Source organism: Mastacembelus armatus, chromosome 9, assembly GCF_900324485.2.
Source record: "Mastacembelus armatus chromosome 9, fMasArm1.2, whole genome shotgun sequence".
NCBI classification, from domain to species: domain Eukaryota; kingdom Metazoa; phylum Chordata; class Actinopteri; order Synbranchiformes; family Mastacembelidae; genus Mastacembelus; species Mastacembelus armatus.
Window position 1 is genome coordinate 4375913 of NC_046641.1, and position 56854 is coordinate 4432766.

The 56854-nt window shown below is 40.7% G+C and overlaps 4 protein-coding genes across 9 annotated transcripts; all 4 read right to left on the minus strand.

Annotated features, from left to right (window-relative positions):
* Positions 1-4991: 4991 nt before the first annotated feature.
* mxd1 (MAX dimerization protein 1) lies at positions 4992-24011 on the minus strand. The gene is made up of 6 exons (XM_026321534.2): positions 23119-24011; positions 22377-22476; positions 15049-15078; positions 10680-10794; positions 10361-10520; positions 4992-8619 (listed from the first exon to the last, which is right to left on the minus strand). The coding sequence occupies exons 1-6, from the start codon at positions 23183-23185 to the stop codon at positions 8423-8425; spliced, it is 669 nt and encodes a 222-aa protein (XP_026177319.1). The 5' UTR covers positions 23186-24011; the 3' UTR covers positions 4992-8422.
* An 877-nt stretch (positions 24012-24888) lies between these two features.
* On the minus strand, positions 24889-29484 carry snrnp27 (small nuclear ribonucleoprotein 27 (U4/U6.U5)). Its single transcript, XM_026321134.2, has 6 exons — positions 29314-29484; positions 27573-27705; positions 26659-26774; positions 26431-26510; positions 25512-25576; positions 24889-25196 (listed from the first exon to the last, which is right to left on the minus strand). The coding sequence occupies exons 1-6, from the start codon at positions 29348-29350 to the stop codon at positions 25142-25144; spliced, it is 486 nt and encodes a 161-aa protein (XP_026176919.1). The 5' UTR covers positions 29351-29484; the 3' UTR covers positions 24889-25141.
* A 579-nt stretch (positions 29485-30063) lies between these two features.
* add2 (adducin 2 (beta)) lies at positions 30064-42157 on the minus strand. 6 transcript variants are annotated; one of them, XM_026321128.1, is made up of 15 exons: positions 41989-42157; positions 40287-40484; positions 39654-39795; positions 38338-38489; positions 37360-37440; positions 37075-37224; positions 36713-36856; positions 36429-36527; positions 35766-35942; positions 34574-34780; positions 33628-33744; positions 33435-33521; positions 33204-33330; positions 32445-32528; positions 30064-31438 (listed from the first exon to the last, which is right to left on the minus strand). In XM_026321128.1, the coding sequence occupies exons 2-15, from the start codon at positions 40431-40433 to the stop codon at positions 31182-31184; spliced, it is 1971 nt and encodes a 656-aa protein (XP_026176913.1). In that variant the 5' UTR covers positions 40434-40484; positions 41989-42157; the 3' UTR covers positions 30064-31181. The 6 variants fall into 6 exon arrangements, with proteins under 6 accessions (XP_026176913.1, XP_026176912.1, XP_026176915.1 ...); XM_026321127.2 differs by having other exon boundaries at positions 34532-34780; positions 41989-42156; XM_026321132.2 differs by lacking the exon at positions 32445-32528 and adding an exon at positions 31599-31632 and having other exon boundaries at positions 31283-31441; positions 34532-34780; positions 41989-42156.
* A 5016-nt stretch (positions 42158-47173) lies between these two features.
* On the minus strand, positions 47174-55953 carry figla (folliculogenesis specific bHLH transcription factor). Its single transcript, XM_026322009.1, has 5 exons — positions 55765-55953; positions 55009-55155; positions 54813-54902; positions 49051-49203; positions 47174-47197 (listed from the first exon to the last, which is right to left on the minus strand). The coding sequence occupies exons 1-5, from the start codon at positions 55948-55950 to the stop codon at positions 47174-47176; spliced, it is 600 nt and encodes a 199-aa protein (XP_026177794.1). The 5' UTR covers positions 55951-55953.
* Between the last annotated feature and the right edge of the window lie 901 nt (positions 55954-56854).

A 56854-nucleotide genomic window follows, 5' to 3' on the forward strand; every position in this document is an offset into this window, starting at 1 on the left:
TGCTCCTTTGAAACTCGTTTCCCTTTGGTGCTTTGATATGCCAGGTGTGACTCACAAGCACTGAGAGTGAGGACTTCTGTGAAGAGCTTTACTATATGTCATGTACAGGCCACTCAGCTCCCTCGCTTTTGTTCTGTCTTCGATACACTGATCTTGTCTGATGTGCACTCTTCACTCCGGTCCCCAGAGATCCCTTTTTGCCCGCATGCAGACCATCTCATCCATCTGTTTGCATGTACACACACACACACACACACACACACACACACACACACACATGCAAATCACACAGATACACACTCTTAGTTCTCTATCCTCTCATCTAAGCTGTCAGCTGAGAGGGAGGATGATCATGTTGGGTTGTTGCCTCTGCACTTCCTCCACTGACGTTATGAACAGACATTGAGCCACAGCCTACTAATGCTGGTTTTCTGCTCAGGTTCTGAGATTCCTGCCATCAGGGAGGCACTATCGCAGCCTGAGGAGCAGCACAGAGGCTGAAGAGGAGGCTCTTTCCTCAAGCTCTCATTCTCTTTGAATATGGACCAAGCTAAAAGACTGCATGTGTATCAGTACTTCACACAAGCTCAAATGGCCAGACTTTTGGCAATAAAGGCAAACAGTGGTGATGCTCATTAAGGAAATCTAAAATGTAAAGACATGCATTTCCTAATTTCACTGCCAGTATAGCAGGTGAGACCTGTGTCTGTTGTCTGTAAAACATCTAGCAGTTTCCCTTGCATTTTTTGCAAAAGGTTTCACAAGAAACACACATTTTATTTTCTGTTGTTTGGTTTTTAAATTAAATAAAGCATTAATGATTTTTTTGTCCACTTGGGGGATGCAGAACAACCTGAAAACACAATACTAACATCCAAACACGGAGCAAGGTTTGCATTCAGTTAGTGTTATATTCCAAATCACCCAACCAATCAGATTCCAATGCTCAGTCTGTTAGTTTTGTTTTTGCTTTTCCCTGACTTCTAAAATTAATTTATGGCTTTTAAAATGTGAAATACTCCATTATATCAATTGCTGCATTATGTCAATCCCTTCACCATAAGCTGACATACAGGTAGACAAGCAAAGGAGCACAGGAGTCTCATAAAATCCTTCAGTGACTGGAGTCACAAAAACTGCCTCCTACTGAACACCTCTAAAACCAAGGAGATGTTAGTGGATTTTCAAATGTCTAAGCGCCCTCGTTATCCAGTCAACATATGTGGTGCAGACATTGAAGTGGTAACAGCCTGCAAATATCTAGGCATGCACCTGGACAATAAGTAGGACTGGTCACTGAACACAGATGGGGCAGAGAGGACTTTTCCTCCTAAGGCGGCTTAGGTCCTTAGACGTCTGCAGGAAGATGCTGCACATGTTTTACCAAACTATGGTAGCAAGTTGTTCCATGCTGCAGTTTGCTGGGGAGGCAGCATGAAGCAGAAGGATGCAAGGCAGCTGGACAAACCGGTGGACAAAGCTGGTTCAGTGACTGGAACGAGGCTGGACTCACTGGAGGCTGTGGTGGAGAGATGCAGACAAAGAGTCCATCAAAAGGTAGAGTCCATCCTGGAATACACTGATCATCCCCTTCACAACATCCTGATGGAGCAGAGAAGCAGCTGCAGTGGACGACTCAGCTCACTGAGCTGCAGGACTGAACCATCAGGAGCTTCTTCATCCCCACTGACATCAGACTCTACAACACCTTAGACAATAGGAGATGACTGACTACTTTCACTACTGACTGACTAATGAAATACAGGACTCCCTGAATTTCCCTTTGGGGATGAATAACGTTGATCTTATCTTATTTAATCTTATACTTCCTTGCTGCAGCTGGGATGCAGGCTGAAGAGAGCAGTGAAAGTGAACCCAAACTGCAAAACCAAAACAATGCTAAAAGACACAACATTGCAGTTTCTGTTGTTGGCAATTCTCTGTGTTTATCACTAGGAGCAACACTCAACATTACATTAGTCATTTAATTCATTGGTAATATATAATGATGGATTAGTTCAGCTGTAAGAGCTGGTGGGAGGTGTGAAAATGATTCAGCCTTTAACAGGGAGTACTAGTTTAATTGTAATGCCAGCTGAATTACTTTTTATGCTTCATTAGATGTGCCAAACCTCTGGTTTTACATTATGTAATTAAATTGTAATTTAAACCTGTGAAACTGTCAAAAAAGCAATGAGATGATCCAGAATCGTGTGCACAGTGAATATAGACTGTTTCCACACATCTTGGCTTCATGTGGCAGCAAAAGCCTGGGCAAAACTAATAACGTCAATGGCTCAGTTCCTTTAAACACCCTATTAAGACACACAACTGAGCCAGCGTGCACAGTATCAAACCCGTGGTACTGACTCACCAAAATGTAATGCAGCTATTACTGACGTTATTAGTTATGGCCATGTTTTCCCTACTGTGATGTCAAAAATGTCTCCCATGTAAAAAGCACTACGAACATCAGATGACCCTGAGTTAAATAATTCAACAATAATATTTAGTTTTTAAAAAAGAAAAGTATATTTGTGCACAATTAAAAACAAAGTAAAAACCACTCCACCTCTAACTGCTTAATTATCTACGTACAGCTGTCATGCATGTAGGGAGAGTCAGGGGGTGGAGGAACCATTCAGGTGGCTCTCTATTGTTGACTTGATTTATGTATGTGATTGAATGGTTATGTGCTCACTCAATTGTTCCCAAGGGCTTAATGTTGTTCTCTGTTTCCATCGAACACGTCATTTGTTGTATGGGTGTGTGTCACATGGGTGTGTTCCCTGCAGTAGTTGTCTGAATGTCTAAATGCAAGTTTGCATACATGTGTTTGTTTGCAGGCGTTTATGTGTGTGACTGGTCAGGGCGGTCCTGGGAGGCGAAGGTCAAAGTAAGCTGGGTGTGCAGGTCCAGGATAAGCTGCTGGATCTGACTAATCTGACAAGCTGGGACATGGGTCAGTACGTCTGTGACCCTGACACACAACTGCAAACAACACACTTACTTACGCAACTCTGTCAATAATATTTCTATGCACACACCAGCATATACAGTAGGTTATGTCAATACACCCAGCTGGAGTGTGTTGTGCTTGGCTCAGGCCAAGCTGCATTGCAGTGTCTGTCTCCTGTTTCATGTGCAGATTAAACGTAAGGTGTGTCTTTTGGTGGACGCTCTCATGCAAAGTGCTTTACAGTAGGATGTGATGGATTATCTTACACCAACACTGACACTGAGACAGACAGACAGACCATATTAATTCTTGTGTAAGGTGAGTCACAGTGTTCTTGAGTCTACGGGAAACCATATCGGGCCATTACAACAATAGAATTCAACCAGAGTGTGTCATAGTCGGGCATTCAGACACCACTTCATTGTGCTGAGACTCCCTCAAGCCTATCCCTGACAGCCCTGACCCTGCTGTACCTCCCCCACTGAATAGCAGGCTTATTCTCATGACCTCCACACTAGACTGTACAGTCTGCAGCAAAGCAGCTAGGACACACAGCACAGCTCTGCTCTCAGCGGTGGGGGACACATGACCATTATCATTTATGTCTTTCATCTGGTTTTATCTTTTAAACTAACATGCATCTAAACGGAAGGCTGTATTGCATTTCTTTTCCAAAGCAAACTCCTAGAAATGACAGTTATTTGGTTACTTTATGTATATCTTTTTTCATGCATACAAAACAGTATCAAACTGAGCAGCTTTTGGCTCACAATGACCAACAGGTCCTTAGTCTGTACGTTATGGGCGAGTCAGTCAAAACACAATCATTTTTCCTGTTTTACATTGGATCCTGTGGCAACAGTTGTTCAGCATGTAAACATGCAGCATGTTTACTAAGTGGAGTTTAACATACAACTTGATTAAAATACTGTAAATTAAAAAAGGTTTGTTATCCAGGGTTAGCATGACAGAGTAATTCAGAGTAATGTGCAGTCACAGGTGTACTGCTCACTCTGGATCACACATGTAAATGTATCCATGTATACACATAAAAATCAAATAGTGTAAGGAATATATACAAAAAGGACAAGTCAAATATAGTTTGTCCCATTAATGGAAGCTACAGCTACTGATGCTAGTAACTAGAGTTGATTGCTAAGTTGATTGAACAGAGTTAACAGATGTTTGCTAACAACCTATTTACAAATTACAAGTCTACTAAAACATATTTTTTCTTTATAGATAGATAGATACTTTATTTATTATTATGGTCATACTTAGATGTATTGTGAGTTATTTGTGGGCCCTGGCCTCCAGGATGACCCACTGTTATAAAGAGCCACACTGGTGCTTTACATATCCAGACAAGATGTGCAATTATCTCGCCTCTTTCCTAACACTGTATCTGCTTATGTTACACTGGGACACTGGATGGTAAATGTCAGTCTGTTGCATATGGGTGTAGGCACAAAAGGTGAAGATGTGACCTGCATCCAGAATGAACTCAAGAGCTATAATCTGTTGGTGCTCAGAAGAACCAGTGAGACACTCACATGATATTAAAATGGCACCGGAGCTAATGGTAGCTTGCAGAGCTCTCTCCATGGTAGCAAAGACAAATCTTTCCTATGGCTGCCTTCCCTGTCAGCAGTCACACAGCTCCAGGAGGGATGCGGGCTGCTTTTCAAGATGCCCATCCCCCTCTTTTATTTCATTCTCTGGCTTTGTGTGTGTTGGTTATTGAGCAGCAGTCAGATGGCTGTGATCATACAAACCTGGGATTTGGCCAACAGATTACTTTGAAACACACTGGATGGCTGGCAAGGATTAAGCCCCCATGGAGGCTTTCTTACATCTACTGTGCAAAAACCTCCTCATTACTGTCTTTTCCACCTCTACATAAAGATTATTCATTGTATGAGAAACTGGTGGGTTGGCCTCCTTGGTCAAAGCCATCATTTTCTCTGAGAACATAATTACTGTAGAGGCTTTTGCATCTTGAAGCACAAATAAAGACAATGACAAAGTGATAGGTAGGTAAACAAGGGTTTCAAATGTTTTATTTCTTTAATATCACTGGCAAATATAAATTACTGTTCCACAATTGATTTTCAAAGGGTTATTTTCCCCCATATTTTAAGTGATTTCTTTAGAAGACGGTGTCCAAATTCTCCAATTCTTAAAAAGTAAGTGCACAAAATGTCCACCCTTAAATTATTGTTCAACAAATAGACATTTGACCTTTCTGTAGAGAAAGGTGTGGTGTGATGACAACGTTCATGGACCTATGACGCGGTGTGTCTGTGTGTTTGTGTGTGTATTGTGCAATGCATGAAAGCACCACGCCGTCACAATGAAAAGGAATGACCTTTGTGATACATGTCGATATATCATATACACTCATACATTTCATATACTTCTGTTAGGTCGTACATTTGTGTCTGTTTTAAGGCATTATAAGCCACCTTGTTTGCAGGGACAATGTGCAACAACCAAATATACACATCAATGTGAGTTTCTTCTGATGCTGAAACCTGTAGCTTAAACAACTGGTTAGACTATTCTTGTTCTTTGAGAGATTCTACACCTGCTTCTTAAGGCAGATGCTGAGAGCACCAGGGTCTTTGTCGAGGGGAGGAGGGGATGGGGGGGGTGGGTGGTTGTGAGGGTTGAGGAGCAGCAGCTGAATGTGAGTACCGACAAACACTGCCCCGCCACACACACCCACCTCACCTGCACCATGGATGCCAGCGCAGCATGTGCAAACACATGCATGCATAAAGGAAACGCACTCACACGCACACATACATGCGTAGATTGGCAGAAAACAGACCATGGATGGAAAAAAGGAGGAACCAGGTTACTCTCCATAGACAGACATTAATGCTTAGGTTAATATACATAAAGTCTTTGTCAAGTGGACTTTTTTTGCAATGTACTAGTAAACAAACGAACACAAAACCAGAAATCTTGCCTTAAGATTTTTTTTGTTTTTTTTTTTAAATCACCCACCCTATACCACCCCCAAAAAATTCTCTCTGAAGACAGTGACGAAATACACACACACACACACACACACACACACACACAGTCATATACTGTACACACATGCACGCACTGACAGATGGCATTTCAGTGAACACACCTACCCACTCACACCTACTTCTCAAAATATCTCCCCTTTAGTGCCCTTATGGCGTGGCTACAGAGTTCCTCTCCACATGAAAAAGGTTCAAATTTTACAAAAAAAGCAGCATTCCACACTCAAAAAGACTAAACAATCCTATATCTATTTTTCTGATTCTCTTTTTTTTGGTGTACCTTCTTCATGCTGTAACTGAGATTTACAAGCGGTGGACGCAGGAGTGAGGTTTCCCTGGTGCCGTGCTGCTACACTGCAGGGTTAAGGATATCTACATTCATAAAAGCTGCAATCTTCTCCCTGCCCACGATGATTCAGACACAAACAAAGTGCAAAAAACCCTCTTCCGAGGGCAGCCATTTTGTTTGAGCTTCCTAGGCACGGAGAAGGGGGGGGGGGCAACACAGCTTTGCCAGAGGAACCATCACAGCCCTCAACCAGGCCACCAGCTTCTTATACTTTTATGCTTTTTTCATTCACATTTTTATAACTTATACAGATTTTTTTGTCCTATATTCCCACTGTTAAAGGGCCAGATGGCTTTGAAAACAGCTAAAAATTAGAATAAACCACAAAAAAGCATTTCATTTCCTACAAGAACCGTGCCAGACATAAAAGCCTTGAGGCACAAAAGACATTTCTAAATATTATATGGATTGACTAGGCTGTGCAAACAAACTACACATAGGAAACTCTCAATAAACCTCACAAAAAGAACATAGGCTATGACTATTTAAATATATATATATATGTATATTCATCTATATATTTAATATATCTAATAAATACATTTGTTGATAGACATAGAGATCTTTCTGGAAACTATTTACAATAAAAGGTGTATATTTTTGCAGAAACAATAAATATCTATCAGGGCAAGGCAAAGGAGAGAAAATCTGTGGTTTTAACATTTTGGTGTTTTTCAGTGGTAACAGAAGAAAGAAGCAGCCTTTCTCTCTGTGTTACCACTGAAAAGTCAAAGCCAGTCATTCTGTTTCAGGGTGACTTGCCTCATCTCAAGCTCAACTCTCTCCTCATAAATAACTGGCAGGAACATCTACTTGCAAAAAAATAATGCTCTCAGTCTCACCTGCCTGTCCTCTCTATGTAGTGGAATGTGTTCCAGTCTCTCAGCAGCAGTTCCTATTAATACCTGGTGAATGGGGCAGTGAAGAAGTAGTGTACAAAATGTACCAGCACCTGCCAAAATATACCAGCATTTGGCCTGGTGGTTGGTGTCTCAAAGTTTCCAAACGTGTTAGTGACCCCTGCTGTGCCAGGCTCAGACATGACATACACACATTGTGATAAAAGGATGCTGTAAAAACACCACCGTCATCAGAGAGAGGCAGAAAACATCAAACCCACCCACACCCTCCCACAACCCCCAGCCCCTTCACAATCTCATGCTGCACGATTTTTTTGTCTTACTTTTTCCTCTAAATGGCAGGCATGGACATAAAATGACAGGGTAGTTACGAGCCCCTCCCACCAAATCCTGGGTGCTAAGGGATATATTGCTGTTGGCCCCAACAATTTAACATCACCCATTCTAGTGAAATGTCCACAATGTCTGCTGAGCCGTGCAGCACAGACAGACACCTGACATGTTTTTCAAACACTCAATTCATCTGCTAATATTACTGCAGTGGGGGCCTTGACATTTTTAAGAGACAATGTTTGAAAAAGATGACAGTTTTGTTTACAAAATGCAATTTTAAGTGCAAAGTACCATGCACAGATGGTTGACCATTGAGCCGGGCAGAAAAAAAAGCCCCACATCATATCTGTGTCACACTTTTGGGAGGAAATAAGTAGGAGCAGTGGTGGTGGTGGGGTGTGTGTGTGTGTGTGTGTTATTGTATGCAGGTGTGTGAAATAGGGTTGAAATCTCATTAGTGCTTCCCAGGGCTCTTGAGGCATAGAAAAAGAGGCAGTGGGATATTGTGTGGTAACATTCTCTGGCTGAAAGTTGTGTTTCTGCTTGACACATGGAGGGACGGAGGGGTGGAGTGTCTAAAATCCCACTCGTGTGATTGGTGCAGAGCACAGTGGGTGACACCCTAATGACTGACCGCTGATGATGAACTGGATGTGGGTGCGAGGTGTTGCAGTCTGAATGGAAGTCACCGTTGGGACAGGAAGTCTCCAGAGGCCTGGCTGGAGGAGAGGCCTCAGGCTTGGTCAGTCCTGGTTGAGTGGGAGGTAGGGAGGGAAGGAAAGAAGGTAAGGTCTGACTGGGACCAGGGAGCGGTGAGACAAAATTGAGACAGGATTGACTGAGGGAAGGTGGTGGATGTCAGGGCAGGGACTAGTGCTGTTTATAGGCTGCAGGCCAGCTGCTTGGCCCTCTCCTGAGTGTCCTGCAGGCGCTGCAGACTGGCGCTGGAGTAGCCCTCATCACTATAGCTGCTGCGCAGGCTGCTGCGCTCGTCCCCTGAGTCGCTCACACTGCTGGTGCTCCATTCCAGGTCACCCAGAAGGTAGTCTGTGCCTTCCACGTCCACATCCAGGTCCTCTGTTGCCACACAGGGGATGCAATAACACAGAGGTTAGAATTAGACACTGCACATAACACTGTTTAACATGTTTCTCTATGTGAGATTAAAGTTCTAGTGTGTGTTCATTCTGGGTCATTATGACAAGAAAGCATTTTAGATCATTATACAGTGCTGTGGGAAGCACATTTTCATTAAGTTTTTTTGCACAATAATTACATTTTGTTGTATCTAGGGCTCTAACTACCTGATTACACCTGATTGGCCAATGTGATGAATTCACCATTTACTCTACAGAAATGTCAGAAAATAATAAAGCTGCTCAGAACATTTTCCTTAAGAATGAGATGATGTCTTCACATTACTTATTCTGTCCAACAAATATTCCAAACCTCAGCAAAATTTCACAGCCACAAGAACCAGTTAATGTTCAGAATTTGTCCTGTAACAATGACCTTAAATATTTACACATACAATTTCATAATTCTGTTGACTGACTGACCAGTGAAGTTATCGCTTTAGTTGTGTGAATACACAAAGGTTCATTAAATGTTAGTGTGTTTGCCTGTTTAACGTTAGCGTAAACACTGCAGTATATTTGTTTGAATGCATACTTGAATTCAGTAATTTATCCATATGGAACAAGTTCCAAACAGCCTTTTTTTTTAGACCAGACATTTATGCCATTACAAAAAAGGCAAAGGTGTAATTAACAATAATAATTGCTGCATTCATTCAGGCATGCCAGATCTAAGCTACAGCCTTGTGCATGCTGACGCACTTTAAGGTTTATCAAAATGGAGCTCAGTCATGACGACTATTATTACTTAGACCTGTGATCTTCTTGTGTTTCAGCCCTGAAAAAGTTCTACTGACACTGATGGTGGCACCAAACTTTAATATAAACTGCATTAATACTTGGTCATACTATAAACTACAGAGAAACATTTTATTTAATGACTTTGTGATTAGTCACATCTAAAGACACATAACTGTGATAAAAAGAACATGGCCTGACTTTGAATGACTTCTTAGAGCTAATATACTTAATATACTTCCCATTCCCTATACAACAGCAGGTTTATCTAATGCATTTACTCTGGCTCTGCATACATATCAGAAGTGAAGACACATACTGTACTGTTAAAAACAACCAAACCCATTATTGTGGCAAAGTGCAGTTAATCTATATTAATTACTTTGAACGAGCCTTAAAATCAGTAACCAACAATCCTGTGCCATAACACTACAATACGTTATGCTGCACACATAACAGCAATTTTACTTATGCTATTGACTAGGTACACAATAGTTACATTTAAGGGAAGAGTTTCATTTGTTTTTTGACTGAATAAAACCTTCCATATTTGACAAGGCAAAAATAAAAAGCATGAAATCATTGTATTGCACATGTCCAGCTACGTTATTTTTAAGAAAATAGGCTCACAATAAATCCCTCCTGTTTTGAATTTCCTGCAGAACATCGTACCGACAAGATAAATGTCTCTGGGCCTCCTTTAGCTTCTCGCCACACCATAAAATTATATACAGACCAGTTACACAAAGAAAACCAATTTTAAAAGTGAGAAGCCTACTGAAACAACCACACTGACACATTTTCTTACTAACTGGTGCAGAGGGTTTGTGAATCATTTGTGGGAGCAGAAGTGTTTATTGTTGCCTTGTTGTCATCTACAGTCACCTGCTCCATCAGACATTTTATACTGAGAAGTGTGGGTGCTATGCCTGTGTGAGACTCACCCTGGTCGGAGTCAGACTTGTCAGAGGACACAATGGAGCCTGTGCTGTCCATGCGGGTTCTCTCCACGCCCAGCTGCTCCAGACGCCTCCTCAGGTGTCTTTGTTCCCGCTGTAGCTGCTCCAGGGTGTGCTGAGCTCTCCTGTCGCTCTCTTCCAACCTCTGCAGGGTGGAAAGAGATTTTTTTTTTTTTTTTTTAAAAAAACACACACTCCAGGTCAAAAACGTTGCTCCCTCAGAGGCTTATCTAAGACATTTCAGTCACTGAAACAATATTAACCCGTTTATCCACCACAGCAGTCAGGTAAATAGTACACACACCTTGATGTGGTCTTTGGCCTTCATCAGCAAGCTGAGGGTGGTGTGCCTGTTAGCGTCTGGTCCCAAGGGAACAAGGGATTTCAAGCGCTCTAAACAAAGCCGTAGATGTGCCCGTCTGAAGACAGAAGAAAAAAAATGGAAAATGATGAGCTGTCACACATTATTGTTTCTCAATGTAAAAATGTTTTGATAATTGTTACTTCAATTGGATGTTTGAGCTAAACTGTGCAAAATGCTATTAGTGTTCATATATTCTGTGCCCAGCATTTAAATCTCTTTATTTAACACGTCTGCATATTCCTTGTCGGTAAGAGGACTTTTTAAATAAAAATGGCTCTAGTGACATCACTTTATGCAATCTGTTAGATTTTTTTTGCTGTTTTGATAGTTATAAGTTTAAAATAATAATAATAGTGATAATAAAACAATGGGATCAGTTGATATAGAGCATAAATATCACCAAACAATGAAATGAAATTTAAATGTAAGTGAGGTATTTGTACTCTGATGTGTTTTGGGCCTCTGTTTTCTGATACAAACGGTAGAAGCTAATCACCATTATTAAATAGCAATGAGTAAAAGCTTTTGGCTGTTAATGTGTGAGCCCTTTCCATGTATCCTTCTTCACAGGAATCAGATTTTTAACATTTTTACATAATGTGGCTACATAGGATATTTCATAAGCAATAAACCTCCTTTCACAAGAAGACATCAAGAACATGGTGAAATCCTCAGCTCATCTGTGACATATGTTCAGGTCTGAACTGATTCTAATATCACCGGTCCAGTTTGCATTTGCATTTCTCGTCTCCTCTCCATTTCCCTCCGTATCGCTTGCAGCCGCTCTAAGGTTGCAGCCTTGGCAGTTGCTAAGGTCTGGTGGGTGTTTGTGACCACTTGACCCTACTGTTACACAACACACACCTCCAGCTCCAGCCTCAGCAGAGTGTGTACGTGTCTGTATGCCTGTGTGAGCCGTTGTGAGTGGGCGTGTGTACGTCAGTCTCTCCTGAATGCGAGTATAAAAATGTTACTTCAGCAACTGAGGGCTGGCTGGATGAGCTGTTCATTTATCGTTTGCTGCAGGTAATCCTGATGGGAGCGTCACTGCTGGAAAGCTGGACTTTATTCAAATTGAAGAAATGGAGGGAGGAGAATTCTGATTTGAATGTGGGCAGGAGACGCACACAAATAGGTTCTTGCCTGTTGCCTTTTAAAAACACATACACACAACAGGTGAAACCCACCCATGCACACACAAAGCAGCATTCAGCAGCTAAAACGAAGTGCATGTTTTTCAGCTGATTCAGTCCAAAGGGCATGCAGACTGCCATTACATAACATGGAAATGCTCTGGCCTGTGTTGTTCTGATATAATAAGGGATCGGCAGGGCTAGATAATGTTTGTTAAACAGTGATGACGAGCAGCAGACTCACAAAGCTGTGCCAGTCACATGGTATCAGTGTAAAAGGAAAAAAACAAAAAACAAAAAACTATGGTATGGCAATAACACTTGGTGCTATTTTTGTAACAGGTTATTCTGGTTCAGTGTCGCCTCAGTGCAGTGTTTTAATAGGTGAGAATGTACAGTATTTGTAGCCACAGGTTTGTGTGCTATCAGCCTAAAGCCAGAATGTAAAATTTTCTGCCCTAATTTCACACTTGTGTACCATTTAAATACACATGACTGGCTTGAGTACACCTGCTTGGGGTAAAATCAATGTCCAAGACAAGTTCACTACAGCTGGGTCTCAAAATGGTTTCTTGTACAGTAGTCTCAGCTACTAAAAACTAGAACTGGATACGTGTGATGTACTTCAACTGACCAGCAGTAAAGCGCCCTGCTGTCCTCACCACCCTCCCCCTTCTTCAGACCCCAGCAACACTAACCACCCATGACTAGCAGGGAGAAAGGAAGGCGTGATGTACAGAACAGGTCTTCCAATGTGTGTATGGAGGTTTCACTGAGCCAATATTGCCAGGAGGCGGCTTTGTTAGCACTGGCTCATAATTTATTATCTGCTTGCAGTGGTGTTCTATCATCAAGTTACTGGTGGGAGAAACTGGCTAAAGGCTATGAATGTTCTCAAGTGTAATAGGATGGGCTGTGGCCATAATTTTGACTTACTGCTGGATATGAGGTGTCACCACACACACGCTCAGGCATACACACGCAGAGGGCTAAATCCCAGACACAGGCCTCGGCGCCATATATTATTCAAGCTGTCCGCTGAGCTGCTGGTTTGCATTAACTAGCACAGGCAGGATTGGACCATGTCTTTGACAGTGGGTTCAGATGGCATGAATAAAAAAATCATATGAAGGCTTGGGGTCGGGTGTTTGCCTGGGGTGCACTAAGAAACTGCAGCAGTTGTGATTTTTTTGGTTAATTAAATGTAGCCTACTAACAAAAATAAAACTTAATCTTATGCCTAAACACTATAATAGTCATTTTATTAAAGGGTCTTATTAAAGGTTTTTTCTAAACCCCAACAATCTAATACTATATTAATGTGCTGCTAAAGTGTCTCCTCAAATGCACATTGAGTACATTACTCTCACTGTTTACCAACAGTAACAGTGGGAATCAACTACAGATGGTCAATTAATCTGCAGATTATTTGATCAAACAGTTTTTTCTCTAGTGTGTGTGTCAGAAAACAGTAAAAAAAAAAAATTAAAGAAAAAAGCCCATCGTAATTTTGCATAAGTCAAAGAAATGTATTCAGGTGACACTCCAAACCAAAAACATATTTAGTTTTTTTTTTTCATGTTTGACAAAGAAAAACAGAAAATATTCACTGGATAATAGAATTACTTTCACTTGACAAACTGCTAAAACAATTATCACAGTAATTGGTGATAGATTTGTTTGTCAATGGACTAATTCAGACTGTTACAGTTGATTTTATTTAATTCTTTTCATCTCAGCTCATAGCTAATCAATTCTATCTTGTCTGATAAACATGAACTTTTCATGGCACACCTGACCTATAGGAAAGGTAGAGATGGACTGATGACTTCACAGTGTAGCGCATACATTAGCAGCTCAGACAATCCAGGTGTAAGCTATTGAAACAAGATCAGCTGCTCTCTGTTGCCAAAGTGCACAGTGGGTCACCTGATACAACCAGGCTGAGGAACTGGTGGTTCTGTTTGCACAAACCAATTTAGTCACCTAACTAAGAGCATTAATATACATGCTAATCTCTGTCATTACATACATTTGAAACCACACTTTTTTCTCAACAGGTTCACTCTTTAATTATTTTTTGTTATGATATGGTTCATAAAATATTGCATTATCCTGTTACTGATGGTATTCGACATCAGAAAAAAGGCACATTATAGTTTTAACTGAGAAAACTGATCGGAACTGCAAATGAGTTCATCTTTTGACTCTTTGCTTGACAAATCTGAGAGTATGTTGAGATGGTCAGTCTGTATAGAAAATCAGATGTGTTTTCGTGCACTTTAGCAACATGGTTAGAGTATAAATCACTAACTGTATATACATGCAGCTGGCAAATAATTACACCTGATCCCTACTTAGTCTAGAACCATAGTTTCCTTTGTTTATGGGCATTTCAAAGCTGTAGTTTACATGCTCTGGTCCAAATTGTTGAGGAAGCTAGTAAACTGTATGTGTTTCCCACTTTATCTTTTCACACAGAAAATATTCATAGGAAACCAAAATACATCACCAAAAGCCAGTGACAACTCTGTCAATAGTCAGATGTGTCTGGGGCTGGACAGAGAAAGGAAACATGGGAAGAAGCTCTTATCTACCCAAATATTAAGCAGGCTTTCCCTGGGATAAAAGCGAGATAAAAGTATGGTGGGTGTCATGATTCCCTGTCTAGAGCCCATGTTTGGTTTGTCCATTCTGGTCTACTGTAGAAACATGGCAGCACAACATGGCTGCCTCAGTGAAAGGAGACCTGCTCCCTATGTAGATTTTAAAGGCTCATTCTAAGATTAGGAAAATGCAACAGTTGGTATTTGCATGCACAACTGACAAGATATTTATTATACTATATTCCATTTCTGCTAATAAGATTACTCTAAATATTACACACTGAAGCTTTAAGTGTTAAGTTATATTTAAGCTTGTCCATTTCAAATTATTTATTAATATTTGTTTCATGCCATTTTCTATTAAACATAAACATAAGTGCTAAACATTTTTTTTTAATTTACAAATTTTTTTCTTTTAATTTCAGTTGAAATGATGCTCCAGACGCATCTCTGCTTGTTACTGTTATAATTTACAGACACTAGTGACTATAAGAAACAGCCCTGGAGTGGGTATTTTTGGGGACTGAAGTGCCAACACATGAATAAATACACACACATTTTTTTACATACCTGTTTTTTTCCATCTCATTGTGCGTAGACCTGTGGGGATAAAAGGAAATACATATGAGAAAATGAAAGGACACACAATAAACCAGCAACTGATCAAACATGGTAGGGCTTCCCCTATGTGTGCCATCACAGCAGTCCAAGGCTTTACTGCAGAGGGCTGAAAGAGAGAAAGCGTGAAAGAAGGCTGTGTGGGAGGTAGTGAGTAGTCAGAACAGCTGACAGAATGAGATTCTAGGAATAATAAGGAAGGACTGGGCATTCTGATGCCCAAGGCTTGTTCTAGAGAGGAAATGTGCTGTTTTAAGAACCAAACTCGCACACAGTTATGCAATGAAGAGGCCGAGGGTAAACATAGTAACAGTAACCAGAAACAGTAGATGGGACTATGCCTGATTATGCGCTGTGCATGTGGTGCTGAACGGGCTGGGGGGGGGGGGGGTGGCACGGCAAAGGTAACAGAGATGGAGGTGCTAGTGGCTAGTGACTCCAACACTGCAGTGGTAAAATGGTGCATGTACACAGAGCGAGAGAGTGAAGAAACAATCAAGTGAAGCTTTTGGAGGAATGCAACTCTGACTTGTCTTGAAAAGGTCTAAGAGGGGCAGAAAGCAATGAAAAAAATCCTCCCAGAATTATTGAACTTTCCTATATCTCACCCTAACCACCTGACGCCTCCGCCCCAGGGCCCAAAATAGCCTCTGCACCTTAAGCTCTGCTAGTTTATATGCTGTCATCGTGCCATGGCCGAGATGCTCAGAGTACTCTCGACCACTCCCACACACAGACACACCTTGACTCACCTCCAGGTTTGACAACTTACTTTGAAGACAAAGCTTGGAAATACTGGTTCCACACTCTATTGTCATAACCTCTGAACTTCACTGGGTGTCACGCCTATGGCTGTGTGTGTATTATCTTGTTCCATCTCATCTCTCTGGGAGCTCTCTATCTCACTTGTCCCTTTCCGACCAGTGTGCATTCCTGTGCAGGGCAGACAGCCGCTGCTGACATAACCGTGCCAGCAAGGAAATGATCCCACTTATCCAGGCAGGATTTCAGGCTCTGGCATTCCTCCCATCTTTGCCCTAGTTCCATAATCTTCTGCTACCCTCCTCTTACACACCCATAATGTGAAATAATCTCTAATTCCATATCAGTACATTACACAATATTACTATAACATTACACAATAGAGCTGAAAGTCTAATTAATCCTCTGTAAAACACCATTTCCATATCTGATCAAGGTGACAGCTGAATGTCAAGATCCAGCTGCCACTTTCATTAGTTCACCAGACAAACTTAATTTGCAACACAATTAATTCATGAGTCACTTCCCTTGACCATATATGGCTGAATTATTATTATTATTATTGTTGTTGTTGTTGTTATTTCGGTTCTTCAAAAACCAAAAACACATAAACTGATAAAAAACAAAAGTGTGAGGTTCCCAAATATTTATGCTGGATTATTTTTTTAAAAATGGTCCAGTTTCTGATGGGCAAACTGTGCTGATAACACTGTTTCTTACTGACCTCAAACCTATTTTTAGATTACTGCCCTTAAATGTATTTTTACCTGTTAGCAGACATACACACTGACAGTGATATACCAGCAACAAACTAATGATTGATTTATCAGTCTTGCTGTAACTTGCACTGACAGTATATTGACCAAAAATATTTAGGGTGTGCATTTTCATTGGGTCTAGTTTTCAGAATCTTGCCGATAGTTTGTATACGTTATGAGAGCTTTTACTCATCAAAGTAAACGCTGTGGGACCAGTGCAACAGTTCTACAGCACAGAGTCCATCCATCCATCATCTATACCCGCTTATTCCTAACCAGGGTCACAGGGATCTGCTGGAGCCTATCCCAACTCTCTTTGGGTGAAAGGCAGGGGGACACCCTGGACAGGTCACCAGTCCATCACAGAGCACAGAGTCGAATGCAAACAAAAGACATCTGCAGTCAGGTTTTAAAGAATCCAACAGTGGAGCCAGATTATCTAAACCACAGTGTTTGGAGGTAAAACTTAAAGTGAGGACACCAGAAACACAGCTTAGATTCCTTCAGTGCACAGCAAAACTGTGCATAAAGCATTGAAAAGGCAGAGACTTTAACTGTGATGAACATTTTCAAGCTGATACATACTTGAGATGTGTGAAATCTGAGTGTTCCAAGTGATACACAGCACATATCAGTATCATCTCAAAGTCTGACCAACCAAAATAAACCACTGCTCACAAAATTGCACCAAAAAGCAAAACTAAACATTGCCAGCGAACATGATAACAAGCCTGGCTGATATTGGCAGCACATTCTTTGGTTAGATGACATCAAAATAAATTAGTCTGATGGGGTTCAGCATGCTTTGCATGAAAATAAGCCAGGACCATCACAGTGATTACATAGTATTGACCGTGAAACATGGAAGTGAGGGGTGTGTTTACTGTAGGGCTTCATGAGAGCAGGAGGTGTAGGGGAGATGACATTTATAGATGCCACTATTGATGCAAGTCTCTATGTATGAGAAAATGACTCCCAGTGTCAGGAAGCTTGGCAGCACATTGATTCCAAACACATATATATATATATGTGACAGAGTGTTTGAAGAAGAATTACCCTGCGACCTTGCTGAGTAAGTCTCCTGACTTGGATCCAACAAAGAATGAAATTTTTCGTAGCTAAAGAGCAACACAGCCCCTCCAGCAAAGAACAGCTGAAGAATCAGTGAAGAATGGCAGAACATCTCTCTGCAGATTTTCAGTAGACTGTTTATCACCCATGCCCAGAATGGCTGAATCTGTTTTTGAATCTGATCTGTATTTAAAGTAACAGAATAAAGGCAAACCTACAAATGATTAACTTAAACATGTATGTTTCTCCAAATTAATCGGCTTCATATTAACATTTTTTTGGCTAAAAACAAATGAAACTGTTTTAAATTAATAAGATTCGCAATTATTTCTTCAGTGATACTCACCAGAAGTGTGCTGAAGTGAGATATCATAAATGTGAACGTCCTTGATAAAGTTTTCTAAGATTTGGTGTAGATTATACCTGATGGCTCTATTGCTGAGTTGTTAAAAAAGATTCACCAGCACACCTTTCCACAGGCTCCAAGTACAGTTCACATTCTAGGACATTAATCTTCCATTAAACTGTACTTCCCCTTGTGAAGGCCACACTAACCCAAATAACAACACAAGCATGGAAAGACTCCATGTTCATGCTTAACGAGGATGGCAAGCCCACTGTATGATTTCTATAGTACACTGTTGCTGCATAGTGTGTGTGTGTGTGTGTGTGTGTGTGTGTGTGTGTGTGTGTGTGTGTGTAGAGTGGGGGAGGACACTCTCCATCTATGTAATGGAGGAGCTGGTGTTCTCCACTGCCTGCCAAGAGTGAGAAGAGAGCAGCAAAGACACTGATGGGTGGAGGAGGTGAGGAAAGAGAAAAAATGCAAGGATGAGAGAAAGATGATGGGAACGGAGGAGTTACTACTACAGACACACACATGCACACCAAAAAAATGGTGACTACCTTCCCCCACTACTCACACATTCATGCTATGGGAAACAACAGAGGCTGGGGGGGGGCTTGTACATAGTGGGTTGAATGACTCTGAAGGCATGCATGGCTGCCTACCCTACATTTGACAGAGGCTCAATAAAGAAGCAAAAAAAAAAAAGATGAATTAATGATCTGCTCTTCCTTGGTAAATTCACACCAAATCAGATCAAATCATGTAGGCTATGCAGTAGCCCTAATAAATAAGTGCGGCGTGCTGCTTTTTAATGGTACTAAGTAATGGATGATAAAGTGCTTACAGCTAATGTGGGAATAGCTGCAGCTTAACACAACCTTGTAGGTAAACAGTAATAAATGGTAAGAGTAAATACTGGTAAGCTAAAAGGCTTCATGACTAGACAAGGACAAAGCTCCAGCAGATACTCGGCATACCAAGATAGTACCTCACTTTCTTCACTACATGTGAAAATGTAGTGGTGCCTAAGCATGTTAAGACATGAGCTAGAATCAAGTACTTCTTTGCACCTCTGCACGTACTGTCTTTTCCTACATGGAGGCAATGGAGGAACATTACATATGTACACTGTACAAGTACACTGTCCTCACTGTAAAGCTCACTTTACATACTACATTATTTTCTTGGCGAATAGGCAAATCCAAATATTTGAGAAACATAAAGTTCCTTTTTAAAAGAGCTTTTTATTTAAAATATTTTCTGCCTAGACACTGTATGCATATACACAGCGGATGGAAAACATATTTGTGTTTTTCAGGTACATTAATGAAGCACTTTCAGGTAATTATTCAGATTTCTTATATGACATTTTGACAGCCAAGCTGCACTGAACAGTACAGCCACTAACATGAGTGGATGGACAGGAAGTGACGTGCTTATGGTATGAAATACTCAAATATCAGTGTATAACAATCATGTAACTTTAGCTCTGAGCATACTATAGCTGGATATACATTTACAAGTGCTAACATGTCCATACATAAAACTAATTATGTGCTGATTTTCATGCTTCAACGTATGTGTGGTCATTTTCACACTTCATATTGGCAGAGGAGAGCATTCGCTCCAGTGGAGTGTGGATGATGACAGTGTGGATTATTGTGCGTTAATGGCCGACACACCTGATGTAAAGGCAACATCAAGTATACAGTAGAGCTGAATGGGTTCATTTGAATTATCTGACCTGATGTTTTTTTTTTAACCTGGTGCATCATGGCATTTCATTGCTGCTAATATGGCATTTACAAAATGTATGTTCATTAATTGCCCTAGTCTACTGTCACCTCTTTATCCCTTACATTTTAATCTTTCTGATTAAAATAAGGCATGTAAGAGTGGGTGGCAGCAATACACCAATGTTCTTTATAACTAACATGCCAACTTCTTCATCTCAGCCAAGCATAAAACTCATTTTTTGGCATTAATTAGGTGTTAATACCCCCATTCACAATTTCTAATTTGCATATAAACATGAAATTATTCAGAACATATAGATTTTGAATCTGCTAACACTGCCATATATCCTGTAGCAATATCACAGTTTTGACCAAAGCAATAAAAGCAAATGGAAGCTTTATAAACAAAAGAATTTTTTTTTTTTTTATTTGGTTACAGTGACACCCGTCAAGAGGTGGGGCAGGATAAGCAGCAAGTGAAGTTCCTTCTTAATGTTAATGTGTTGGAAGCAGGAAAAAAAACAGTCTGTTGCAGCTTGCTGCATATTTGGCTGTGTAGCCACAGACATGTCAGAGTGCCCATGCTGAACTCCACCCACCACCAAAAGCATCTACAGTGGCCACGTGAGCATCAGATTTGGATCATAACCAATAATATTATGCATTTGTTCAGGGACAGCAGGAGGAACATGACAAAGGGTTCACGGCGTTGCCTTAGTGTCCAAATTACCCAGAGATCAACCTGATAGTGTATCTGTGTGATGTGCTGGAAAGCCTGATCCATGAAGGCCCCACCTCACAACTTACAGGGATTAAAGGATCTGCTGCTGACATCTTACTGTCAGATACAGCAGGACACCTTCAGAGGTTTGGGAAGTTTGTGAGAGATGTTTTGGCAGCAGAAGGAATAACTATACAATGTAAGGCCAGTGGTTTTAAGGCTGTGGCTGATCTGTGCATGTTTTAGTGCATATTATCTTGGAGCCAAATTACAATCTAATCACAGAACCAACATTCATCTGTGAGGTGCAGATGCAATGCCAATGTGTTCTGCTTTGACTGATTTGTTAGTTTCTGGTTATGGATTGTTCCCTATGCGTGAGTAGTAGTGTCTACTGAGGTGACTACAGCTGCCAAGATCTGACCTCTCGCTGAAATGTGTGTGCGGTCACCTTGACTGACCCAGTTTGCCTTACAGTGTGGCCAGTCACCTGAAGCTAGACTGATGTTTGCTGCTGTCAGTCAGAGGCTTGAAAAAAAAAAGGGGGAAATCTAAGTGTGACTTTAGATAAAAAAAACTGACATGTACACATACAGCCACAGCTGTTAATGCCTGACGACCTCTTCTGTAGTACTTTGAAGCAGTTACCCATTATGGAATAAAAGAATTAGGTGGGATGTGTCAGCAAAATGGTGCCAAAATCTTTACTTTACAATTTTTGTGTAAAAACAAATGATTTTACTGCATACAAAACTGCTATGCACATATTGCAGCGCACTCCGTAACACAGCCTGTTAATGGCTGCCCACCAAGTACCTAAATTGGGCTATGCATGCAGCATGTTAGTGCTGATAACAGACTGACTGTCAGGGTTTTGATGTTATAGAGCCACTAAATGTGGGTAAAGCGCCTCTGAAACCATATTCTCTTGGTGCCTAACCAAAAGGGTCACAGTGTTCAGACCCCTTCACTTTTTTGCACATATTGTGTTGTAGAATTGGTTTTAAAGGGATAAAACATATTTTAGATGATTTTGGAAATTAAATAAAAATCAAAAACTGAAATCTCAAATGCTCTCATTTACAAAAGGTATTTAAACATTTTAAAAACATGTTTTCACTCAGACCTCACGGATTACAGAACACAGATTGATATGAAAATGGCAATTGCATCTGTTTAAAAATGTGTCTACAATACAATAAAGTGTAAAAAATAGGCCTGAAGACTGTCTGAAGCTAGGGCTATTTTCTTTTAAACAAATGGCTAAAGTAGACAGTCTGCTTTGTTGTCAATTCCACCACATGTAGAGCACATACAGAGAATCGAAATTTCGTTAACTCTCAAACCCTTGGTGTGTACAGATAAACTCTAAAACTAAATAGTGCAACGTAAAAATTACAAATAAGGGCATGCAAGATAAACTTAGATGAGAAGGTAGTATCCATGGGAGACTTTTCACAGTGGTGTAAGCTCTCTTATAACAGCACAAAATTATGGTGTTACTCCCATAATGTTAGTATTTGTAAATATAATAAATATGTATGTAAGTAAAAATGTAGAGAAAGACGGCTGCCATCTTAAAACCCACTCATCTTGCACAATTCTGGATGGATGTGGTTGGTGAATTTAAATTTATGTTACCTTGTTTTAAGCATGAACAAACACCAAAACAAAAACAATAATATTAAACATTGTCAAATATGATCCTGTCATCACAAACAGCAAATTATAACTGTGACTTTAAAAAATGGAAAAATTGATTAATCCTGTTCCACTCAGTAGCAGCACACTTGAAGTGGGGCTATAGCAGACAGACAGCTTGTTGCAGAGCTGAAAAAACAATGAAATGTGTAGATTTTTGACACAAGATGTATCGCCTTTACCTGCTACTTGTGTTTTTCTTGCTTTTGCTTTTCCTTTTCAAGCTTTCCCTCTCTCGACTGCTAATGAAGGGCGGCATGGAGGCATAGCCATGTTCAGCTTCTGCAAGCAAATAAACAACATAGTGGTCACATGTCCTGATCTGGCAATGCAAAACATAGCCACAGTGAAGAGAAGCCAAATAGGAATAGGAAGACTACAAAATGTGCCAAATTTGATCCTTTTGCACTTCAGTAGCAGTGTCTTGTGGTGATCTGTAGACATGCAATGAATGATTTTTAATGCAATATCTTTATACACATTTTCTCCCTTCAGCCTGGACAATGATGTCATCTCGAACTGGAATAAGCCTCAGTGGCAAACCACAACAGAAGGAAAGGAGGGGCCTCCATGAAAACAATGTGTCCCTGCACATCTGACTGCATCTGCCACATATGCATTCACTCTCTGTCAGAAATGCAAATGCACGTGTGTTTGAAGACATGCATTATGTTCCAAATATACATGAATACTGATTATACCATCGATTTGGAGTGTGCGATAAATGTTGTTGTATTGTGCACAATCGGCAGCGTTAATGTATTTAGTGCATGACTCGATTGCTGGAAGTAAAAAAGGGAAATCTGCGGGGGGGTTAGAAAGCTTTACAATGACAGTTGCGTAAATCAAGTGTGACTTGAGGGGGGTGTCGGTGTAATTTTTCAGAAATAAACCAGTCTGGTAAACAAAACAATGACACTTTACCTCGTTCCCTGCGGTCAAGGTACTCGGCTGCTTCGATCAACATCTGCACCATTCCGATCGCCGCCATTTTCAACAATAACACTGATAATATGACAATCCGATGAGGGAGTCCGTGGCTGTACACAACCTGCTTCAGGTCCTGGCACTCAGGCGGCTTATTGTTGTCTCAGTGCTTATTGTAAAAGGCGAGATATGACGTTAAACAGCTGCTCCTGCAGTGTGTCAGGTGGGCTATTTAAAAATTAAATGCCATGAACACAGCACCAATCAGTTTCCAAAGGCGAGCAGTGTCCGTACTTAATGAGTGTTAAATGGTTTGGGGTTAGCTAGCTAGTAAAGGCTGGCACCAACACTTCACCAACAGCTAACGGCAGGGTCGCTTTAAAGCTAACTAACCTTTAGCTTAGTAACATTAGTTTATATGTAGGTAGCTCTTTGAAAAGCGGCGTCCTGACCAAAACAAGACGAGGGGGTTCCTGACATTTAAAAATAAACCAAGTATTGTTGTGTTGGCAAAAAAGAAGCGGGCTAACGTTAGCGAGAAGTTGCTGAATTAACGCTGGAAACTTCTTGCTAGCTGGGTTGTAAAGATTCAGCCAGAGAATAAACAAGAAGTGTGGCTCGTTCAGTTGTCACAGACCTGCCTGGTGTGAAACGTACAGAAAAACGAGCTCGTTGTTTTAAAGTTCAGCCGACGGTGTCATCCAACCCTTTCGGCTCGGCTGTATGAGCTGGCTGGTTCTGTGCTGGTTTATCGCTGATCACGAGTGATACGTCTCGTTGGAAACGCGGGGAGCGACTGATACCAATGAGAAACAGTCAGTGTTTATCAAACTGCTTCCAAAATAGCAGCTTGTTGATCTGAACCACAGCCTGACTACTGTACTGTACCACAAAGCTTCGGTGCGCTGCGATGTGGTTGGTTATCGGATGCGACAAACTAAGCTGCTATTGGGTATTCAAGCCATCAATCATCGCAAGTGGGCAGCGCAGACTGCCACTGAGGACCTTCTTCCGCCATTTTGGTTCTAATTCAGTTCAACAAGCCGCACTACATAGCACCGTAATGGAGGTCGTTTCTGCGCTGCACAGTCGCGTGCCGTGGTTGGGTGCTGCCTGATAAACTCGTCGTCCATTGGATGCAATGCCCACGAGCTACAGTGACAACGCCCGCTTCTGCCAGAACACACGCCCCTCTGCCATGCTGTTTCGCGGTGTATGGCGATGATTGGCTCCCGTGGTGTTGTTTGTCAGATTTCTTGAACGGGGATTGGCCAGATTCACATGTGTTCTTACTATTGGCCTCGTGGTTCACCTGTCCTGAAGCGTACGTCTGCGCATGTGCGCGCCTACTGCTTTCTGAAACACGGTAGCAATAAAAGACTGGTTAAACAGGAGACTGATGCCAATTTTAAAGCAGGGTAAACCCTGGACCGACACTAACGAGAACACAGAACGGGCTTGAGAGGTCTGACTTTTAGGATTTTATCTAATCTTTGGGAAACATGTGCATGTGACAGAAAAATAGACAAGCTACCTAAAAATACAAAACCAAGTAACATCTAAACACTCAGGCTGGTACAGCTGCAAAGCGTATTGTAACTGATTCTGTATTGATCATATTACACTCAGGCTGGTACAGCTGCAAAGCGTATTGTAACTGATTCTGTATTGATCATATTAATCAGTCTAAAAATGGTAAATATCATAAATACCAATTACAGACTCAAGAAACAAAATGTACTTAAAAAACAGTCAGGACTGCAACTATATTTTTAAAAATCTTTTATTTCAAAACAAACATCAAACACCTGAACAAACCAAAGCCTCATTCACTGCACCCATGTCCGGTCTTCTATCAGCACTGAGCTGTGACTCAGTGAAAGCACTATTATTTACATGTATGTGTTCTCCTATAAAAAGTAGAACTGTTGCATCACAAATTACAAATAACAGGGAACAGCACAATATCATCTATAGGGAGAACAAGTGAAACATCTATCAAAATGAGTTGTTGATACTTTCAAGCGATGAAGTCCAGTGGTCTGTTGAATCCACCTTTTCTGTTCATGTACTGTCTATAAAAATAAATATATAACAATACATTACATCACTGTTACCCTTGCAACACTTACAGATTACATCATCGAGCACCAATGGGAAAGCCAGAATCTCTGCTTAGAAACACCTGCAGAGGTGATTGGCTACAATAACAGTGGTTGATGCTGAGAGCGATCACTGTGAGGGGACTGAAAAGTTAACAGCTTAACTCAGCAACCTCACACAATTGCCAAAAGATCACTCTATAATAAAACATTTCCAAAAACGCTCAGCACTGTCAAGTACACCAGCTCGATACTATTAGAACATTAGTGTTTTGGTTGTTGACATACCTGTATTTTCGCTTCATGGTCACATTGACAGCATAAGCATTTACTGATCCTTCAGTTTTCTTGCCCTGTTGGAAAACAATGTTACTGCCTTCCACATCACATATAAAACATTTCAGTTCAAGTTATAAAGTGCCATTCATATTACAAGAAATGTAGTCTCTGCTTGACTTCTATCGCAGTTTTATCTATTAAACACTAGTTGTTACTACTTAGAAGCTGTTTAGCTCTTTGCAAACCCAGGCCTGTACTAAAAACTATAGCAAACATCCTACTGATAAGTGAAATGGATTGTGAAACTGCTATCCATTATCTATCATAGCTAATGTGTTGGTAAGTTTAAAAGTGTATTTAACAAACAAAAATAATGAAAATATTCGCAATGTCCAATATGAATTTTACAATATTAACAAGAGTCGTTCCATGATCAAAAGAGTGCCAAGACAAAGTAGCTAGCATTCCTTTTCAGTTCATGTGCATGCAGCTGCTTCACAGTAAACACCTTCGAGTTTGCTGCTACTCTGCAACTAGAATATATTTACTGTAAAGGAGTTAAAACATATGATATAAATGATATTTGGCATCAACCTGGCAGATCTATCTTGTTGTAGAGTACAAATGACCTTCATTAAACCTCTGACACAAAGAGAAACATGAGAATTCAAGGAGGTAGTTTACAAGTTATCCTTGTAAACAAAAAAAAGAAACAACTACTACATCATGCAGAACCTACTGGTTGTATGAATCATGGTTGCTGTTCACACTATTTCGTATCATATTGTCAATAAATTGGCACACTGAGCATGCTCACAGAATCAAATGTAAATTTGTACCTTTCTTCAGTTTAGCTGTAAAATGCAATAGACTATATGAAATAAACTGCGCCACCTTGTGGCTGCACAACATATGACATAGCTCTCACCTTGCTGGTGTCAAACGAAGAAAATCCCATCTGTTTCATCATCTCGATTTCCTCTTCTGTCTTGCCCTGCATGTCCTCCGCTGTAAAAAGATGATGGTATTGAATTTTGGGGCAGTGGGAGACATTTAATGTTGCACTTGAAACTTGCACTAAAATCTTAATTGTGGCCCTATTTATGTGGAAACACAACAGATATTAAATATCTGTTGAATATTACTGATCTTGTACCTGAAATCTGAATAGGCTTTGCAGGCTTTTCCTTAACCTCTTTGCGATCATCTTCACGTCTGTCTTTCTGTCTGACTGGAGAAAGGGAAGAGGAGCGATGACGTCTAGGAGGAGACCTGCAGAGGGAACATAAAGATGGCTGCAGGACGGGTTATCACGACTACTGAGGACAGACATATCTGCATCTTAAACTGAAAAATGCTTTCTTCAGTCATAGCACTATAAACACAGTAAAAAAACTGAAATACAGTGTTTTCAAGTTACAAGATACTAGATGATGTTTGAACTGGTGTTCTCAAGATACATGTTAAGTTGTCAGTGGTATGCAGTGATCATATTAATTTAATCTAAAATGTATAAGCTATGTTTATCTTCTACATTTCTTCACCTAAAATATAACTGGAAAACACTACTTGGAAAAGATCTGCTTATTAATAACATTGTTTAAGAACGTGTGATCAAATGTGACTTCAGAAGATGCCTTTCATGAGACATTATAAAGGCATTTGTGTTGTTGCCATAATTCTACAGGCTGGTCTTCTTTTTCTATATTCTATTTGGCTTGGGTTGTGTTGTGTTTCTGTTCACTGCCATGTTTGTGAGCTGTAAAAGTACAATCCAGTTAGTGGTCTGCTCATTCCCATTGGCTATTGTGGGTATTCTGTCAAGATGCAGCCAAATGTGGAATCATAGATATCAAACATGTTTGACATTTACAATTCAAGATCAGGGAGGCTGTGACACAAGGGGCAGTAAAAATCATTTACAACAAACATTTGAGGGTTATTTAGATGAATAGCGGCTATAAATGCCCCAACAGCTGTTGGAGGGGGGATGTCAAATCGAGCCTAAAATGGTCTTGCCAACCTAACAAAAAAAGCAGTAAGCAATACATAGGACTCTGAAAAACTCACCTTGAACGCCTCCTGTGAGGAGACCGTGAGCGACTTCTGCGCCTGTCTCTGTCACGATCTCGAGAACGAGAGCGATCCCTTTCTCTTCGCCTTCGCTCACGCTCCCGTGAAGTTGAGCGGGAACGTCTCCTCTCTGAAGCAAAGCCAACAAATGATCTTTTGCATCAACTGTAAACTGGGGAATGTTAAACAGGGCTTACTGACATCCACACACTGTGATATATTTCTATACACATGAGCAATTCAAAATATTTAGTCTTTTCTTTGTTGCACTCCTCTACAACCAGTTTTAAACATGTTAGGAATAAAGTTACAGGTCTTACATTGTCAAGATACATCTCCTTTATCCTGTACAAGCAATAACATAATAGCACACAATTGTTTGATGGGAAAGATAAGCCTTTGATCTCAACCTATGCACATTCAAAAACCTTTAATATTTGGTCAGGATTAAAATCACTAAACTGTGATGTTACTCAGCAGTCTCAAAGAGCAAAGAGGGACACACATACATGGTTTCCTGAGACTGATCTAAATCTCTGATACGTCACTAAAAAACTGCAGGAGCCAAATAGGTTACGGTCTTCAGATGTAAATCAATTCTACTTACATTTAGTGACACATGAGTTACAACCAGTTAAAGAACTCCACAAATGAGGTCTTTAATTATACTGAACAGCCAAGTTGATGATGTATGAAAGCGTCCTGTTTATATTTTAACAGGTTATCAGAGGAAACAAATGAGTAAACTAAATTCTAGCTTTTCTGCTTGCATTTTAAAAACTAAATTTAAGTGTTTTTTAAATTACTTTTGTTTTCTTTATGGTTATTATTTTTGCGTGTAGATTTGGCAAAGTACCGTTTGATGCTCGCAGCAAAAGAAGAGGTATTATAAATGTTTTCTTCATGAGACAAATCAAGACTGCCAGATTTCACGCTGTGCTGCGCTGAAGGGGGTGTTTCTGCCGACGTCATATCGATTTCCAAAATAAAAGTTCGACAGTTTTTTTTGTTTTTTTTTATCGTGTCCTGATATCTCAGACACACACACACACACACAGAACTACCTCAGGTTATTTCCATTCATAATGTAAAACAGGCGGCGAACACATCTTGAAATTGTGTAGAAACGCATAGTTTTGATTTTCTTAGATTATGTTTAAAGTGTTAACTCAAGAAACAATAGCTTGCTATTGTCTTAATGGCTTAAGACATATTTAACTTCAGATAGTCGCGGCCTTGCTAAAATGTTTGCATTTTCACTGGTACATTGGGTAATTTTCCAGTGCTTGTCCAGTGTTACACCAGTGTGTGTGATTGTGTGTATGAAGAATACATGGAGGTCTACACAGTCCTGGAAAGATCTGTCAGTCTCCATACACCTACCACAAACAGAGTTGCCGCGATACATCCAGTATGTTATAGCTTCTTAAACCGTGTTATCCTAACAGATGTGTGTTATTGTAAGTTGTCAATGACATTGGTCTGATGAATAACTAAGCTAACGATGCCGTTACAGCAATAACGTTGTTACACTGAGAAACGTCAATCTTTTTAGGTGTAAATAAATAAATAAATGCCAGCTATAGTAATCATTTCTCCAATGCGTATTTAGCATATCATTTTGTAAACGAAAAGAAAACGACACAAAGTGGGCTAGCAAACTAGCAAATAGCTAATGCCTAACTTTAGGTAGTGCTGTCGTCTGCTAAGCTAACGTTAGCTTCTTTCAGGTTCTTACCTCGTCTTGGAGGAGTTCGACTCCTGCTCCGACCCATTTTTCTATCAGATGTTGGCCTCGTAATCCAGTGTAGTAACAACTAAACAATATGTAGTGAAAAATATTAACAACCCGGTCTACAGCTCAGCAAATGTAATGGCCGCTAAACGACTGTAGTCTTCTTTGCTTGGTATAGGAACATCCGGTGACCTTTCTAAATAAGAGCGCCCTCTACCGAGCGGGAGGTATTTTTTCGTCTGTTTCATAGCAGTGGGCCCCTGCAGACCACAGTTTGGATTATATGGATGTAGTCATACATCCCCTCATACCACTACATCAGTGGGATCTGTTAAGGAGGCTGTTGCCCGTAGGTATGCCATAGTGATGGCACATTGATCTGACACATTAAATCCAGACATCAGGTAATAATGGATATTTGAAATATTTCTATTTTTACTTGAAATTTTACTTTTATAATAAACTATAAATTAATATCAAAAGACCTCATTAGGATATTCAGATAATTTTTCACACAAATAAAATGGATTATGTCTAATGTCCACAGCACCACCAAAAGCACCACCAAAAAGTTTAGGCCACACAAATTTGATTGCAGAAGACCAAGCTGGTCTTCTGCAATCAAATTTGTGTGGCCTAAACCTTTTTTAGACAGTAGGGCTATTTTTATACGCAGTGACAAGGAATTAATTCAGGAGATAAGTGAAAGAAAGGCATGATAATCCAGCAGAGACAGACAACACAAACTTGACCTTCATTTGATTTTAAATCAAACTTGATCTTTAATGACTGATACATGGTAACCTTGCAACACTCACTTACACGTTCTAATATAAAATAAATTTAAACCATGAGCAAACATCACACATCAGCATTTTGATAACAGCTACTGGTTTGAACAAAAATAATCACAACTGTTAGGAGGTATTTTGCACACATACATTAAAAGAAAATGAGAAATGTGGAATGTTTTGTACCTTCAATATCTTCTGTTACTGGGTTTCAAACTGCTGACAAGCAACAAATTCTTTATGCTTTATCCTTTTTTCATATTAGTGGCATTTATAGTGGCTTGTCTTTTGTTATGAGCCAGTATATTTCTCCCTGCTTTTCTTTTGCCTTGTTCATCCCTGCTGTAATAATGTCAATGGGCTGATAGATTTACACAAAACCAGCATTCAGAGGAGCACAATCAGTAGCTATCAGTATATTACTATGCACCTGTGCTCACATAGTGTATCTGCAACATCTATCAGATAATTAGAACCAAATCATGACTAGAAGACGCCTATGATGATGAACAAATGCATACTAGAATGTCAATACACATATTTCAAGTGCCTATAAATGGACAAGAGATGCATAATTCATGGGGAACTACATTTCCACTGTGTCTTATAAAGTTGTGGATACAAAAAGAAACTATTTCTGAGTGGTAAGTGCACAGGATCACACTGGTAATCCCAGACTGCAAAAGAAACATGTTGAATGCCCTATACAGTGAAGTTAAGTAATGGGTTGATAGCACAGCAGGTGAAAATAAGATGCAGGTAATACAGGGACTGTGTGTGTGAAACACAAATTAGTGCGTCAAAATGTTGGGTTGTATCCGACCTGGGTCAAATAGCATGTGAAAATAATTATCAGTGTTTCTACAACCTTCTTGAGATGAATCACCACATAGATCAAATCAGTGAGGAGCAGTGTTACAGTAAAATATTTGGAAGTTGATTTAGTACAATGTCTGTGAATTGACATCTTAATTGACAGCTTGAATGGATCTGATGTGGTTAACTCCATCTGCTACCCCGTCATACACTAAGAAGTATTTCACAATAGCATTTCACCGAGGCCTTGTGTGTCTGGGCCCTTCAGGTCTCTGCTTTCTCCTTCTGCTTCTTGCTCTTTTTCAGGAATGATGGAGGTTTGAACTTCTTTTTCTTCTTGGACGGGGACTTGGAGGGTGACCCCTCGGGGGTGCCACCTTGTGGTTTGGCAGGCAGAGTAGCAGGGTGGGAGGAGGTGTCATTGGTTGAAAGAGCCTTCATTCCTTTCTCCAGTTCCTCTGTCATCTGCTTTTCCTCCTCGCCTCCATTCTGTATGGCCGAAGAGTCAGTCTTGCCCTCTTCTGCTTCCAGTATTGTTTTAAAAAGAAAGAAGTTTCAGACTTGATTAAAAGCCGTAAGTGGGGTGGAGCTGCAAAGCCACATGCTAGACATGCTGTGGCATACATATGAACATGTATGCTTAATGAGATGTGGGTTGTCATACTGTTTCCCTGTACTTACTAGTGAGACAAGACCAAAGCACCAGAAGTGTGTTCTATGAATCAATGTGGAGTAACACAGGAAATGACAGACAGGCAGGCAGCCAGACAGACAAGCAGAGATACAGAGTAAAACAGATACAGTGGGTACAAAGACAGGTGTTTCTCATACAAAAGGCTGAAATGTAGCAAATGAATGGTATATCAGATAGTCAAAAAATCAAAATGCATACATCAAAACAACACACCTGATGTCCACACATCAGCAAAACGTGAAATCCCATGTTACTCCTCATCATATCTAACAGTCATCAGTGGGAGCCCCGCAGGTAAGTTAGCTTACTTTCCAATTCTCAAGATTCTCACAGCTCACTGTTAGTACCATTCATCTCTGTTGTATTGGATGGAGTGAAATACCTCAGACATGCATATATTTCAAAATCAGGGCACATAAAATGTATGCAGTCTATTTTTTGTGAATTTTGTTTAAGTTTTGTACGACATAGCATCAAGTCTTCTTTATCCGATACTGTATTGTTCAGTGCCTTTCAATACTGCCTTTGAGTACATGTAAGATCACCAATCACTCTTACATGTACATTTTATTGGGAAAATTATATTTGCATTAAAAGACTCCCCAATCAGTTTCTTCCTATGAGCAGTGTGGTCCTATATGAACGCTCAACTTTGTAGTTCGGAGCTGGTATTACTGCATATGAGGAGTAACACAGTTGAGTTTTTGTAGAATGAAAAGAAAGAGGCAAAAGCTGCACTAAGCCACATATGAATTCATGTAAGACTTGGAGAAGACTTCTGGTCAGGCAGCAAGGCAAGCAGGGCTGATGGTCAGTGCTCTGCCATGCCTCACCTGAGAGAGGAGGCTGGCTGGGTGGAGGGCCCTTTGTGGGGGAGGTAGCAGGAGGGGACTCCTTATCATTTTCCACCTCCTCCCCTGCTCACACAAACACACATACAGTGTCGCAGTGAGGGACAGTGAGAGCCCAGCTGTGCAGGAAGTTAGGGTTTGTGAAGCAAAGAGAACTAAACACAGTTTTCCACAAGAGTCAGAAGTGAAACCAAGTTTGCTTAGGGATGCTGTGTGTAGCATTTTAACTTTGATAAATTCATGACCATAAAGTAGAAAACTGACCAGTGTTTCTACTAAGTTAGATGCAACAAACCTACTTTACAACACAAAATGAAGGTAAATGAAAAACAGCAGAGCTAATGATTTTTTACATTTTCATCCAGTAACAGATGCTGGAATCCATGAAAACCTGGTAGAAATTTTAAAATGAAAATTTAAAATGCTACACACAGCACTGTTATGATGGTTAGAAGAAAGTGCACCATGCTTTACTGGTGAAACTGAAAGTTGGCATGTTAATTTGGATTTACTACACTATATAACTATAAAGTATGCAGGCAAGCTACGGAGTGCCATGATCAAGAAACGACGGTAAAGGATTATCTGATGAGTCAAATTCAATAAGTGATACTGTTAAATAGTTTAAATGCATGAAATATTAATACACTTATTACGCTTTATGCTTTTCCCTTAACCCCCAGTCAAGTTGGTAAAAAAAGGTTTATCTTTAGCTAGCTCCTTTTTCTGAATTAAATGTACCATTGGTCCCTCCATCCTGTTTCCTCTGCACCTCCTTGCGGTACTCCTCCAGCTCCTGGTCCGTCAACTGGTTGAAGGGGTTAGGAGGCTCTGGCTCTGGTGGGACTTTGGGTGGGCTTACTGGAGACTAATAGTCAAGAAGAGACACAAAATCAAAACTTTTTAACTCTGCAGTTCAAGAGGAGGACTGGACGGGAAACGAGACAACAGCTTAACAGGCAGAGAGTCTACCGGAGGACTGTCCTCTGTTATGACGCTGGCGAGCACTTGAGACTGTGGCCCTGCTGTCTTCATGTCCTGTCGATTCTGCTGTCGGATCTGAAAAAAAGAAATGACTAAACAGTGTTTGACTCATGACATTGTGCGGAAGACAGGGATAGGAATTGTGTGAGTGAGAAAGTGGTAGAAAGCAAGAAAAAATGACCTTGTTTCGTGTCTCAATCACCTCTTGAGGGTTGGTGAAAAGAGGCACAAACTGGTTGGGGTTCTCTATTTTGATGGAAGTGCTGCCAGCTTGCGTCACCTCTTCTGTCTTCAACCACTAACAATATAACGGAATCAGCAGGGGAGAGGAAACCAATATCAAAACAATATCTATAATCCACTTAAAAATGTGTCCAACATGTGAAGGATCCTGCCTTTCTTATTTAGTCTGACATGAACTTAGAAGGAACACAACAATTTCTTTCTTTTTTCTTAAAAAAAAAAAAATCAGTTTTTCTAAAGGGGGTGTATGAATATGGATCATATTTTGCCAGTAGAGGGCACACTGCACTGCAGTAGTCCTTTCTGAACAGTGGCGTTCCCCTGCAATGCAGAAAAGAGGAGCAATGAAAGGATGGGAGGGACAGGAGGAGAGACAACAGAGAGGAAGAGCCAGGCTCCTCCCACTGATGTAACGCAACCAATACCGTACTGTTTTAGTCTCTTAAGGACTCATCGGTTCAGCTCTGCTCCATCTTTCCTCTAAGGCACAAAGAAATAATAACAAAGGCTCTACATCAGCCTCCACATGAACAAATAGGAAAACTGTTTATTTTGGATATAGAAATACTCTTGGAAGGATGTATATCAAATATAAGCTCTTCTACCAGAGAGGTGGTAAATTATTCTGTTACTGTGCCTGTCTCCTCCTTGCACCAGTCATGTTAAAATGCGCTTCAACTCTCAGCAACTTTCAAGCCTTTTCTTCCTTCATTCTGTTATTTTTTTATACTGTATGTAGCAGATTCATTTTTTATGCATGTCCTGTTCTACAACTTCATCTGCTAAGCTCCTGTGATGTGATGTGTTCAATAAATCAAAAGTCAGGACTTCATGAAGCTCACAGTGGTGCGCTGGTGTCCTGGGCTGGCTTGCTCCTGGCTCACTTTTTGGTAGGTGTTGGGAGTGTTGAGCCATCGGGTCCTCTCCTGCTGCTGGCGCTGGACAAACGGGTGCTGCCTCAGAGCCGGGTGTACTCCGTCGTCATCAAAATGGTGGAAGGCTGTGACTGTCGCAGGCACCTCAACCTCCCTCCGCGTCCGTGATCGCTCCAGCAGCACAGGGAAGCGGTAGGCGTAGCCGGTACGGTAGCCCTGGAAAACAACAGAAGGAGGAGGTTTTAGGGTGTAAACAACATCGTCTCACTCCCTGGTGGACTGAAAATAGTCACTTTTCTCCCAGTCTGCTACAGCACACTTCAGCTGCACTGTGATGTGATGCTGTAAGGACATGCATTTCCACTGCAATCTCTCAGCAACAATTGATTCATGATTTTATGATGGTGTTTTACCTCAAACAAGCTGAATCATTACACTTAACAAATTTCTGTGATTAATCAAGCAGCTGCAGTAAAAGCAGCTGCTCGAAAGCAGCACTATATTCAGCTTTCAGTTGTAGCTTTTGTATAATGTATATAATGTACAGTTTCTGTGGTTTGTACTCTCACCTGAACCGCTGACATAATCAAAATGCATTTGCTGTTCTTGCTGCTACACACTGAACATTTCATGCTGCTACTTTACACTAAAAGCTTTCCATCAGCAAACCACAGGAAGGCTTTTAGGCTTTTATTGTGAAGCAGCTACAGGAAATGCAGCATTCACACAACATAGACTAGATTACAGAGATAGGAAGGATGGCTGCAAGACTGAAAAGTTGGTCGTTCAAGGATTATAAATATTGTGCAGTTGTAGTCTAACACTATATAGACAAAATGTAGTATTAATTAATACAAATGACTTAAGCAGATGTAAGGCATTAGTATTTGTTGCTCTTGCTCTTCCTTCATAGTTGATTCAGTCATAGTTGGATGAATGTTGACATGAACTGGTACATTTGAAATTTGTACAATTGTAAAGATGGTGACTTCTATATGACATGAATGTGGCATCAGCATCTAACTCCGAATGTTTAATTAATGTTCAATAAAAAATTGGTGAGCTGAATAGATGAGCAGCTCACAGACTTAACGGTCTGTGAATCAGCAAACACATCATGGTAAAAAATGGCTTTTAGTGTACCTAAAAATATTCCTTCGCCTTCAGTCAGCTATGTCTCTTCAGTGTAACTGCTGCCTACCAAGTTATCCAAAGTTCTCATGAGAGCTTCAAACTCATGCTCCCCAATGCGGCTCTTGTGCAAGGGCCCAAAGGTGGAGCCAGCCCAGCCCACAGTGCCAGCCGTATTGGGTTTATGGGCAGTCCGGTCCAAGAGAATCAGGTTGTGTTGTCCACCAGCAGAGCACAAAGCTGATACCTGAAAGAAAAACAGATTTGAAACAAACCACAACTTCTCTTGTGGCCTTTCCTTTTTATTCAGGAAAAAATACTGAGTTCATTTCCTGTTTCCTGTTTGCACACACATTTAAATTCATGCTAATATGATGTTATGTTCAAAATTGTATAACACCTGTACAGCTCAGAAGAGTTGATGATCTTACATATCTGATTTCCTACAGGCCATTGTTGGTCCTGTAGGATTACTGCAGAGTCTTTCTGGCGATACTCCTGTAGTGTTTTGTGCTGCAGTACAGACCTGCAGGCTGAATTGCAGTGAAAGCGTACGAATAAAGGGCAACTGCTCAACTGTAACGTCGGTGCATCTGTATTATGTACACATACCAGCCCGTGCTCCCACTCACACAACACCCACACCCATGCAGGAGCAGCACTTTGTCTCTCCCTGTCAGCTGTTAGTGTGCGCGTGTGTGTGCTTGCGTGTGTGTCTGTGAGTGTGTAGTACCTGGATTTGGCAGGCAGCCTGGATGTGGTAGATGGTGTAGAAGGCCTCCTCCACAGACTCTCCCAAAGCCACAATGCCATGATTCCTCAGCACTAGAACCTAGTATGAATATAAAATGACAATTAATACTAAAAAAAACAATTCATGAGCTAATTAATCCACTGTAAGGCCACATCACTCTATGTCCCCTCTCTGTACATTCCTAAAGCTGAAATAACTCTGCTGAATCAGGCAATGATATGCAGGCAGCACATTAATGGTTCTGTCTCCTGAGGTGAGCTCACCTTGCAGGTGGGTCCCAAACTCTTCTGCAGCTCCACTCTATCCTCCTCCTCCTCCATGACTCCATTGTAGTCATAGTAGGCCACGTCACCAACCAGCAGAGCTTCATGGGACAACGGCAGGATGCCGCACTTCATAGCTGAAACCTGGATAAAGTTAGGTATCAGTCGCGGCAGCAAAGGGCATCATTTTTACCACGGGCTAGGTCACATTGTGCTTTACAAACAAATCCACTCTGGACAATGGTGTGATGTTTCTAGAACTGTGACCAGCAGAAGTATAATGTTGTCTCCTCTAAACAAGACCAGACAGAGCTGTGAACTAATTCCATCCTGCACATTGACATCAGTCCAGGCTGACTCACCGCAGCCGTGGCCGGTGTGTGGAGATGAAGCAGACAGCGAACATCTGGCCGGGCTGAGTAGATTGCTGAGTGCAGGCTGAACTTCTCTGTGTCCACACCCAGGTTGGTGCTGCCCTTCTCCACCACCTCACCCAGGATATTGACCTTTACCTGTGAAACCACCCAGCACCAAAGATATGCTATTTACTAAACATATCATCATGTCTGTTTCTGAAAAGCTGAAAGCCAAAGGGACCAAGACACACGTGTCCAACCTTTATCTTGACTGTAACTAGTCTTACTCACCAGACTGGATCCAGTCACTTCACTGTAAGCCAGACCGTCTGGAAGCACCAGGAAGTGCTCCTGTTCTTTACTGACACGCAGCTGAAAAGGAGGTAGAGCAACAGATGAAAACAGATGACAGGACTAACACAACAGCTTCAACAAACTCTGAAGACAACTCTGAACTATGAGTTGACTAATCTTGACTAAACTTAGAGGTTTCTATTTCAGATCAGCTGATCAGTCAACTCTGGTTATGTCCAGTTAAAAGTGTAAGTGATGAATGAAAAAAGTCGTCATCGGTGGAGCTCCAATACTACGGCGCACCATGACGACAGGTCAATAAAGGAGTCACCATTTCAATTCAGTGTAGCCAGAAATATTATTATTGTGATGTTATTGTATGACATATATCGTCTTAAAAAACATAGCAAGAGCATTCAAGCAACCTGACCTGGAGTGAAGACCAGAGTTATTAGATTAACACAGTGTATCCACATATTCATTATTTAGAAGATTTGAATTTTCTTAAAGGATCATAAAGTCTTTGTTACATTAAATATATTAAAAATATATTTATTGAACTGTAACCTACTGGGGACAAAGTGCTGCTGGCAGCAGCAGATGAATTCAACAGATAACCTATGTTTATTTATAGCCCTGTATGTGTAACCTCGACCCAGTGACACCCAAATCATTTTGGTGATTTTCAGACATAATACAATTGTCTAACTAGTATCCGATAAGATTTGTATCTTCTTCTCCTGATGTAACCTTCTGCAAATTAATGCACACTGATGCTGACTGTATAAACAGTTTGTCACACTGCTCCTTCAGTCTGGGCGGGACGAGACACAGAGTTAGGTTCACAGAGAAGAGTTAGTTGCAGTTAAGGGAGTTTTCACTAAACCCACTTTCTACATATTCTCATACTCAGTATTCACTACTTATGTTGATGACAAGTTTGGGAATATAATTTGTTTAAAGAGCAAAACTAACAGTGAGGCAGGTGTGGCTGATCTGAGCCCAGCCGTAGAGGTCGAACAAGCGGTGGGTGCTGGCCAACTTGCAACGCATCAGCCTCTCCCCTTTCACCATGCTGCCAGGCTCCCAGCCGTGCAGGTCATTGATGGGTGTCACCATCATCATGTCTGTGTGGAGGGAGGGAGAAAAGCAGACAGAGTGTGCAGTAAAGATAACAGGCTGCAGACAACAAAGGTAGAGCAGTAGGTTGATTTGTTCTTTTAAATGTACCCACTTAAAGATATGGAAGATGGCAGTGATGGATAACGTGCTATTTATGTCACTTAAGAATATTATTTTTATCATTGCTTTGAGCATACATGTTCTTTTATGATATTCTTATTTATTATATTCTTTTAATTTGCAATAGGTTTGAGAAAGTGTTTTTTAGAGCATATCTAAATAAGTAGTTATATCCTCCATTATCTTCAGTAACACCTTTGATCATAATTTGCAAATTTGCAAGTGACTACTATATATACACCACAGAGGTTGTGTTAATATTAAACTAATTTTCAGCAGCACAGTAGGATCTCCAGGTACCACCACCAGCTCCCACACTGGGTTGCTCGTGGGCAGATCAATCTGTCAGCCCAGCTTCGTTTTTACTGCTGTTTTCACTGTCAACGTCATTTGAGTTCATAAGTAAAGTGCATCAGTGCTGGAGCTGCCTGCCCATGGGGCTCTGCACTGCCTGGAGGGTTTCACCTACTTCTCCCTGAAAATGAATGGGAGCTGGTGTCTATTCTCAGCTCACAGCATTCAGTGGACTTCTAGCCTTAGGTGTGTCAGTCAGCTCTGTCCACTGGAAGGTATGAACAACCGTTTGAATACTTATACTGTATCATTTAAAGTGTATTAAATTGATATTTACTTTATTTCTTTTATTCCTTGTTTTAACAGAAAACACTTTGTAACTATGTTTCAAATAAAATTATTTTTGCTTTTAGTTTCAACATCAAACATTATTGTGTTGGATAGAAACAATGAAAGATTGCTAGTCTATCAGGAACTAAAACAGCCAGGCTAACAGCAAAACACTTAGTCCTTGTATATACAGTACTAGCAGATAACAGCAGTATTAAAAAAGCGGCATGAGCTCACCGGAGCTATAGTGAAGTAACCTCGGAAAACATCCACTGGGCAGTGGACAGTCAGAACCAAATTTAATAATGACTTAAACACATAATAATCATTTAGTATATTAAAGGAGAACTTCCCAATTTTACAGTTGAAAGCCTGTTTAATGGTCTTTTTAAAAGAAGGGTTCATCAAAGGTTTTGTGCACATACTGGAAGGGGAGACTGGCAAGGCGGCTGGGGAGCCATGTGAGGCCATGAAGTCAGCAAGCTGTCTCAGTGCCCATAGGTTGGATGAACTGCCACCCTTCTTCATCTGCTCCTGGATCAGCACATCCAGCTCCTCCCTAAATGACTACACATACACACACACACACGCACGCACAAATATATAGACCAGATAATATATTAAAAAAATCGATGATCATTTTAAAATGATAGCAGCTCTGAGCACATGTGCGGATTACTAAAGACTCCTACACTACAGAGGTGAGAGAGTAAAGACATTTGATTGAGTCAGCCGCTCGCCATCATTTCTTTCACTTCACGCTCACACTCTCCATTTCACACACATAACTTCATCAGCATCATGCAGCTTCACCATCCCTTCAGAGGCTCCGTGCAGAAACACATATGCAGAAACACACAGTTATGTACTCCAAGTGTCATGACTGTGTGACAGTGTATGTCAAGTCCAGCACTGACTTTAGTCCAAGCTGTTGAGTGACATAAGCAAACAGATTTGTTCTAATGTGGGGACATGGTGGAGAGGAGACAGACAGAGACACAAAAAGAAAAAAGACAAGGACAAGTAATCCTGCAGACACAGACACACAGCCCTCTCACCGGACTCTGAAGGAGGCTGGAAATGCGTTTCTTATGCTGGGGTCCAGAGCCAGGTGTGGAATGCTGAGGTGACTGGAGGCCTTCGAGGACTCCATCACTGGGGCTTCGCTGCACCGGGGTGCCCTTAGGAGTGGGAGACTTGCTCATCTTCTACTGTTTTGTAGTGGGTCCCTTACAACCAAGTGTGGGTGCAGTGCACTGTAAATGATATGATAAATGCTTCTTAAATAGCACTTAAACACATCAGTGTTTACAAACTGCTGTGATAAACAGTATCAAAAACTAGAGTCATGTGAATGCATACCAAAACTAGGTGCTGGTGGCAAGAGCTGGATGAGAACATCAATACCACTCTTGTATATGTCCATTAAATATGGACACAGGATCTTGTTAGCTTAGCTCAGCAGGAAGATAAGCAGAAATCAACATACCAGTCCTCCTAAAGCTCCATAATATATATCTTATTATATATCTTATCTCATTGGCTTGATTTATACAGAACTGGAAAAGTAAAAGCTGCAGTTTTGAGAGGGGGGTCATGTACCAGACTATTTACCTGGAGCTTTTTAGAAACTCTTACGGTTAGTTATCAAATGGCTGCTTCCCCTCATTTCCAGTTCTTACACTAAGTTAAGCTGTTGACTGTAGCCTCATGCTAATTGTACAGACATGACAGTGTTTTCAACTTGCCTTTAAAAAATTAACAATGGTTCTAGTTATTATATATCCACTTTATTTTTACTATTATATTATTATATAACTGACATCAAGATTTTTCTCCCAACTGATATTCAAGTTTATAATTCATCCATCCATCCATTCTCTATACCACAGAGTCCAATTCTGGATCATGGTGTGTTGGAGCCAATCCCAGCTGATATTGGGCAACAGAAGCTACACTTCAAGTACATGCATCAAACAAAATGCCAGGTATAGGTAAATTGAAGCCATTATTTCACCCAATTTTGGATACTTAATCTTCCATGTCATCCACATACAGTGCAGTTTTGTGTTTAAATCCAGTGGTGGTAAGATACCAATAAGAAACAAAACATAAGTCCGAAGATATTGTCAACTAAGCTTGAGAAAAGTCTGGAGATCAGTCTTTAAAAGCAGTTTCAGTGGTTTTACTTCACCACTTCTTGTTGACACTTAGTATGAAATGAATCTAATTGAGATAAATGTGCAGCACAGTGACGACACAGCAATTATCACTTAGAGATTAAAGAAGGACAATAATCAGTTTAAATGCAAGTCTAAGAAACTGGGATATAAAAGAACTCACACCAGTCATATGATCCTGAGGCAGCACCCACAATCATCCCTTTTCAGAAGAAAAGACATTACCGATAAAGGTTAATCTAAGAAATGTGTTTAAATGGGATAGGACTGAAAATAAAATTGTAATCCTCTTCAGTCTACAATTTCAAGAATCGACAAGAGCTCTGCTTTAAGATACAGAGATGCACGTCAGCACAGAGGGAAGTAAAAACCCCTTAAGAGATCAGACACAGATGATATACACTGAAATAATTTTCAATCAATACTCTCACATATATACAAAATGTACCACAGTAAGAAGGTAATTTCTTTATGAAAAGTGAGTCCCTTGTTAGCAAGAACAAAATGAATATATTAGATAGCACTTTAATCCTTAATTCCCTTTGATTTTCAAAAGGCAGCATTAAGTTGAAACACCTACCCTCACATTAAGGATTCTGTATTCCTCATGGCAACGGCTGGTGGAAGTGCGGAGCTACAGAAAAATGCAGCATTAGCATAAGAGCTCACATGTAGACAGCAGCATCAGAACCACTAAAAGGAAGTTAGTTGGTGATACGTCTCGGTAATTGGAGAAAGAGTAAAGAATTACTGTAGGGATTTTCAGAAAAGAGCTGGCCACTCCCCAAATGAAACCTACTCAACTAACTCTCACGCACACACACACAGACACACACTGCTGCAGGGAGCAGATAAGGTCCCAAACACACCACACCCTCCCTCCTGTGCCACAACAACTGACTCAATTACTTATGTACTTGATTAGCTGCATTACTGCAACATAAATAATTCTGCATCCCTAATGACTTGCTCCAGGACGAGCTTAATATTCTCACTCCAAAGGCACAAGAGAAAGTTACATCAGAAACAGGTGCATTACCAAATCTCATTGCACTGCACACAGGAAACCGACAGATGACTAAGCCTTTAATGGAGTTTCTGGATAAACTGTACACTTTAACCCAATAACATCAAGCTTTCTGGGATCAGAAGCACTGAAACATTATATCAGCTATTCAAAAACTTCAGTAGTGCTCTAAATCACTGCTGAGCTTCCCTAAACATGCACTGACATATGGGCATTATGTTGTTTGCAAGCCAAACCACTCTCAGATCTTTTTTCATTTTTTTTAAATTGCCGGTGCAACATGAGTGTGAATCAGTAGTGTTTTCTTTTCAAACAGTTATTTCAGTAAAGCGATCATCATATCACACAGTTTCATTCAGTTGGGTGTTTAAAACAAGTCACTTATTTTAAGCAGCCCTTTGTCTATATATGCCAAAATCTGTAGCATCTCAGCTTCTCCCACAATAGAGGATGAGTCATAGTGTATATGACACTCTCTTCCTCTCTCTGGGGGTAGAGAGGGCCCAGATGCTGACAGGCAGCAGACAGAAAGCCTCTCTCTCCAGGGAGGATCCTAATGACTAAGGGGAGACATGGGGCTCTGGCTGCTGGCTTCCTGTTCTCATCCTTAGGCGTACTATTATGGACCATGCTGCACCATACCCTTCATTTTTCAGCATAAAATCACTGGAAATATAAGGCCACAGATTTTCTGTATATTCTCCTGCTGGGTTCCTACACTGAAACCAAACTGCAAAGTGGTGCTAATATTTTACAGATATTATTTGTCATATATATTATCTCTTTCCTGCACACACTAATACACAAAATTAATGCTGCTGTGTCATGCTCTGATCTTTGGCCTAATAGCAACTTAAAAAGAGATAAACCACCACTTTTCTATGAAGGCAGTGCAGTACATTACAATACAGTACCTTCATGTACTGGGTGGAAATCTACCCACTTAGAGTGGTTTTATGGGGCTGTGTCTGAGCACTGACATGCAGCAGCAGAGATGCAAATAAAGGTACAGTTACCTAAGTAGATCTGGATTGATTTTCTCTGGCTCCACTTTCATTAGGTTTATGTCATAATGGCTGATCAGTCGATGCCAATCAGTGATGTAAGTAGTTTTTAACAAATCAGTACGTATGATAAGAATTTCTAAATCAGATCAAGCCCAATTCAATGAAATAAGGCTTTTACTTTCTAAACTCACTGCAGCTTCCTCTGTAATTATCTGTCCCACTGTGATTTCTTGAGTAACAATAAAATTAAAACTCACCTTAATTTTTACTGAAAATAATCTACCTTTCAGTCTAATATACCTGTCTGAGACAACACAAAATAAGACGCAGGTAACTCTAAACTCAACAATATTATGGCATGTTTATGTAGTATTCCTTACAAAGTATATGAAGTGTATATAAACAAATATACATTAATGCATGATTAATGAAGAGGCACACTACAATAAAATTTTGTTGACATTTCAGGTTTTATAGCTTCAAATAGCTGATCTGGCTTTAATCTCAGCACACAGCACTAGACAGCACTAAAGTTAAATAATCAATATCAAAAAACACCATCCAAATGGAAAATCAACTGGGAACAGGCAAGTGATGGAATTCATTATAGCCAAGCGAGTTTAAAAGTGTTTTTTCATTTACTACAGTATGATATTAGATTATTCTTTCTTATGTAGCAGGAACTGTAGAATGACAATAGGCCTATAGAAGCTCCAGATACACATCTCTAGCTTAATTATCACACACTGATCAGATTGTTATCTATCCCTTAACCATTACATTCGTTTACATGCCCCTAAAAACATAAAATCCACTGTCTTGTAATGTACTAATCTAAAACTAGATCGTTTTAGTAGGAATGATAAAAAACTTTGGTTTTGTAAAACAGTGTGCAGATGACAGAGATCACGGGCTTATTTGGCAGAAACAAATTTCAAACAATGGGCTTATCTTCAGCTTCTACACCACTGTGGCTGAGCTGCTTCCTCACTTAAATGTCTGCCATTGTGCTGCGTCAGATACCAAAAACCTCCACACCCGGGTCCCAGAGACGATTATGTGTCACGTGGGGCAGGAAGGGGGGACAAGCTTATTGATGAGACAGTCATGTGAGTGCAGCACAAGAACTGTGACTCTACAGCCGCCTCATATCTCAACATAGATGCACAATAATACTGCCTGGGTTTCTGCATCCTCCGCTACCCGCTAGCGGCCCGCGCGCTGCTTGGCTGCCTAGCAACACTGGCACGCGCTGCAACATCAGCACCAGCAGGATCCGCTAATGGCAACCCGAGCACTGCAGAGGCCATCTGCGAAGGCGCACATTGCACGAATCCCGTCTGCTAGCACCCGAGCAAACACACAGCCATCACATTAGAGCGTCCGAAGCACACACCAATAAGCCTTCCACTGGCGCGCTAATGATGATGCTGAAGCCCCGAGAAGGCGCAGCCATCACAGACCTACAGTCCCACTCTGTGAACACACGACGCAAGCTGCACGTAACGACACCTTGCTACCATCACGGGCCTTTATCTGCAGATCACAAGGAAGATATTAACCCATGATCTATATAGAAAGGGTGTTATGTAATTTCAATCACTCACACACACACACACATATATATATATATATATATATATATACATACATACATATATATATTTAAATTTATCAATAAGAAGGGTGGACCGCGTGACGGAGAAGATCGTAAACATCACATGTAAGGACAGCATCGTGTCAGTGAAATGCATACACACCGCTCCTGCATGCGTCGGTGAGGACCCTGTACTACGCCCAGTTATTTGACCATGGTTGCCTTGTTCGACACAGCTAAGCATAAATATGACCAGAGTCTACTCACCTCAGCGCATCCTCAGGAGCGTCTCTCCTATGTGGGTGCGGCACACCCACAGCCCAAAGCCGCCGTTAGAACAAGCAGATGTGATTAATTACAAATCGGTGTGTACTGGGGTGCTAAACTAGGGGTCCTTTGTCAGACTATTTCGGGGCCTCAGCTGACACCCAGCCAATGGTCCCTGATGTTTTTCATCGCTGTGCGCGCCTGGACCAGCCCACTGCCACGCCTGCCCTCGGTGTGACACCCAAACGACCACACACATACAGCTCCAGTGGACATCGATCTTAGTAGTGCACTTGTTTTATGTTGTAAAGGTTCCTCACAGCACTGGCGGGTGTCTACTGCCGTCTGCTCAAACGGTGCTTAGTTGAATAGGCCCAATTTAAGTCGGACAAAATAAAATACATCTAACAGGCGCCATCTTCTGTTATAACAGAGAAGAAGCTCTGCACTGACACATGGTGGTTTAAAGCTCTACAGCTGTAAAAAGCTTTGCGTGTCTATGCTGCTTTTACCCAGTGATTATATTTTCTATCCAACATTCAGATAGAGTGATTCATAACATACATTTGATATGTGAAGTACATGCTCAAGGAGCATCTTATTCTTAGAGGCCACTATGGTATTGCTACTTTTACTTTATAGTATTTAAAAAAAAAAAAAAAAAAAAAAAAAAAATCAGATTACCCTACTTCAGTTGCACCAAACCACGAAAGAAATACCAATCTGCACACATGTCCTAATATTGTATAATAATGGATGCATAATGGAAATAAATATGAAATAAAGGTCATTGCAATTGCAATGAGACATTTAAACATTACTCAGGCATTTTGAGGTTCAGTAGTGGGCAGTGGTGCGTTTGAAAATAAAACTGCAAATACATAACACACATGGTCAAACTGGTGTTGCAGAGGGTGTAAGTTGGAAAAACAACTGATGATCTCTCAAGTACAAATATCTTCAATCAACTGTTTATTCGTTGATAGTACCCAGTAATATTTACTAAACATAAATCTTGATACTAGTGTTGAGTTCAGTGAGCAAAATTAATTTAGACAAATAAAATTGTATTTTCTTCTGGAAGAATCTCTCCTTCAAAGCAATAGGCCCCTAAACAGATAAGAAAAACAATTACAATGGTTTACATGAGCACAATCCTACATTCAGTGTGTTTCTGACTGATAAAAATAATGTCGCTGATATGAAGGGGGTGACATGCTGGTAGATATGGGCTGTGAAATCCCTCCCAGTTTACTGCACTATACTGTGTTTATGTGTTTAGTACCCTGATGGCAATGTAAGTGTTTTTGTTTCTGCAAAAAAGCCTAAAGGTTTGTGTCCAGGGGAAATTTCCTAACAGGGACAATGATCCTTTTCACCACATGGGGGCAACAACTGGACTCAAATTTGGTTTGGTACTACCGCTATTGCTTCAACAACCAGCTGATGACAGAGCTGATGATTATCATAAGCAAAAGCAATGACCATGATAATTATATCATTATTAAACCACTGAGGTACTGTGACTTGCCTGATTTTTACAGTGCATTCAGAAAGTATTCAGACCCCCTTTGCTTTTTTCAGTGTTATGTTGCAGCCTGATACAATTGTTTAAATTCATTTTTTCTTAATCTACACTCAGTACCACATAATGACAAAGTGAAAACTGAATTATAGGAATGTTTCCTCACTGTACATTATGTGCTTTGACATAGGCACTTACAAGCTGCAGTGTTATATCTTTCTTCTTCCCAACTTTTAGTATGTTCTCAATAACCTGGGTTTTACCTGAAAAGGCATTTCTGACAATTAATGATATAAGGAATCCAACCTGGCCCGTTTCCAGAATTGGACCACGCCATCTGTTTTAAACACCACAAGACTGAGACATCTGTTGAATGAAAAGGGGACAACAGTGTTAATGTTCATATATTTGGTTGCTAAGTCTTAATGGAATAAAAAGCTTAAACCTTCCATCAGTAAAACATGTTTAAGTTAGCATTTCTTGACAAAGAGGTGACAAGATATCTTGGCTAAAACTATAGTGTAGTTCAGAGACAGATTTCCTCAGCTGAACGTAGACTTGTTTGTAGTCACACCCACACAACAACATCCAACGAGGGATTCACGCTGAAGAATTGTACTGAATGAACCAGCATCATGTACAGACGTGATAGTGTTTTCAAACTTCCAATCTAAGGCTCTCTGTGAAAGCAAATGCAACAAAAGTCTAAATCCTGAACTATTCCTTTGTCTTTCTAACCATGAGTGTAGTGAACAGGTAATTATAATCAGAGCCTGTCTCCCACATCAAACTGAAGCCATCTTGAGTGCTAATGGCAACATGACTCAATAGTGAAGTCATACTGAGATTCAAGGTCACTTCTGTCCAGCCACCTTAAATTGAGTCCGTTTTATGACTACCCTAATGAAATAAAACAGTTGCATTTAAAACTTCATCAATTTAACTACTATTGGAGTAGTAGTATTTATTGTATAAATATTTAAAATTACTATGGACATGCATGAATTCTAAAAAAAAAAAAATTATTATAGTTTGAAACAACCAAAGAAGTTAAACTGGGCAGAATAATACAGGTGGAAATTCACACAATGATGAAGTGGCTAAAACCTGAACAGCATGCCATGCCAAAACTCTGAATAGCATAATGCTGTAAGCGTGGCAACTATGGAAAACCTCTTCACCTTGAATTATCCAATCAGATGACAGACCACTTGTGAGAATGGTTTGAATGTTTTGGATGTTATAGCCACACTCAAGACAATCAAATGCTTTGTGTTGATTGCCAGTTGTAAATGTAGTGTTTTCCTGCCAGATCAGTTCAGGAACTAAACATGTGTTTGATTGCTTATTGTTTGGAGGGTCTGTCTTTCCAGAATTGAACATGAAGGCTACACTTCTTGTGCTGAAAAGGTTATACCATTTTCCTGCAAATACATTCTTAGTCTAGTAATTGAATAATGGATTTGATTAACAAAACATACAAAATTAATTTTGATTCACAACACAGGCTATCATAAAAAGCCTGGTAAAGACATTTAAATCTGAACAGCTCTGTTTTGAAACAATCTTATCCAGTAGCTTCAAGATTTCATTTATTTATTTCAAAAGTCAATTTACCTTGCTCAAAATTTGAACATGTTGTATTTAAAAGTTTCATAAAGGTTAAAACGTTTGAAAACTCAATTAAATACAGATCCCCACAGGGTTTTGTAATTTCATTCACTATTACAAATTAATTTGAACAAGTTGAAAAGTGGTGCTCTTGCTATGTTAACTCATGCAATCTAGTTTCACTGTTGTCTATTACGTTTTGATTAATTGTTCCTTTCATAGTATTTTTATACTTAAGTGCAAAAATAAAATAAATACAAATAAATTAGGTTTTCAGGAGTATATTCCCTCTCTTATTTTACAGGAGATGCAACAGTACAACCACATGTAAGGAAACTGTTCTGAATCTATTCAACTTCCCTCTAACTGTAATTTTCCAACATTACGTTTTTTTGCTTCACCATGGAATATAATAACTATATAGAGTTGGTGTTATTTTATTACCCTATGATTAGAGTGGAAGCCAAGTAATTACATTAATTTATAGTTGAATGAATCGAATTGCCACAGTTACATTGATGTTACATAAGTTCATCCTTCTGAATTATAAATAAGGATTTACTTTGACGGGGTGATCATATTTACATTACGTGAATTACATGAATTACCGAAGACTGATCAGGTGCTACTTGGATGATGAATTGGTATGAAGGCATCACACAGTGTTGCAGCACCAGTCTGGCCATATCTCCATCCTCCGTTATTGGTTCTGGGGGCATGGTGAAGCAATCTTCCAAGCGCTCTTCTGACATATTCAGAAACTGTCATATGAAAGAAAGAAGAAAAAGCATATAACTTCAAATATAGCAGATTCTCACTTGCCTTAGGCTTGAAAAATCAATTCATAACAACTATAATCTAGGCAGGAAAAAGTGTCAGTACAATTTTCAGACATTTTCCTGGCAGTAAAAACACAAAAGCCTCCAATATAACATAATCAAAAGTCAAAATAAAGAAGCATGTTATATGTAGGGCTGGGTATCATGTGGACTGAAGAGGGACAGCTAGTTGTCCTGCACAATTCAATTCAATTTATTTGTATAGCACCAAATCACAATACAATCATCTCAAGGCACTTTACAAAAATTAAAAACTCAACAAATCCCTTATGAGCAAGCACTTAGTGACAGTGCAGAGGAAAAACTCCCTTTAACGGAAGAAAAAACCTCCAGCAGAACCAGGCTCAGTTTGGGCGGCCATCTGCCTCGACCAGTTGTGGTGAGTGGATAGAGGAGAGAGAAAAGAACAGCAACAATAAACAATAAATAGACACTGCAGGTTGGTGGGACCAGTAACTGCACATCAGAAATATACAGCTCCAGGACCAGGGACACCTGCAGAAGGTACAGAGAGAGAGAGAGAGAGGGAGAGAGCACAAACTAGGGGAGAGAGAGAGCACAAGGTTAGTGACATTCAATGGTGGAATATACTGTACATGTGAGGAGGGAGGAGAGGAAGAGAGGGGAGGGTTAGGGTAGGGGAGCTCAGTGCACCGATGGTCCTTGGGCAGTCTAGGCGTATAACAGTATAACTAAGGGTATGGTTCAGGGTTACCTGAAGCCAGCCCTAACTATATGCTTTGTCAAAGAGGAAGGTTTTAAGTCTAGCCTTAAAAGTACAGAGAGTGTCTGCCTCCTGAACCCAGACTGGGAACTGGTTCCACAGGATTGGAGCTTGACAGCTAAAGGCTCTGGGAACCACAAGTAGACCTGCACTCAGAGCGAAGTGGTCTATTGGGATAATATGGTACTATGAGGTCTTTAAGGTATGAAGGAGCTTGATCATGAAGGGATTTGTATGTGAGGAGAAGGATTTTAAATTCTATTCTATATTTTACAGGGAGCCAATGAAGAGAAGCCAATATAGGAGAAATATGATCTCTCTTGCTAGTTCCTGTCAGGACTCTGGCTGCGGCATTCTGGATTAATTGGAGGCTTTTTATGGAGATATTGGGACATCCAGATAGTAATGAGTTACAGTAATCTAGCCTTGAGGAAACAAACGCATGGACTAGTTTTTCTGCGTCATTTTCTGCGTCATTTTGAGATTTAGCCATACTCTGCATATCCATTTGCTTTCTTGATCATGTCTCTCGTCAATCAGAGTAGCTCTAAACCAGTGATTCTTAACCATGGGTCCGTGGCCCAAGAGCGCCAAATAGTGGGCTGCAAAATACTTTCAGCTCCAGTGGTCCGCAAGGGCCGCGGGACTACAATGCAGCTTCCCACCACTTGGTGGCAGTGAGTCACCAGCCAGTTGTTTAACACGCTTCAATAAGCAGCAGCAGAAGAAGTCAGTTCCAAACTTTTGGCTGAAGATATGGAGAAGTTTTTAAAACTAAAAAATGAAGATGAAAGTGGTGCCAACCCCTCTACAAAGGCTAAATTTGTGCGCAAGTACAACCCTGACTTTATAAAGTTCGGCTTTGTGAACGGAGGTAGTGAGGCGGAGCCCAGAGCCCAGTGTGTTGAGTGTGGGATAACGCTATCCAACGAAGCACTGAGGCCTTCAAAATTAAGGCGACATCTAGAAACCAAACACTCAAAGCTAGTTGGAAAGCCGGTTGATTTTTTTTAAGAGAAAAAAAATGGGCTTCTGATACAGAGAAGATCTATCGTGTCACTCTCGAGCTACAGCTGAGGTATGTTTCCGCTGCATGGATAACTACTTCACTGAGAATGGCCTGGACTGGCAGAACTGTGTTGGAGTGTGCAGTGACGGTGCAGCATCAATGACTGGCAGGCAGCGCGGCGTCATCAGGCAGATACTTGATCGTGCGCCAGAAGCTAAATGGACCCCCTGTTTTCTCCACCGTGAAAGCCTTGCAGCAAAAAAAATGTCACCAGAGTTCCACGAGGTGATGGATGTAAGTGTGAAAACCATCAACTTCATTAAAAATAATGCTGTGAACTCCAGATGTTTTGCTAAACTTTGTGAGGGCATGGAAGCAGATCATGTCCAGCTGCTCTATCACAGTGAGGTGAGATGGCTTTCAAGAGGACTTGTCCTCAAGCGATTGTTTGAGCTGAGGAATGAGGTTTTGTCTTTTCTCACAGAGAAAATCTCATCTTGCACATTACTATACCAACACCAAGTTCACAGCTAAACTTGCCTACCTCTGTGACATTTTTTCTCTGCTGAACCAGCTGAACATCTCACTTCAAGGGAGAAATAGTAACATATTTTTTGTTGCAGACAAAGTTCAAGCTTTCAAGAGGAAACTTGCTTTGTGGACTAAGAGGGACCAGGAAGAGAGTATGGACATGTTTCCACTTTTGTCTGGCATTTTGGAAAACTCCCCTCAGGTGAAGATCAGTCATTCAGTCTGTCAGCACCTCTCACAACTGGCAGAGAAATTTAATGAATACTTTCCCGAGGATCCCAGAGAGGGATACGTGGGTTGTGGACCCATTTTCAGTGGATCCCACTGAAAATGATGTTGCTTTGCCCTCACATCTGGAATCACAGCTTCTGGAAGTTTCCACTGACAGCACTTTAAAGGGGCAGTGGGGAAAACTGGACCAAGGCTCCTTCTGGATTGTTGTCTCAAAGGAGTACCCACGTCTAGCACTGAGGGCTGGGAAACTCCTTCTCCCATTCATGACTACATACCTGTGTGAATCAGGGTTCTCCATTGTGGCCACAACTAAGACCAAAGCTCGCAACAGACTCAGAGCATCACTGGAGGCTACCCTGAGAGTGAGCCTTTCCCCCATTCCACCCAGACTGGATCTGATCATGTCTGAGAGGCAGGCCCAAGTGTCTCATTAAGAAGGGACCATAAATTGGGAGTTGTAGCACGTTAAAACAATGACACAGTCACTGTTGTGACTGTTATTGTTTATTTGTCACAGATTTAGAGAGTAACTTCTAGTTCTGCCATGCAAAAATTAAGACTGCTAAATTGTCAAATTCATCAGCAGGTTATAAGGCAAAATTTAATTTGCACTTTATTTAAATTTCATTTACAGTTTATTTAATTTAAAACTTATTTTAAATGTATTTTATTACCACAGAATTTTCAGAAATCAGAATTTCTGTTCAGTTTTTTGAGAGTATCTAAATATTTTTGGAATTCTGATTTATGTGTTAATAAGCTTGACTTGAGCCTTTATATTTGTTCTGGTGGCAACTTGATTTGTTATAATTGCTAGCCTGTTCAATGCTGTTGTATCGTGTTACATACACGATCGAAAATAATGTTATTGAGATGATCACAGTGTATCATATCATTTATTTCACAAGGTTTTAGCTTGTTAAACCTTAAGTGGACTTGATTTAGTTATTAAATACAAATCAAACCACAACTCAGATCAATTGAAATTAAAGTGTTAATATTTGAATGGGCCCCGGGCCACTTTGTACTGGGAAAATTGGGCCCTGGGGTCAAAATGGTTAAGAACCCCTGGTCTAAACTACACCTCCAAACTCATTTCCAGGTGTGCAGACAACTGACTCCACCTAGCTCTCATTGAAGTAAGTAGTCTGTGGCTTCACTGACTTTTTCCTCCTGTGAATGTTTAATGGGTGCATTCAATAAGTTGTGTGTTATCATCCTAAGCACATTGTGCTTGTCTATTAGATGGAGATCAGATGACATTTTATTGCAAATTAATGCATTAAACCATTTAATTCCAAAGAGGTTCACATTTTTCTTTCTACCCTCTCCTTATCCTTCCTGACTGATTCTTCTCAGGTTTTATGTTTTTGCTAGTGTCACTGAAGGTAGCATTAGCAGTATCTGCAGCCTATTCAAGTTGTGTTGTGTTTCCCAGCACAGAGGAGATACCAGGAGACCAGCAGAGCTAGCAAGACCAGTAACTGCTCCTTTGTGCAAGGACGTATAAGAGAAGCGCTGAGAGCCCTAAAAATGACCTCCAGCAGTACTAGTGTACATGATTCTGACCAAACTGTCGGGGGACAGACTCCATGACCGTGGCGCGAGGGCCCGACATCCTCTAGTATGGCCTTCCCTCACTGCCCAGCATTATGTGCTCAACTGGTATTCACAAACAACACTATAATCAGCAAGTATCCCATCTCTTCATAGTCTGGGGAGGCATACCCTTGGAGGGGCACACAGACCTCCATGTCACAGCCAGCTGTACCCTGACTGTTGTGAGGTAGAACATTTCACTGTTTGTCCCTTAAAAAAAAAAAAAAAAAAAAAAAAAACCTAAGCCCAGCCCCGTCACCCAACACAGTCCAGCACTCTGAGCCCCTCCTGCCAGTCTGTCACTGCCAACAGAGCAGGTGAGAAATGAGCTCAGGAAGATGAGTGTGAGGAAAGCTGCAGGTCCAGATGACATCAGCTCCAGCTCCTCAAGTCCTGCTATGTGACGTAGTTGTGCACTTGTTCCACTTAATCCTGGGAATGGAGACGGTACCACAACTGTGGAAAACACAGCACCCAAAGGATCTAGCTACAAGCCAGTGGCACTGACATCACACCTGATGAAGACACTGGAGAGGCTGGTCTTTGTTCATCTCCGCCCTCTGATGAGTTAATCTATGGACCCACTTCAGTTTGCTCAGCAGCCTGGCATCAGAGTGGATGATGTCATCTACCTCCTACACAGAGCTCTCTCTCACCTGGAGAAGCCTGGGAGCACTGTGAGGATCATGTTCTTTAATTTCTCCAGTGACGTCAGCATACAACTGATATTTACAAGTTCTTTAGTGTCTATAGGTGATGAGGTCAACTGGGGGTCTACTAGGAGCATTGCTGGTTGTACAGTCTGACAGCAGCATGGACAAAGGACCTGCAGTGGTGCTCCCTCACACAGTGAATATTGGCCATTTTCACCTTTTCATTTTTAATACATTTCTATTGTGAATACCATCCATCCATCATTTATACCCACTTAGGGTCACAGTGAACTGCTGGAGCCTATCCCAGCTCTCTTTGAAAGGCAGGAGTACACCCTGAACAGGTCTGTAAAATACCCTGTATTTACTTTTCTATTCTGCTCTTTTGTCTTGTGCCTTAATTGCTGCTGCAATGATGTAAATTTTCCCACTGTGGGACACACAAAGGTTCTCATCACTGCCCTGCTGTATTGTATGATAAAACTGATTCTGAGTGTTTACACCGCTGAGTAAATATGGACACATCTACAGTATGTAATCTAATGGCCCGAGGTGAAGATGAAGGAATACATTAACTAAAACACTATTTTCAGAGACATTTCCGGTTCATATTAACAGCATTTTATAAATGCTGTTAATATCACAGGTACTTTCTTAGGTGTCTTTCTCCTAAGCCAGCACATCACAGAGGCTATCCAATGATGATATTCTCATTGGCTGCGCTTTGAATATGAATTTATTCCAAAATGTTTGGCACAGTGCTATAAAAGACAACACTCACATCATCCATTCTCCACTGGTCACTGCCAAAGCCTTCAGTCTGACCATAGGTGATAGCATTCTTTAGGAAATCAGTCCCACTGCCTTTGTCCTGTGAAACAGATAAACCCAATCAACATTTCAAAATAAGTGGCACAACTGTACAGAGGACTACAGAGGACCCGTTTCCTTTGAGTCCTGATGAATGCAGCACTTACGCTCTCAGTGTCCTGCAAAACCGCAACAAGCAATCGAATGTATTCAGTTGCAGCTTTCAGTGTGTCCACTTTACTGGGTTTCCGGTCTGGTCTCATAAGTGGCACCATGCGCTTCAAGCGGGAGAACATGATGTTCAAGTTCCTGATCTGCAGAGAAGAAGCTGAAGTTCCAAATTAACTATGTAACAGATAGGGCCATTGTACAATTCTTTCAAATCTCAAGTTTAAACATAGTGTCTGATTTTCAAATAAATAATAGGCCACTAATCTGTCGCTGTGCTATTGAAATTTGGCTCTACAATTTCCAGACACGTTTTGCAAATGAGAATGCAGAGGGATTGTTTTACAAGATCAACATTTAACACGTCTTAATACTAAAAAACAGAAAACTTCTTTATCCATTCTAATGGCAAACTGCTTTAACAAATCTTGGCATTTAAAAAGGGTCAGTCACACTTACCGCCAAATACAACACGATTTCGGCCTGTCTTTACCAGATGATAATGTTTATTATGTGGTTAAAAACATGACAATAAAGTAGAAAGCCCTGTTGTTCTCAGGGTTGAAATATAATTTCCGCAGCCTGTGTGCACGCAGCGTGTGAAACATAATGACACAGCTTTACACGGCTAATGTTAGTTAACTAGTGTGACATGGCCTTCGCTTCTTCTCAGGGGCCCCTGCGGCTCCTCTTGTCAAACGTATTAGCAAAGCATTTCCCCACTCACACAGCTGTACTTCGCTAAGAGCACTCACTCTCTGTCGCTCCTTAGCGTTCACCAGTTCTCTTTTCTTCACAGTTTCGCTGAAGTCTTCTGCGACAAAGTACAGGCCGTCCTTTGCCCGCTTGAACTTCGAGATGTTGCGGTAGACAGGGAGCGCAGACTCTCCCGTCAAACGCTTCAAAACGTCGCCCATCAATTCCTCCTCCGGCACCTTCATTTTAACGAGCAGTTAACACACAAGACCCCAGACGACAAGTTTTTTTTTATCGCCTTCTCGACCCGTCGGCAGCGGAGACAGGTGGGAGCAGCTCTCACCTTCGCCAGGTGTCTAATTAGCGGTGAGGCAGGGCTGTCAGCCATACAGCTGTACTCAGCCAGAGGTTTGCTACTTCTTTATGTCTTTAATCCAAATAAACGGTATCTGCTTACCCCATATGAAAAATAATGTGTGTGTTATGTGGACCACATGTGCTTTAGAGAAATGTGTACAAACTCCCCCCCACCTGACAGATCTTTATTAAATGGATAATCTGTCTCCTGTGCCTTTTGTTCTTAGGTAAATTCTTTCATAGCCTCCCTACCTTAAAGCAAGAACATCCAGCCATGGTCCTTGAGGGCCTCTGTCCTGCTTGTTTTTTCTGACTGTCCACTGATGATTACCTGGACCAGGTGTGTTCAGCCAATCAGAGGCAGTGCCTCTTGAAGCTCAAGGTTGAGTACCCCTGCTCTAAAGACCTAAACCTTTAAAACCCAAACAGCTGGTTTTAATAATTTGCCATCTTTCACTATATCATGTAATTTGTTATTCTATGTCTAATGTATATTGCAGTGAGAGGTTCATCTCACTGCAGAACTGAGAGGTTGAGGAGGTCCTTTGTCCCCACAGCCATTAGACTGTTTAATAGTAATTGTCGGTATGTTATTTTTATGTGTTATTGACTGGTGCCTTTATCAGGTTATTATATTTTATTTTAACACATCCTCTGAAATGTAACGAAGTCAAATTATGGAGTAGTCAAGTTAATCTCATGTCTACCCTTTTAATTTTTCTAATGGAAGCTTTCCTTAACAAACCTGTACCTGACCGGATTCATTTGTTCTCTCATTCACTCAAACCTTTT

Excerpts from the sequence above, each read along its gene's own strand:
- mxd1 (XM_026321534.2), bottom strand. The coding sequence starts at position 23,185 with ATGGCGGCGATCGGAATGGTGCAGATGTTGATCGAAGCAGCCGAGTAC. Across the intron at positions 15,079-22,376 it reads AAGAAAAACACAAGTAGCAG|GTCTACGCACAATGAGATGG; the intron begins GTAAAGGCGATA and ends TTATCCCCACAG. Across the intron at positions 8,620-10,360 it reads CAAGTCTGACTCCGACCAGG|AGGACCTGGATGTGGACGTG; the intron begins GTGAGTCTCACA and ends GTGTGGCAACAG.
- snrnp27 (XM_026321134.2), bottom strand. The coding sequence starts at position 29,350 with ATGGGTCGGAGCAGGAGTCGAACTCCTCCAAGACGAG. Across the intron at positions 26,775-27,572 it reads CCTCACAGGAGGCGTTCAAG|GTCTCCTCCTAGACGTCATC; the intron begins GTGAGTTTTTCA and ends TTCCCTCTGCAG. Across the intron at positions 25,577-26,430 it reads CTTCGTTTGACACCAGCAAG|GGCAAGAAAACTGAAGGATC; the intron begins GTGAGAGCTATG and ends GTTTTCCAACAG.
- add2 (XM_026321127.2), bottom strand. The coding sequence starts at position 40,433 with ATGAGCAAGTCTCCCACTCCTAAGGGCACCCCGGTGCAGCGAAGCCCC. Across the intron at positions 37,441-38,337 it reads TCAGCCACACCTGCCTCACT|CTGCGTGTCAGTAAAGAACA; the intron begins GTTAGTTTTGCT and ends CCTCCTTTTCAG. Across the intron at positions 36,857-37,074 it reads ACACACCGGCCACGGCTGCG|GTTTCAGCTATGAAGTGCGG; the intron begins GTGAGTCAGCCT and ends AACTTTATCCAG.
- figla (XM_026322009.1), bottom strand. The coding sequence starts at position 55,950 with ATGAAGGTGCCGGAGGAGGAATTGATGGGCGACGTTTTGAAGCGTTTG. Across the intron at positions 55,156-55,764 it reads ACGCTAAGGAGCGACAGAGA|ATCAGGAACTTGAACATCAT; the intron begins GTGAGTGCTCTT and ends TCTTCTCTGCAG. Across the intron at positions 54,903-55,008 it reads TTTTGCAGGACACTGAGAGC|GACAAAGGCAGTGGGACTGA; the intron begins GTAAGTGCTGCA and ends TCTGTTTCACAG.